General features: G+C 41.6%; 1 protein-coding gene and 1 pseudogene across 2 annotated transcripts; both read right to left on the reverse strand.

Annotated features, from left to right (window-relative positions):
• Nucleotides 1-30,520: 30,520 nt before the first annotated feature.
• Nucleotides 30,521-32,054, reverse strand: LOC147432431 (uncharacterized). Its single transcript, XM_086491583.1, has 3 exons — nt 31,864-32,054; nt 31,700-31,778; nt 30,521-30,786 (listed from the first exon to the last, which is right to left on the reverse strand). Exons 1-3 carry the CDS (start codon nt 31,924-31,926, stop codon nt 30,521-30,523), a joined length of 408 nt encoding a protein of 135 aa, XP_086347709.1. The 5' UTR covers nt 31,927-32,054.
• On the reverse strand, nt 32,050-34,809 carry LOC147432432 (uncharacterized; annotated as a pseudogene). Its single transcript, XR_015185504.1, has 8 exons — nt 34,392-34,809; nt 33,904-33,954; nt 33,097-33,662; nt 32,888-33,003; nt 32,666-32,794; nt 32,447-32,588; nt 32,228-32,365; nt 32,050-32,149 (listed from the first exon to the last, which is right to left on the reverse strand). The product of XR_015185504.1 is annotated as an uncharacterized LOC147432432 (transcript).
• Nucleotides 34,810-72,089: the final 37,280 nt, after the last annotated feature.

The raw sequence follows: 72,089 nt of genomic DNA on the forward strand, positions 1-72,089 counted from the left end.
CAAATACCTCACCTTTTGAAGAAAAGAGACCAACTGCTTTGTTGTGGTGGGAGAGGTTAAAGCCAGCAAGGCTTGAACCTTGCTTGTGTCAGCTTCAATGCCATTGGCCGAGATCACATGGCCAAGAAGAGTAACCTTGCTTTCACCAATGTGGCATTTCTCCACATTGAGTTGCCCCCCCAAAGCTTGTAGCCTAGCTAGACCTTCATAAACTTTCTCCAAATGAAGAGAGCGAGAGCTATAGATACAAAAGTCATCAATAAAAACACGGATTGATTTTCCAAAGAATGGCTGAAAAACAAATGTCACACATCACTGAAAAGTGGCTGGAGCATTAGTGAGACTAAAAAGCATAACTCTGTAAGCAAAACATCCCCATGGTGTGATGAAGGTTGTCTTCTTTTTATCTTCTTCAACGATGCTAATTTGGAAGTAGCCTGAGTAGCCATCACATACCGTGTAGCGCTCATGTCCTGCTACCTCATTGAGAATTTCGTCTTGAAAAGGAAGAGGAAAATGGTCCCTCTTTGTGGCTGCATTAAGAGGCTTGTAATCAACACAAACCCTCCACTTACCATTCTTCTTTGGTGTGACCACCACTGGAGAAACCCACTCCGAGTCTTCAACAGGATAGATAAAACCGGCTTCTAGCAATTTCCTCACCTCTTTGAGTAGGGCGTCTTGTTGAATTACTCCTAGCCGCCTGAGCTTCTGCACTACAGGTTTACTTCCCTCCTTGAGCTTAATGTGATGTTGAACTACTGTGATGCCAGTGATTTTATCATATTCATCAATGACCAATGTGGTAAAATTACTTAGCATCAAAATATAATCTTCACGCTCCTTCCCACACAACTCACTAGAGAGCATTTGATGTAGCTTACTTGCTTCTACCAGAGGTTGTATACCTGGTGTCTCCCCTTGGTTTGATGATGAGAAATCAGGTTGCTCCATCTTCTTAGGGTCCTTGAGAATGATCCCCATCACCTCAATGCTACTGTCACTTTCTTCACTCACTGTTGACTCCTCCTCTAAAGTGGTTGAAGAGTCACCACTAGAAAACTCATCCATAGAGGTTTCTAGATCCATGTCGCATTGTCGACCTATCTTCATGTCGTAAAGTATTGGCCTCCCTTTTTCATCCTTCATCTGGATTATGCCGGTGTCCCACTCCTGCTTAGCTCTCATAGCCATAAGCCAAGGCCTCCCTAGAATGATAGGATAGCCCTCCCCTTTGTGTGGCATGACAAAGATTTCCACATCTACCTCGGTGTTGAATGCCTTTATCCTAACTGCATTTATGACACCAACACATTGAACTTTTAAATTATTTCCCATTTTGGCTCGTCATGGTGCCGGCCGAGTCACCTCTAAACCCAAACGGTGCATCATTTTTTCACTCATGACGCATATTTGTGCGCCACCATCGATGAAGATATTGGAGATGTGTTGCCCTTTGATGTAAGCATCCATCACTGGTAGTATGTCATCTAAATTCCTCCCAGGGATAGCCCCAGCTATCTTTGGCTTTGGTTGTCTCGTGTTAACCATCTTTGTCCATTGTCTCCTCACCCTAGGTGCTAGGTGGAGTAATTGGGGCCATGTGATTTTTGGGCCCTGCACAGAAACATCTTGAACCAAATCATATGGTTTAGAACATTCACCCAAAGAGAAATCTACAATGTCAATTTTACGTCGTGACTTGGACGGCTTTTTACTAGATTTCCCTTTAGTCTTCATCTTTTCTTCCTTTTGGGAAGATTCACCTTGCCTAGCGCGTTTTACCCCTATGGCATCTACTCCTTTAAACTTGGTCTTACCTTTTGCTACTCCCTTGATATCCTCCTCCACTTTCTCCTTTCCTTTACCTTCAAGACTGATGACGCTTACTATTTGATTGCCAACTAGTGGTGGGGGTAAGGGTGGAATGAGAGGTTGTGGTGGTGGTGGTGGTTGTGGTTGAATGGGTGGTTGTAGGATTTGCATGGGTGGTGCTTGTTGTGGTGCCCTCGGTGGTGGTGGTCTTGCTCTCGGTGGTGAAACCTGGTTTTGCCTGGCTCCTCTATTGAAATTTTGCCTCCTTGGGTGTGGACAGTAGTACATGCCATGACCATCCTCCCCACAATTGTAGCAATGGTATTCTTGGTTTTGCCTTCTTTGTCCTCTTCCTTGCTCTTGGTTGCGATTGTGTGCATGCCCTTGTTGTATCAAATGGACTGAGAGATTCTCAAGTTGATTGGTGATTCGTTTGAGCAGGTCTTGCTGATCTTCAATTGGTTCTTGTGGTTGAATCCTTTGGGCGGCTGTTGTAGGTGGGGCTAGAGGTGGTCGGATCCTAACGGCTTCCTCTTCATCGATATTCCTAGCTTGTAGGCGCAACTTCTTGTCTTTAAGGCGGGCCACTTCAACTGCTAGCTCATACGTAGCAGGAAACCTTCCCTTCACCTTCTCTTTAAGAGTTGGCCATAACCCAGCCACAAACCGATCCTTCTTTAGGAAATCAGGTGCCCCCTCATCCTCTCTTAGCGATGCAACCCATCGTCCCCATAAATCTACAAACTTTGACTCATATGATGCGTATTCCAGCATACTGCCCTACTTCAACTCTGTCAACAATTGCCATAGCTTCTCTGATGTTGTGCCCTCTCCAAAACGCTTGACAAAGGCTGCTCTTAATAAGTCCCACCATTCCTTGGTTGCTTGTGCCAAGGCATTGTACCATGATCTTGCCTCCACCTTCATTAGAAGTGTGAAGATGCGCAAGCGCAAAGCATCATTATCTCTCGCAGAGATGACACATGTTATTTCCAAGTTGTCTAGAAAGTCTGCAGCATCCTCACCCACCTTACCAGTAAATGTTGGAAATGCTACACTTGCCATTGTGAGAGTGAGAAAATTAACTCGACTTAGATTTTTTTTTTAATTTTTATTTTTATAGAGATTCAATACATGGGTGCTCGGTGGATGGAAAACATACTATACAAGGATGAAAATAACTACATCAAAAGACACTTCATGATTAATCATAGGGAGGATAAAGGGTAGAGAAGAGGTGTTTATCTCTTGCAGTCATTCTCTACCAAACATGGTTGTAATGATCTACTGATAAAACATCTTGCTGTCCAAGATTACTTTGATTGATTGAATTCGTTGTGGTGCATAAGTTGGGTTCCTTGCAAAAGGTTGATGTGCTGGGTCCATCACATGATAATTCGGAAAGGCTCTCTCCTTTGTGGTGGAAGGTTATAGTCGGAGGTGTAGAGCTCTTGGTAGTTGATTTCAAATTTATAGTACCACAAGACAAAGTTGTCTTCGTCTTCTAGCTCTAGGACTGCCCCTCTAGCAAGCTCTTGGAAAAGATTGAACTCTCTCTCTTTGAGCAACTTCACTTTCCTGCAAGATAGAGTGCCATCTAGTGTATACACAGGTGTGATGAGGTAGGTGGTGAGTCTTACACTTGTATTAATCCAAGTTGGATGGATACATAGCAAGCTGTAAATTTGTCATCATAGCCTTGATTCACAAGCAACACCCCTTGAAGGTGGAGGGTCTTGTCTTTCCGCCAAGCAAAACCAGTGTCAAAGACCTTGTCGATGACAAGCTCCGCCACTTCACTCGGTAGACGACGTAGAATCCATGCTGCTGTTTCTAGTTCCTGGGTCATGAGATGAGAGTGAGGTATAGAAAGACTTTGGAGGATTTACCCTTTTGTTTTGGAGACGGGGTGATTGTCGGCGCTGGAAAACCCTTGAATCTTTTGGTGCAAGGGAGAGGGAGGGACCACGTGTTCGTAGTAGCTTCCTCAAGTCGTGAAGGATTGTTGGGGGCATAGGTGGAATAGGTGGCAAAGATGTGGACGTAGATGTAGAGAAGCCTGACGCTACTTGAAAGCCTACTGATGTGAGAACGCCTGTGCGGATGTCGAGGGAGAAAATGATGGCCTTTTCTTTACTTTGGTTTGCACTCATGTCGAAGGTGCGGTTTTTGGCTACAATGTGAGCATGATGCAGCTTGTGCCTTGCTTTTATGCTTGCGGGGATGATGAGAAATATAAACAATTTGAGTAGGGAAAGAGGGTCATACCACCTCTTCTATGCTAACAATACAACACCCTGGCAAGAGTGTCTTGATGACTTGAGTCAAACATTCTTGAAGCTCCTCCTCTTCAGTGGTCCAATTAGACAATTCAAGAAGCCACTCGTCCATGAAGAGAAGTAAACATGTCAGCCTTGTAAACTGAAGGTTTCAAGAGCCCTCCTCAGTGGGCGCACCAAATGAGAGGCGGAAGTGAAAAAATAGACCCGGTGGCCTCTACACCAAGATTATGCACAATGGCCTCATCATGGGGGATACACAATAGGGGCACCACCTAGCAAGATATGCGGCTAGGACGCATACATATACACAATGAAGCATGCCATGGAAAACAATTTAAAGATCCACGCCCAAATGTGGAATGGGGTGGTCGGAGAATAAGGTGAGAGGAGTGGTGAATGAGTGAGAATGGGCTTGCTACTCGTGCATGTTAGTAAGGAAGATAATGAGGTAGGGGAAACTTGCGAGTATGCTCACTTATCATACAAGAGGTGGCGAATTTGCACACCTCAAGATGGAAGTAGCAAGATGATAGGAATATGAGAGGGAGAGAGAGAGTGTGTGTGTGTATGGTGGCAAATCCGCACACCTTTACATAAGCAGAAAAAAAAGGCAAGGAACAAGCATATACCATACTCACAATGAGATGTATCCAAAGCGACACAAAGTATGGCACCAAGATGGAGTGTGTTGATTGCTTGCAAAAGATGAATACAATAGGTAGCGTATGGCAGGAAAATGAGAAGGGGACAAGATCGTAGGAGGCATAATGGAGAGATGGGAGTTGATGGCGAGGAATATCATGAGTGTGTCCACCCTTCTTCTTCTTGAAATTGTGCCTTCAACCCTTAATTACAAGTGGTGTGGAGGTGTGGTGCTCATCTTTTGTGCATGGTGATGGTGATGATGATGGTGTTGTGATTATGTGATTAGGGTTTATGCTACAAGCATGTAGCACAAGAGTGTGTATGGTAGGTGTGTGTGTATGTGTGTCCCCAAGTGAGCTCTCATGGCCTCCTTATATAGGGAAGGAGGGAAGGTTTTTGCAATATTTCTAATTGAGGTGAGTGTCCCACTCTGGTGACTAGGAAAATGGGGTGCATGTGACTGTGGCTCCCATCTTGTCTCCTCATTATTTAAAATACCAGAGTCAATAGAGAGAGAAGAAGAGAGAATGTGGGTAGGATGTAGAGGATAGGAGATATTTACAATAGTCTAGCTTCCGCTAGACGTAAGCTTATTAGGGAGAGAAGAGAGAGGTAAGAAAATTATAAGAGAGGTTGTCGAAGGTGGATAATTGTTGATGAGGATGGATCCTCCAAAAATGGTGATAGAATCACTCTAGACTTTCCAAGACCTCATTAAAAGAGCCTTGTCTCTTGTAATCATGCTTGAAGACTTGTAGAACCATAGTCATTCTAGAGGGAAGAAAACTAGGGATGGCCTGTGTCACCATTACATGAGAAACCTGGGGTCCACTACAAAAATCATAGCTCCGCGTTCATAACTCCAAAAATTCTGAAAAAAATTGAGCTAAAAGTTGAGATCACGAGCTACATATTTCATGTTGAACGCTCCTTCAGATTCGAGGTTCTTCTTTACTTAAAAAATTCAGCCAAATAATGTATTATTTGTGGCTGCAAAAGTCTTTTGGTGGTCCCCTTTGAGTGGACTTCTCTCTTGCCTTCAAGTGTAAGCTCCTTCATGTGTATGAAAACATGACCTAGAGTTTTGAAAAGATTGGCAATCATCTAGATGGAGGTATTATTGAAATTTGAAAGTGGGATTGAGGTTTGAAAATGAAAACTAGTGAATAAAATATTTGGTAGGATGGAATAATATACATACATGAAAAATATATTAGAAAATACTAAAATATATAATGTAATTTAGAATATATATATTTAATATTTAAGGTCAAAAGAGATATCAACAAAGAAATCTTACTTATTTATGCTACATCGTGATTGATTAGCATAAGTCTAATTTATTTAATAAAGGCTGAACGTTTGTGAAAAAGGAAGAAAAAAATCAAAAGTAACTTATATAATAGGAAATATTTTGGTAAAAGGTCAAAAATATATGGGGGGTTCCCATGGATGGAAAAGCTTGCCTCATAGTCAATTTCTCTTTCAAGGTCTGAAAGGCAGTCACCTCTGTGGATCCCCACGAGAAAGGTACTCCTTTCTCTGTCAAGATATGCAAAGGGGAAGCAACCTCTGCAAACTTTTGTATGAACCACCTGTAGTACGAACACAGTCCCAAGAAGCTTCTAACTTCATGGACATTCCTAAAATCGGGCCAATCACGGATAGTCTCTATCTTGGCCGGGTCCATTTGCACTCCTGCTGTTGACACAATGTGTCCCAAAAAGTGTATCTCTGGTAGGAAAAATTCACTTTTCTTTGCATAAATCACTAACGTGTGATCTCGTAATGCCTGAAAGACTTGAAGCAGATGATCTCTGTGTTCTACCTCATTCTTGGAGAAAACAATGATGCCGTCAAAGAAAGTGCCAAAAAATAGCATGTACTCTTGAAAAATCATGTCTATCATCCGGTTAAATGTCGTAGGAGCATTGGTTAAGCCAAAAGGCATCACCAAAAACTCAAATAACCCAAAAGTCGTCCGAAAAGCTGTCTTGTAGACATCTCCTGGCACTATCCTGCTCTGATGATATCCACTCTTCAAGTCAATCCTGCTAAAGCACCAGGATCCCTGTAACCTGTCGAGTATATCATCGATCCTAGGAATCGGAAATTTGTTCTTGATGGTGATTTCGTTGAGAGTGCTATAATCGATGCACATTCTCCAAGATCCGTCTTTCTTCAAAACCAACAACACTGGAGAGCAATATGGTGAAGTACTAGGCTGGACAAGACCCTTTTGGCAAGAGGTCTTTCACTGGATTCATAATCTTTTCATTCTGTACTCGGCTCACACGGTAAGGTGGACGATTCGGTGGCGTGCTTCCAGGTATCAGATCAATGGTTTGATCTTCAGGCCCTCTGAAAAGCAATCGGCATGAGTGTGAAGAAAAAAAAACATATTCAACCTTTATCCATCGTTCATTTCTCTCCCAAAATAATGAGTAAGAAACAGAAGTTCATCAAGTACAATCTCTAAGCCCTTCATTTATCAAAGTCGCTTTCTCGGCCTGGTAGTCAACCATGGCGTAGTTGTGGTGGTACCAAGGGATTCTGAGTAGAACGTCACTCGCGTGCCCTGAAAACCCAACATTGCAAATGAAGTTTGCCAATGCTTGGTGTAATGGCAACATCCCATTCGGGTGCCAGTCGAACTACCTCCGCCTGTGGCGTCAGTCTATTGGGCGTAATTCCAAATCGAGCCGCCAATTCCAAGTGAAAAGAAGTTGGCCTTGGCTCTTTCAAAAGAGCTTCTTGATCCTTCACTTTGCCCCAATAAGCGGAAAAGTTTGTACTTTCATTCATTTGATTCGGTGCAAGTCCCACGCCATGTGGTACCACTTCTGCTTTTCTATCTGCCTTTTCTGCCACGTTCCTTGGCTGCTCTCGAACTCTCAGGCTTGTCGTCGTTCTTATCATTCTGTTCTTTATGTGCCTTTTTAGGGCACTTCACGGAGATATGTCCATGTTCCCCGCATCCAAAGCACTTCCCCTCTCTAATGAAGCGAGCTCTCTCCTCAGGAGTAAGCTTGGGTCGTGCATCCTTTTTCTCTGGTTTGCTCTTTTTCTTTCTACTTTCATTCCCAGAAGTCTGTTCGGCTCGTTGTGTCATGGCCTCATTTGTGGGGTAGGTCAGACTGCCAGAGTGAATGGCAAAGCCCCGCTTTGCATGACTCATCAACTCCTGAATAGAAGCTGACTTTTGTTCCAAGCAGTGATCTCGGATCTCTGTAGGTAGACCCAAGGTAAACCGCTCAATCTGCTCTCTGAACGAGATCTTCTTGAATGAAGAGGCGGGTAGAAAAGAGCTCCAGAATCTTTCACAATAAGCATTGATTGTATCTTTCTTGGTCATCCAAAGATGGTTCCAAGTAGCTCGTATATCTCGTTCATATTCTTGCGTCAATCAAGAAGAAATATTCAGCCATTTAACTGGCGCAGTCTTGTTTAAAATAAGCGTGGACCACCAAGTACGAGCATTCCTCTTAAAGTAAGAGGCAGCTCTCCGAATTTTGGAGTGCTCTAAATAGAGTCCTCCCGCAAAAGCGATGTCAAACTGCTGTATAAAAGACAAAGCCTTCGAAGAATCTAAGTATCCTGAAAAAGTATCAAACTTGATCGAGTGGCCACCTTCCTTAAACTATCGGACTTTCTTGCTTTTATCTTCGAGAAAGTCATACTGGTTAATTAGCTTGTAAAAAAAAATCTTCTTGTTCGCATAAAAGTTTCCGTCATCGGAATCTGAGCTGCCTGTAGATGAGTCCTCAGTAGAACTGTCAATCTTTGGGCGAGATGTAGCCTTCTTTGACTTTTTCTTGCTCTTTCTGAAGCTTTGTTTCTTGCTTCGCTTTTTTCTTTTTCTTTCTTCTTCGCTCGAGTCTGAAGAGCTAGAAGAACTGTCTGAAGAAGAAGAAGAACTGGGTAAGCCTTCAAACTTGACATGCTTCTTCTGTTTCTTTGCCTTGTCAAATGTAGACGACGACCCAAATATCCCGAGAAGTCAGTGCCTTTCATCTGATTTTTGCCGTGCTTTTTGCAGGTCGAAAAGCTGAGCAATCCGTGCATCAACCACGTTCTCCAGTTCCTTCTCCGTATATTTCTTGGAGGCAGAAGGTTTCTTGAGAGCCGATTTCGGGAGTGGTGTTGTGGTTCTCTGCCACTCCATCTGTACCTCTTCCAAAGAGGTCTGGTTCATATATTTTTCCATCTTCGGGTCCTTGGCAAAATTGAGCATCATCTTTGTTGCATCACCAATCAATTGACGACGCTCCATCTCTTGCTGCTCCGCCTGAGTAGGCCTAGGCGGGCCATACTCCGTGCCAGAATCTTCGTTGTGATCCTTGCCCGAATCTCTAGATGCAGAGGGAGTCAGTTGATCATTGCCTGAAGCAATAGGTGCTGCAGAAAAAAAATTGGGGATCGGATTTCCCGTAGAAGAGAAATCGACCGTGCTCTGATACCACTATAACAGACTTGGACACTCCAAGTCAAGAATCAACCGCGACAGCACCAAATAACCGCCTCAAAACAAGTCACAGATCACAATAGATGTACACTGGCCCGACGGAGTTCCGTGCCTAGAGATATTGGCCCCAAAGACTAGCGCCCCTTTCGGTATTTCTTTTTATATTAATCAGATCAAAGTACAAGAGAGTGGCTAGGGTTTCCCTCTTAGACTCTGCGTCCAGATGCTCTGAGAAGTGAGACCCTCACCACTTATTTAAAGGTTACAAGGGATGCCCAAAAGCAGAGCCCCAAAATCTTGAAAGAAAAAGCAGATTCTCTCTCTCTCTCTCTCTCTCTCTCTCTCTCTCTCTCTCTCTCTCTGTGTGTGTGTGTGTGTGTGTGTGTGTGTGTGTGTGTGTGTGAATGAGAGCCAGTAAACAGAAAGTTCTCTTTTTCTCTCTCTTTCTCCCAAATCATAGCAAAAAAAGCAGAGATTTGCGTCGCTCAAAATTTCCCCAAATTTTCATTATTTTTTTCTTTCAGACCTCCGCGATTTTTGAAAATTAGGGTTTGTGGCAGAAATTAGGGTTTGCAGGTTTTTTAAGGGTTTTTGGCAGAAATTAGGGTTTTTGTTGTCCGCCACATCATCACATTGTGACAGACATGGATCCCATTGTTGTTGTATGATGATGATATTGTGTTGATCTCTAACTCACCAGAGGGTATGCAGCAACAACTGGATGCATTACACAAATTTGCAGAGGATAGTGGATTGTTTGTAAACCTTGGTAAAACGAAGGTTATGGTGTTTAACACCACACCACAATGGATCAAGAGATCAACACCGACTTTCACATATGGTCAAGAGATTGTAGAGTATATAGATGCATACACTTACCTTGGGATTGTCTTCACTGGGCCGAGGTTTTCTTTGGGGAGAGCAGCAAAGACTAGATTGATTAGAGCTTTTGCGGCCTTGGGAGGCTTGGAGAGGATGTGTTCGCACGTTCAGTTCCAGGAACCTCGGACAAAGTAATGGCTCTTTGATACCTTAGTAGCCTCAGCTATGTTGTATGGGGTGCATACATGGGGACCTTCTGTAGGCCAGGATGGTTGGAGATGTATGGAGAGGCCCTTGGTATCTATGATCTCTCGATTGATCAAAGCCAAGGCCTCCGTACCCCACGTTATCATTCGAGCAGAGCTAGCTGCCCCTCCTATGGAGATTGAGGCACTTACGTGATTAGTCTCCTTTATGCACAGATTGTGGGATACTACTAAAGATAGATATGCTAGACTGGCCCTTGAGTCTTCCAGACAGTTAGCTCTTTAGGGGGACACTTCATGCTGGTATGCACAGATGACATCATGTTTTTAGACGCATGGTTTCACCATGGACACCCTTTCAAGTACTCTCTTTAGGCACCCTCGATGTCTCTTACACGGGTGGAGATTACTAGACTAATTCGTCAAGACCTGATCCCCAGCTGGATACCAGGAGGACATGGATAGAGCCGCCACAGGAGTTGGGCACGATCATGGCTTTCTATAGAGAGCATCTTCTCCACCTCATAGGAGATGGGTTTGTGATTTGACCCAGCTACATGGACACACATATGTCTCATGGTTTGCGGTGTGCCATTGGCTAGATACGCACATCCTCACATCAGCTGCAGATTGAGACTGGTAGATATACCAGCAGACAGCAGGATATGCCGCTTATGCCAATTAGAGCCAGAGACAGAGCTACATTACATATGGCATTGCACAGTGTACTATGAGATACGGGGAAATTTCCATTGCTTATTCAGAGAGGGTTTCGGTCCTTCATCTAGGGTCATGAGTTATGAGGATGAGAGATGTCTTGGGCTATATCTACTTGAGTTACATTGATATAGAGACACTTTACTGGGGAGAGATAGAGAGAGACATTCTGACAGACAGATTATAGATTTCTTTTCACTAGATATGGGACATCTAGAGGAGCAGTCATCATTGTAGAGCTCAGCCCACACTCATTCGACCACTACCGACACTCTCATCGATCCAGCACTGGAGCTACGAAGATTCAGACAGCCACGATTGAGGAGAGGGGCTACACAGCATCGACGGAGACTACAGCAGAGGATTCGAGCCATACTCTCTCGATATCCAGAGTGTAAATGAGGATGGATTCTAGTAGTAGTATCTAGTTCTTTTGTACTCAGACATGGTATTAGATTCACCATTTTGTAACAGATTGGTCTCATAAGTCATTTTGGCCTTTTGAAGACGTTAATATAACATTTCATTTCATTTCATCTCTCTCTCTCTCTCTCTCTCTCTCTCTCTCTCTCTCTCTCTCTCTCTTTATCTGTGTGTGTGTGTGTGTGTGGCAAGTCTGATATGGCAATGAAAAGATGCTAGTTCAAGTTGGCGATGACTATGCCCTTTCTTCCTTTTTCTAATAGTCTATGTAGGTGTGTTCATCTTTTTGCTTGAGAAAACTCATATGCCACATGTGCATATGATAGTTTACTGTAGTTCTTGCGTCGATAAGTGCAAGGGATATTGTGGACGGTGTTAAAATGGTTCTGCTTTCTTGTAAAATTAACTATCTGCATCACATTGGCAACCTGTGAATCTTTATGCGTATGATTTGTGCGTGGGAACACCGGCATGACCTACTATAACATTCTTCATGGTGGTAATCATTTTTTCATCCAAACCTAGCTTCGTCAACAATGTGTGCAGGAGCTGATTGAGAACTGATTTCCTTGGTCTTTTGTAGATCCCCTCTTGCAGATGGATAAGGCAAGGTTCTCACACACCTGGATGTCTTGCAAGCTGCATTAGTATCGTGGGGTGGTCTTCGTTTGGTTTGCATTGAAAGGTGGCCTATGGTGTAGGGAATGGTCCTGTGCTGACCTTTCCCGGCCGTCAAAAGTCCAGGGCGAGGGGGGCCAGACAGTGATGTGCGATCATATTCCGGGCATTGAAAGCGACCTACTGGCTGATTATGCGTAGTGAAAGCTACGTCGCAGATTACGTGCAGTGATGTGCATGCCAATGATTGGATTTCAGATCAACCATCCAGCAGCTTAGGCTGAAAATTACACTATGTAATCATGAGTAGATGTACGATGGAGATGGCCTGCACTCGTCTATATGTAACACGGGGTCCAACTGAAGGGATCAAAGGTGGGAGTGAAAAGTTGGATCAAGATTCAATGAGGACCGCGGATTTTTTCGGCGCCGTGCAATTGTAATCTCTGCACAAAAAGTAATCTCGGCACAGCCATCACTTTCGGCGGCGGGGCTCGACGCCTTTTATTTGTGCATTGAAGTGAAGCTTAAAGTACATTCTTTCATTTATGATTCTTGCAAGTATGCTCAGCATTCACTTAACCTACTTTAAAGAGTTTAACTCTCGACTCACATCAAAGTAACGAAGAGACCCACACTGTATGTAATCTCGGAACACTATGTGTAATCTCGACACAGGGCAAAAAAACTGGCCTCTCTCTGTCCCTCTCATTTGTGCACGCTTGTACACACACACACACGCACGCGCACACACACACACACACACACACACACACACACACACACACACACACACACACACACACACACACACACACACACACATTAACATTCATTCACACTAGCTTAACGTAATGAAGTGTGCTTTCTCATCCAATCACCCTCAATCACAACCAACTGATGGATTGGGATCAAGCAAACGTGGAAGGTGATCATATGCTTGAAGAGTTGTTTGATGAGGATTCAAGTGATGCGAGTAGTGAAAGTATTGATGACGACTTCGAGGTACTCCATGAAGAAGGTGATGCTCTTGGAGAAAGCCGGCCTCTTGAAGATCAAATGGTTAAGGTATTTCCGGATCCAAATCTCTATGTGTCCACAACATATTTTTCCTTTCACAGATAGGCATATAATTACATGATAAGAGTGCTTCAAAGTGACCTCTCCACAACATTTGAGACTCTTAAAACCTATGACTCTAGAGACATGTTGGATTTGAAGAAGTGGCGCAAGATGAAGGATGAGCTTCATGTTGGGCTTGATGAGGATAGAAGGCTTTGTTAAGTACGGAGCCTGATTTACCCTTTGTAATTTTCTGTGGTAAAAGCGCACATTTGTAAGGCCACCATTATGAGGAGAAGCCATCGTGCGTGAAGGAAAATCACTCATCGGAAACTAAAATTTTCACGGACAAGAATCAGGGCCAACTTTAAAGGCCTTGGGGGCCTCCGCCCCCGAGTTTTTTTCGCCGGAATATTCTTTTTCACCGGAATATTATGGCCGGACGGCGGCCGGAAAGTGGTCGGAAAACAACCGGTCGGTTGGCCAGTGGCCGGTAGTCAATGGCCGATGGCTGGTGGTCGGAAGTCAATGGCCGGTGGCCGGTGGCCGAATTCAAAAGCGGACTTGTCTTCTCAAGGGCGGCCACAAATGGGCGGATTGGAGGGTCCGATTTGGACTTATTCGCACAAGGGCGGCTACACATGGCTGTCTCTCATAAGAGAGGGCAACCCTTTTGGCCTATAAAAGGAGGCCATTTCTACACACATTTCATAGTGTGAAGTTGATGCAACAAGGTGAGTGTGAGGTGGTGAGAAAGAAGCAAGGCGGGAGCTCCATTAAGGGTATAATCCCTTTGTAAACTACTTCTTGTTTTGAAGTACTAAAGCCATTGAGTGGCTGCTTTCCCGTGGACGTAGCCCACATTGGGTGAACCATGTATATCGTGTGTACTCTCTCTCTCTCTCTCTCTCTCTACTCTATAATCTCGTGTATATAAATCTGTCTCTCTCCATTAAGTAATCTACTCAATTATCAATTTAGCTACGTCTTATTTCCTAACAGGCTTTGTTTATATTTGGGAGATTCGCAGCCGGTGAGAGTTCCATGTGTTGAAGATTAGGAGGATATTGTAAAAGTTGCCCATATTGTTGAAGGATCAAAACGCCAAGGGTTTAATAAAACCCTAATTTCCATCAAGTCCAAATGGTACATTGAAGTTAGGAAGCATGGTATATCTACCATATACATCAAAGAGTACATAAATGCTTGTGGATGTAGCAATGCAACTAACGCTTCAACTTCAAGATCATGGCGTCAAAGAATGGATCTGAATAAAGAGCCTCCAAATGTGATCACTACAAACACGTCCGATGTAGAGGGGCGCCTAAAGACCATCATGATTGAGCACAAGACAAGGCTAGTGATGGTCCGTTCTTCCAAAAAATCGGGCACATCAAAAACTGTTATTGATTATATATGTCATCGAGGTGGCACGCCTCGACGAAGGGGAGATAAAAAGAGAACAAGGACATCAAAGAAATGTGGTTGTCTGTTTAAAATACAAGTGATAACTACCAATGGGAGTAATGACGTTCATATTTATCTAAACAGTAGTCACAGTGGTCATGTTCCAGGTTCAAGAAGTGATATATATCACTTGCCCATCCATCCATCCGTAATTGAGTGTTGCATGGAAGATCTCTTTGATATTGGAAATGCTCGATATGTTGCTTCTATGTCTTTTTCAAAAGAAAGATCTCACATGGAGCGAGCCTCCCTTCTTGACCGTACTATCTACAGGTTCTTTATGATACCGCATGAAATGAATATCTTGTCTTATCAAATGCGTTATCGAGGTAGCACTTTGACTTGCCTCTTTAGTAAATTGCTTTATACAGAATATACCTTCTAAGTGATCAAGTTGATACAAGTCGCGTATCAGATGATGACTGGGTTTCTATGTATACGGAGGCTATGAAATTACGCGAAACGAACAAGATAATGTTTTGTCATAAGTCATATAGAGTAATTCAAATTTATTTTCTTCTTACATTCAAATTATGCAGGTGGTTTATTGCCAACCATACAATCCGTCGGCAGTTAATGACAAAGATAAGCCTTTTATCTTGATCATTCAAGATGATTGGATGCTACAAATGGCCAAGCGATTCTCTACAAATAACTCATGGGCTATTGACAGCACATTTAAAACAAACATATATGGTTTACCATTGTATGCTGCAGTGTTGCCAAACCAACAAGGTGTTGGCCTACCAATTTGGTTCATGCTGTGTACGACCGATCCTGGATGTCATCATGATGTCATTGCTTTAAAGTTGACAGTTGTTGTAGTCTTTGAGAGGATGGGCCACATTCGTCCGTCAGCTATTGTGATTGATAAGTCACAACAAGAACTAGAGGCTATATCGAAGGTCGTGGATGAAGACCCGCATAGTTGGAGTGTTGACGCCAATGGAAAAAAATATCAAGTTGCATGCCGTGTTCTACTATGTTGGTTACATACCAAGAAAGCATGGGTGGAGAATCTCTTACGTGAGGTATTATACTGCTAAGTTACTTAATTGTAATTATTTGATGTATATAAAAAAATTGATGTACAACATATGCAGGTTTGTTTTGAAATGTAGGTTCCAAAGGAGTTAAGGGACGATGTTTATAATGATTTGTCAAACTTAATGCATTGTGCGACAGAATCAGATTTTGAAGGCAGATTTCAAGAGCTTTTGGTGAGGTATTCACCGTACCCAAATATAGTTTGTTATGTTACTAATGGATGGTGTGGGCGGGATTGCATGTGGAAAACCCGATGGCCAAGGTTTGGACGAATGTTTAGACATGGCAATGTTGACACCACAAACTTGGTGGAGCGTTTATGGAAATATATTAAATATACTCTTTTGGATGCTCGGATTAATCGATCTATCTTGGAGCTCTTGCATGCGCTTGTGGGTGACTCGAAATCTGGAAGTCGCATCGGTGGTACCCTCTTGAGGTTCTTTCAAAAAAAACAAAAAATAGGTAATTTGTTCTCTTTTCTGTTTATTGCAAAGCATACGTTGAAGGTTTGGATTCATGTCTAATTCATGCTTTGCATGGTAGCTGACTCTGGGCGATATGGCATTCGGGGGGGGACAAAGATGCAGAGAGCAAAAATGCTTGAAGGGGAGAGAATCTTGCAAAGGTTTCAAACCACACCATCTACCTTTCAGGTTATAAATGAAGGGTCACTTCTCTTCAAGATTCAAAGTACCACAACTGAGAGTATATGGTATTATGTCAGCTTGCAAAGCAATTATTGTGATTTTCCGGATTGGGGCAGCCAATGTAAGCATCTTAATGGTGTTCAAATGATAGTACTAACTCACTTTCCTCGTTTGAAAGAATTTCTACATGGTGCACATGAAGACGCATCCAACATCTACAGAGATGCCATGCATCGTGATTTTGAAGCACACGATAGTGACAATAATGTACAAGAGAGGGAAGATGATGTGGTGGATCTCATCAACCACCTCAAGGATGCACTGTCAACTATACAAAAAGAGGTATATTCTAAGGATCCCAAAGAGATTGAAGTCATCAGGCAACAGTTGCAAAACATGAAAGGGACACTCTCAACATTTGTGATCCCTATTAAGATTGATCTCCCTGCCAGAGGAAGTATTAGACAAATACAGGCCCACGTTACAGCAACTCGGCTCGGTCATGGCGTACCACTAGTTCGCACATGTGAAGAACAACAAAGCATAAACCTTGATGGAATGAGCCAACCTTCCAAACCATTGCGTCAAACAGGCCAACTCAGACGCAAGCACCAAAGGGGTAGATCGCGTGTCCGTTTTGATAAGCGGCCCCGTATTTGGTGTCAACATTGTTGCACCAAAACCTTGCTAGTGGATTCTCAAATCACACCCACGTATCACACGTGTCATGCTCTCCTCCCAGTAAATCCTATACACATCAAGGAAAATGTCATTCAATCTCTAGTGGGTCAAGTGATTCGCGTCTGTAATGAAGCTGGGAGTTTTGGGGGAGTGATCTCTTCTTACCAATCTCGTGGTGCAGAAGATGTGGAGTATTGCTTTACACTTATCCGAGAAAATGGAGAACAACTACTAGGCATCAAAGCTTCCATCGTCAGAATGCTATTGTTGTATTCCTCTAGTCGAAGCCATGTAATGACGTATTTTTTTAATACAAATGGAAAATTTTGACGAGTTTTATTCAATTTTGAATTAAACCAAGCATTATTCGTGTGTTGAGATTACGTTAATGGTACACAAATCTAAAGTTCTAACTCTCTGCCATAAAAGTAAACTCTGCACAATGTGTCGAGATTACTTTTTCTCCAGAGAAATAGAAATTAACAACTCTCTGGAAAAAAAGTAATCTCGACACATTGTGTTGAGATTACTTTTTTACAGGGAGTGGCAAACAGTTCCAAATTTCTAGCTCTTTGGAAAAAAAGTAATCTCGACACATTGTGCTGAGATTACTTTTTTCCCAGTGAGATAAAATCCTAACTCTTTGGAAAAAAAGTAATCTCAGCACAATGTGTCGAGATTACTTTTTTTCCAGAGAGTTTAGAAACTAAGAGCTCCCTACCACAAAAGTAATCTCTACACATTGTGTCGAGATTACTTTGTTTCAAGAGGGTTGTTAATTTCAACTTGTCAAGATTACTTTTTAACTTTTGAACACATCAGCTTTTTGCTTTGCTTTGTTAAGAATCTCTTTGCTTTTTTAAGCGTTTGCGGAGCCAAGACCTCTCTCCAAATAGTGTGCTTATAGTTGCAACTAGAAATCATGTCCCATTATGAAAGTGTGGGTAAACCAATTCTTGAAAAGTATGTTAATTCTAGTGTGCTCTGAAAGCATAAGTCGACATGTATGTTAATTCTAGTGTGCTTTGAAAGCATAATAATCCATCTGAAGGATGGCATCATGCAAAGGCTGAAAGGATAATCGCTCTGTAAGCTGGCATCATGCATTGAGGCGGTCCGGGGCGGGCAACAAGAGAGGCGACCTCTAAACACCCCTCAAGGCTACCGTGCTGCTCAATTGGGGCTAGGGAAACCACAAGCACAACACAACAACAAACCCACAGCCAAACCCAAACAAGATAGGGCCACCACCTAGTTATGGTATGCGAACTAGGATGCAAGAGAGATTTTGGTACAACCAAGAAGATGCACCACACAACACACACAAGCAGCCTCACACCAAGACACACACAAAATGGACCAGAGAGAGCTAGAGCAAAGGGAAGCGAGAGAGAGGAAAGGATCTTGTGTAATACCTTATTTGTGACTTGCAAATGGAGATGGTTCATTATGATGCTATCGTAGAACTTGTACAAAAATCACTCAATGCTTAGTGATTGCTAAACATTGCCAAAACACACACACACCGTCTTAGGGTGTGGGAGACCTCTCACCACAATACCCTCTTACAATGGACACAAAATTGGCAATTAAAGAATACTAAAACACTTTCCAAAGCAAGATCGAACGATAGAACTCAAAATACACAAGTCACCTTGAATTCACCAAACCGTATTACACAAATGGAAGGAGGAAGATTTGAACGTCGAATCACGCCTTTGATGCACCAAACCTCAATTTATTGATGATGAAGGAGCATATACAATAGTGGCTTTGAGATTTGTGGAACTCACGCTCTCTCACTTGCAATGTATAGCTTGAAGGCTTCTCTCACACCAAGAGTGAAGCTCACAAGTGGTTGCTACACCTAAGTCTCTGCTCATGCATAGAGTATTGGGGTGCTATGTGAGATATTGGAGGTTGTTTTACAAGAAGGAGAGGGGCGTATTTATAGGTTGGAGACCCCTCATTAAGATTATTAGAAATCCTAATTTACAAGCTAACAAATCAGGTTTATGAATTTTTTGAATATCAAAACATTGTGGGCCTTCTTTGTTTGCTTGAGTCATGGTTGTGGGCTCAAAAGAGAGCATCATTGTTGGTAGATAAGGTGAAAGTAAGTAAGGAGAGAGAGAGAGAGAGAGAGAGAGAGAGAGAGAGAGAGAGAGAGAGAGAGTTACTATACACATGTCTTGAGGTGAGGTGTCTTTTATGGTTAGGTCAATCGCTCTTTTGTGTTAGTATGTGAGTGGTTAGTGTTAGTAATCACTAGAAAGTTAATGATATATTTCCAATGGGTAGAATGGGGTGGATGGTTGAAGTAAGATGGTTGAATGAAGTGAGAAAATCCTTGTGATGGTGAAGCTTGAAGAAGTTTTGGACTTACTTGTATAGGTTCTCAAAATACCTATCGATCTTCTTCTTCGTCTTCCCTTCTTTACGCCACCGCCGCCAAGGTTGATTATCGTGATGAAAATGGTAATTTCGTTGATGAGATCTCTTGATTTGCAGAGGTTAAGCATGGTACACATGCTGAATTTATGTATATATATAAGGGGTAAGATGGAATTGTACTTTGGAAGTAATAGAGAGAGGCATAGAGATGGTGTATGTACATGGAGAGCTCATATGAGAGCTATGGGAGTAAGAGGGGAGGTTAATGGTGAAGAAGGTGAGAGAAACCATTGAAGGTGCAGGTTTGAGTGAGGGATTGAGAGGAATGTGTGTGTGTAGAAGTGTGGAAAGAGGTGAGAGAAGACTATGGGCTACTTGTTAGAAAAGTGGGCAGACTAGGGTCCACTCAAAAAATCATAGCTCATCGCTGGTAGCTCCAAAAATCATGAAAAAATTTGAGGTGAATACTCAAAGCGTGGGCTACATTTTCTCTTTTGACCACCGCTCCAAATTCGGAGTGGAGATGGATATTAAAAATCCCACCAAAAGACTTATTTTTTCTTCACAAAAAGTCTTCAGTGGCCCCCTCCTTTGTTGAATTTGTACAATGCATCCAAGAGTGAGCCCCTCCTTTGTCATATCATAATACAAAGCATCCATGTTGCCCTTGACCCATGCATGGAGGAGTATTATTGGTGAATAAAGAAATATATACATGGTGGGACTAGTGTATGGACTATTCATGGACTTTAGCTCAATGAGCACACGGTGTTAGAATAATGAGTAAAAATAATAATAAAAATATGGAGGAATTATGGATATGGAAAGATATTGGAATCATATGATATGGTCCCTCTTTGTATTATTTTGGGTGAAAGAGGAAAAGGTATGCAAGTAAATAATATAATAAACGTAACTAATGAGTAGAAATCAATTTTTTTTGTTTTCACGAGGGTGAGGGTGAAAATGTGGAGGTGATTCATATAAAAGAAAAATATGAGGTTAGAGTATGTACACATTGGAAAAATATACTTATGGGGTAAAAGGATGAAAGTAGGCATACACAGGTTTAATAAAACACACACCTAAGTATAAATATTTAAATAAAATACGAGAATAATTATAAAAATCCCTATACTTAGGCCATATATATAATGCAATATTTACACACAAATGGGCCATAATATATGTTATTTTTTTGATTTTATTTCTTTTTTTGACTCAACTAGCCTAGTGACTAGCTAGCTGTGGATTTTAAGAAGATATGGGAAAAGCCCCCTAACTCACACACGCCTATTTACAGTGAAATGGTAGAAATAGCCACAGTGGTTATGTGATTTTGGTAGGCTGGGATAACTCACTATGGCAATTACGGAGAGCCGAAAAACGGCTATCATTAGCCCTCCCCCAAGATGATGGTATATTCATGTACCATCATAGAGCATCTTTTCCAAAGAGATTGCTTCAGAGTCCTTGACGAGATCTTCATTGTTTGGCCGCTCAGAATTTTGGCTGGAGTTACACTCATGCTTCATGTAACAATACTTACATGAGACAGCGGCCTTTTGACAAATATTTGGTAGATCCTTTGGTAGAAGGCGAGTCAAATAGGGCTTCAAGCGATACCCGTTTACCTTCCTGGAGTGCTCTTTAACATTCAAGTCCATAAGCTGATAGTAACTTGAATTGAAAGCCTTCTTGACTATGTATGGCCCTTGCTATCTAGTTTCAAACTTGGCATCAAAACGATTGTCAAGTCGATTGTCATACCTTAGCACAAGCTCTCCTTCCTTGATGCCTTTTTCCTTCAGTTTCTTGTCGAGCTTTTCTTTCGCTTGCGTAGCTTTCCTCTTGTAGCACTCGTAAGCTGCTTCTCTTTTCCACTCAAGCTCCACTAACGTAAGAAGTCGATCCATCCATACCTCTTGATCATCTTGTGCTGCTTTGCCATGAAGTCGCATTGTTGGAATGTTGAGCTCGATAGGCTGCAAAGCCTCTTGACCATAGACCAAGTGAAATGGTGTCAACTCCGTGGCTTCCCTATATGTGGTTCGATATGCCCACAAGGCACCATCCAAGAAGTCATCCCACAACTTTGTCTTGTTTTGCACCATCTTTCTAATGATTCCTACAATGACACCATTAGCCTTCTCCACCAAACCATTTGATTGTGGGTAGTATGGAGTGCTGTGACGATGTAGAATGTGAAGCTCTTCACAAACTTCTGTGAGTAAACCCTGCTTGAACCCCGGACCATTATCCGAAACAATCTCCAAAGGTGTGCCAAATCTACAACAAATATTAGTGTCGACAAACCTGCTCACTGTTTTCCCATTTACCCTTGCCACACTTTGAGCCTCTACCCACCTAGTCATGTAGTCCACAGCCACTAGAATGTAGAGTTTACCATTCTTTGTTCTCGGCAGAGGACCCATAGAATCAATGCCCCATTTTTCAAAGGGTCCATTTGCAAGCACTATTTGCCTCGGGCCATGCACCAACCTTCTATTTCCATTTATCTGACAATTGTGACAGCTTTTACACCAATGTTGAACGTCCACATGCAAGCTTGGCCAAACATACCCCGCAAGCAAAATCTTCTTCACAGTTAATTCTTGGGCAAAATGACCACGACATGTTTCTTCATGCAAACCTTTTAGAATGGTTGGAATTTCCTCGATAGTTGGTACTCTTCTGCACACTTGATCCTTCCCTCTTTGGTAGAGGGATCCTTCTAGGAAGAGATACGCGCTTGCCTTCTTCATGAGTCTCCTCTTCTGAGCTTTAGTGAAGTCTTGTGGAAACTCGCCCTCCAAAATGTAGCCAATAATGGGAGCCAATGACTCCAACCCTTGGTATCTCGGTTGCTTGACAACTGCTGCCACCATGATGACCTGCACTTCTTTCTCAACACATGTAACTGCTTGTTGTGCAAGTAAATCGACATCTTCATTTTGTTTCCTCGGAATATGATATAGGTGCACTTCTTCAAACTAATTAAACATCCTACGAATGGCATGAACTTTTGTCCTTAAGCTTTCATTCTTGCATGCCCAAATGCCTAAAATCTGTTTAACAATGAGAAGTGCATCTCCCTTTACCATGAGACGTTGTATACCTTGGCCAATGCATATCTTTGAACCATGAAGTAGTGTGTCGTATTCTACTTCATTGTTGCTAGTTGAACCTGGTAGATTGACCTTCTCTTTCATGACCACCTCTCCACTTGGGTTGAGCAAAACTAGCCCTCCCCCTGCTTTTCCTGTGACTCGTCGAAAAGATCCATAAAAGAACAAGGTAAATGCATTAGGAATACTTTTAGGTGGTGGCAATGGTAGGGTCTTTACTTCAGGCACCTTAATCTCCTTCTCATGTACCCTATAAGTAAGGATCCCTGCCAATTGTGCACGCACACTATCTTCTACCTTGAAAGAGTATTGGAACTCTTGCAATTCCATAATCCACTTTGAGATCCTAGTACTAAGATTCATTTGAGATGACACCCAAGGAAACAAATTTTCTGCAGTGAGAATTACAAAAGGTTTTGGTAGCAAGTAGGATCTAAAATTTTTCACCGCAAACATGAGAGAAAGCATCATGAGTTCTGCCTCCGTGTAGCCTTTCTCTAAAGCATTCATGACCCTACTAGCAAAGTAGATGGGTCGCATCCTGGTACTCTGGGGATCTTGTTGTAGCAACATAGCACCAATTGTTTCCCTTCCAACACTAGAGCTAACAAAGAATGTGTACTCCCAACAAGGAGGCATGAGTGTTGGTAGCTCTGACAAAATGACTTTAATGTTACAAAAGTACTCTTCAAGCTCATTAGACCATGCAAATTCTACTTGTTGTGTCAACTTTTGCAAAGGATGAAGCAACTCCGAGACTAAGTGAATGAAGCGTGACATATACATCACCTTCTGAATGAAAGAGATGACCTCCTTAAGACTCTTCGGTGATGGGAGCTCAATAAGAGCCTTTGCCTTCAAAGGATCCACCTCAATGCCTTTATAGGAAACCTTGTGACCGAGCAAGATCACTTCATCCTCACCTATGTGGCACTTGCCCGGGTTGAGTTGACCTTCCATGTCGTAGAGCTTCTTTAAACCTTCTTCTACCCTTTGTAGATGCAATGATTTTGAGCTATAAATGCAAAAATCATCAATGAACACCCTAATTGACTTTCCAAAGAATGCTTGAAACACCATGTTCATGAAACGTTGGAATGTTGCAGGAGCATTTGTCAGACCAAATGGCATGACTCTAAAAGCATAACAACCCCAAGGAGTGATAAAGGTTGTTTTCAATTGATCTTCCAATGCGATACCTATTTGAAAGTAGCCTGAGTAGCCATCACACACAGTGTACTTCTCATGACCAGCTACCTCATTTAGTATCTCATCTTGAAATGGGAGGGGAAAGTGATCTCTTTTTGTTGCCTCATTGAGTGGACGGTAATCCACACACACCCTCCACTTGCCGTTTTTCTTAGGAGTGACAACAACGGGAGAGACCCACTCTGAATTCTCCACTGGATAAATGAAACCTGTTGCTAGAAGCTTTCTTACCTCCTTGAGTAAAGCCTGCTCCTTGATGACTCCTAGCCTTCATAGCTTCTGAGCCTTAGGTGTGGCCTCTGGCTTCAACTCAATTTTGTGTTGAACAGCATCTACTCCACGCACATCGGTGTAGTCTTTAGCAAAAAGCCTAGGAAATTTCCTTAACACACGTTTGAGCTCCTCTCTTTCATCCTTTGTAAGTGTTGTAGATAACATACCTTCTAGCATTCTTTCATCTTCCACTTTTTGGTTTTCTTGGGAACCTACCTCTTCCAAACCTGGGCAAGAGGTCTCTTGGTTGTTTGGATTAAACCTTACCCCCATGACTTCGATGGAAGACTCCTCTTCAGTAATGCTGCCGCTACTTTCTTCTTCTGAAGTGCTATCGGTCAGCCTTCCTCTGTCTCACTTTGAGACGATTCTTCATGGAGCTCCTCTTGGCGTTGCTCCTTCATGTCAAAGAAAACCTTCTTATGATTGTCATTCTTGCAAATTAGCTTTCCACTCTCCCAATCCTGCAAAGCTCGCATTTTCATTAGCCATGGTCTCCCTAGGATAAATGGGTAACCATTTCCTTTGGTAGACATGACATAGAAATCCACTGCCTTCTTAATGCCAAAGGCCTCCACAAAAACATTTTTACAAATGCCTACGCACCTAGCCTTGCTATTGTTTGCCATCTTGACTTTAATTTCAGGTGTCTCATGGATGTGCATGCCTAGTTTTTGCATGAGTCCCTCTGTCATGATGCAAATTTGTGCACCCCCATCCACTAGACCTTTCCTAACCAATCTTCCTTTGATGTAACAATCTAGCACAGGTGTAATGTCCTCATTCATTTCAGCTTGTGCAATTTTTACAACAGGAACACTCTCTTTGACCTTTCTCCTAGTGCTAACTGCCCTTGTTAAATCCCTCCGAACTTGTGGACATAATGCAAGAAATTGAGGCCATGAGATATCAGGACCCTTACCTCTCATGTCTTCCAACAAGTTGTACGGAGCCATACCATGTCCAAGAGGGAAGTCTTGGAGGTTGATACGACGTCGAGTCCTTTTTGTTTCCTTGGTCTCCTTTGCCTTATTTTCTCGTCCATGGTCACTTTGTGACATGACTCCTTCTCTCTCTTTACCTTTTCCACGGCCACGCTTAATTCCATTTGCTTCCATGTCAACCTCTCTTGAATTTGTCACCTCTACCACATGCACATTTGGGTCTGGCAAAGGTGGAACTCCTCCTACCCCTTGTGGAGGTGGTCTTGCTCCGTTTGACCTTTGTAGAAGCCGTGGTTGCTGACTAGTTCATTCACCTGCATTCATCACTGGGTAATTCAAGTAAGGTCTCCCTGGCTCCCCACGGGGCCAAGGACAATTATACATCCCATGTCCAGACTCTCCGCAATTCCAACATTGCAAGACTCTCCTAGGTCGTGGTGAATCTCGCTCTTCTGACTTCTTGGCTTGTCCCTTTGGACCTACAGCTTGCAAGGTGAATTGACATGCTGCTTAAAGATTCATTTAACTTCTCAATCACTTCCGCCATTATCTCAGGAAGCTCCCTAGATGTTGATGCTTGTGACTTACCTTTGGGTCTAAGACCTTCTATTGGAACCTCCCCCCTTAAGCACTTGAGTTTCCTATATTTCTCAGTAGCCCTAGTTTCAGCTGCGTCAAAGGTAGCAGGTGCACCCGTCTCAACTTTTACCTTAAGGTCAGGAAAGAGTCCAGCTATGAACCTCTCCTTCTTGAGAAATTCTGCACCATCACCAGGGTTAGCAACATTTCTCACCCATACAGCCCAAAGACGTAGAAACTCTTGTTTGTACAAGTAGTAGTCATCTAAGTCTTTTTGCTTATGAGAAACAATGTCTTGCCATAGTTTTTGAGTGTTTTGGGGATCAAAGAAGTATTCAAAACTTCTATCTAATTCCCCTTAACTTAAGCTTCAGGCAAAGAGTCAAACCAAGTGCTATCATCTTTCCTAAGGACCACCTCAAACATTTCTACACGTTCTTGATCAGTTACTATCCTCTTGATACGGCAAGACATCTTGAAATTTGCCAAAAATAATTCTGCATCCTCTCCATGCTCTCCAAAGAAAAGAGGATATCCAGACATTTGGCGTTGGTTCTCCATTGAATTGATTTCAAAGTGACGCGTTTTTGTTTTTTCTTTCTTTAAAAGATCTACACAATAATATTCTCTAAATTGCAATCTATTCTACAACAAAATAAAAATATTCACATCAAATGACCTATGATAATCAATGAGAGGTAGGATGACAGGGTTTGGTGATGCGAGAATTTCTCCTACTCTTTGGGCACCAAAAATGAACACCATACGTTGTTGAAAATGGATTTTTCTACTAATTGCAATGTTTACTCTAATGTACGGAGTGAAATGGAAGGGGAAAACCTTTATTCCTATGCCATTATCCATGGTCTATGCATGACCTAATTCTTAAAACAAAACAAAAATATAGATGTCCAAACTAAGGTCGTACCTAATGAGAGGCAAAATAAAAGGATTCACTGAAGCGTTTATTTCAGCCAACCTACGAGGGCCCAAAATTCTACGAATTACTCGTTGAAATTGTAACTTAGTACTAACAATTATGAGCACCTTTTGCCTTGCAATGGGAATAAAAGAACCATACAAATTCTCGTGATTCATGCAACCTACTTGACTATGCTAAAGGTTGAACCTACACAAAAACACAAAAGTCCTCCTCCGTGGGGGCACCAAAATTGAGGCGGTCCGGGGCGGGCAACAAGAGAGGCAACCTCTAAACACCCCTCAAGGCTCCCGTGCTGCTCAATTGGGGCTAGGGCAACCACAAGCACAACACAACAACAAACCCACAGCCAAACCCGAACAAGATAGGGCCACCACCTAGTTATGGTATGCGAACTAGGACGCAAGAGAGATTTTGGTACAACCAAGAAAATGCACCACACAACACACACAAGCAGCCTCACACCAAGACACACACAAAATGGACCAGAGAGAGCTAGAGCAAAGGGAAGACAGAGAGGAAAGGATCTTGTGTAATACCTTATTTGTGACTTGCAAATGGAGATGGTTCATTATGATGCTATCGTAGAACTTGTACAAAACTCACTCAATGCTTAGTGATTGCTAAACATTGCCAAAACACACACACACCGTCTTAGGGTGTGGGAGACCTCTCACCACAATACCCTCTTACAATGGACACAAAATTGGCAATTAAAGAACACTAAAACACTTTCCAAAGCAAGATCAAACGATAGAACTCAAAATACACAAGTCACCTTGAATTCACCAAACCGTATTGCGCAAATGGAAGGACGAAGATTTGAACGTCGAATCACGCCTTTGATGCACCAAACCTCAATTTATTGATGATGAAGGAGCATATACAATAGTGGTTTTGAGATTTGTGGAACTCACGCTCTCTCACTTGCAATGTGTAGCTTGAAGGCTTCTCTCACACCAAGAGTGAAGCTCACAAGTGGTTGCTACACCTAAGTCTCTGCTCACGCATAGAGTGTTGGGGTGCTATGTGAGATATTGGAGGTTGTTTTACAAGAAGGAGAGGGGCCTATTTATAGGTTGGAGACCCCTCATTAAGATTATTAGAAATCCTAATTTACAAGCTAACAAATCAGGATTATGAATTTTTTGAATATCAAAACATTGTGGGCCTTCTTTGTTTGCTTGAGTCATGGTTGTGGGCTCAAAAGAGAGCATCATTGTTGGTAGATAAGGTGAAAGTAAGAAAGGAGAGAGAGAGAGAGAGAGAGAGTTACTATACACATGTCTTGAGGTGAGGTGTCTTTTATGGTTAGGTCAATCGCTCTTTTGTGTTAGTATGTGAGTGGTTAGTGTTAGTAATCACTAGAAAGTTAATGATATATTTCCAATGGGTAGAATGGGGTGGATGGTTGAAGTAAGATGGTAATGAAGTGAGAAAATCCTTGTGATGGTGAAGCTTGAAGAAGTTTTGGACTTACTTGTGTAGGTTCTCAAAATGACTATCGATCTTCTTCTTCGTCTTCCCTTCGTTACGCCACCGTCGCCAAGGTTGATTATCGTGATTAAAATGGTAATTTCGTTGATGAGATCTCTTGATTTGCAGAGGTTAAGCATGGTACACATGCTGAATTTATGTATATATATAAGGGGTAAGATGGAATTGTACTTTGGAAGTAATAGAGAGAGGCATAGAGATGGTGTATGTACATGGAGAGCTCATATGAGAGCTATGGGAGTAAGAGGGGAGGTTAATGGTGAAGAAGGTGAGAGAAACCATTGAAGGTGCAGGTTTGAGTGAGGGATTGAGAGGAATGTGTGTGTGTAGAAGTGTGGAAAGAGGTGAGAGAAGACTATGGGCTACTTGTTAGAAAAGTGGGCAGACTGGGGTCCACTCAAAAAATCATAGCTCATCGTTGGTAGCTTCAAAAATCATGAAAAGATTTGAGGTGAATATTCAGAGCGTGGGCTACATTTTCTCTTTTGACCACCGCTCCAAATTCGGAGTGGAGATGGATATTAAAAATCCCACCAAAAGACTTATTTTTTCTTCACAAAAAGTCTTCAGTGGCCCCCTCCTTTGTTGAATTTGTACAATGCATCCAAGAGTGAGCCCCTCCTTTGTCATATCATAACACAAAGCATCCAAGTTTTCCTTGACCCATGCATGGAGGAGTATTATTGGTGAATAAAGAAATAGATACATGGTGGGACTAGTGTATGGACTATTCATGGACTTTAGCTCAATGAGCACATGGTGTTAGAATAATGAGTAAAAATAATAATAAAAATATGGAGAAATTATGGATATGGAAAGATATTGGAATCATATGATATGGTCCCTCTTTGTATTATTTTGGGTGAAAGAGGAAAAGGTATGCAAGTAAATAATATAATAAACGTAACTAATGAGTAGAAATCAATTTTTTTGTTTTCACGAGGGTGAGGGTGGAAATGTGGGGGTGATTCGTATAAAAGAAAAATATGAGGTTAGAGTATGTACACATTGGAAAAATATACTTATGGTGTAAGAGGATGAAAGAAGGCATACACAGGTTTAATAAAACACACACCTAAGTATAAATATTTAAATAAAATACGAGAATAATTATAAAAATCCCTATACTTAGGCCATATATATAATGCAATATTTACACACAAATGGGCCATAATATATGTTATTTTTTTGATTTTATTTCTTTTTTTGACTCAACTAGCCCAATGACTAGCTAGCTGAGGATTTTAAGAAGATATGGGAAAAGCCCCCTGACTCACACACGCCTATTTACAGTAAAATGGTAGAAATAGCCACAGTGTTTATGTGATTTTGGTAGGGTGGAATAACTCACTATGGCAATTACGGAGAGCCGAAAAACGGCTATTAGCATGCTTGAGGATGTGACAACTGTCACATTGAGCCTCATTTGAGGAGGCTTGACTACACGACAGGATACACAGTCGATAATTTTGGTTGATTGGCATGTGCCTTTCAAGTTTCAGCCCCACAGTGGATGCACCATGTAATGCAACTTGACATTCTGATGCAGAAGATGGGTAGGCATAGAGGAGGGGGCGTGTTATTTCCTCGAGATGTGCATGTAGAGGGTCAGCTGTCCTGCGTGTTATTTCCTCGAGATGTGCATGGACATTGGCTGCTTGATCCAAACCGAGTGGAGGATATCAATGAGGAGTGAGGACTGGTGTTTCTATGGGCTTTTGAAGCTCTGCCATTAGCTTAGGGTAGTTGGACCATGGCGAGTGTTTCTGGCAAGACCGTTCCTACCCACCTCACGACCCCCTCTTTCCATTACAGAGCCCTGCTTGGGAGACATATTTTGTGTCCAGGCCACAGACTACTCCAACAGCAATAGATCATTGGCACCAACAGAAATCATAGATGATTTCTTGACGGATATCTGGGCTCGGCTTTGGGTTGGACGCTTGCCTTGGCTGATCACTATTTTTCAGTGGTTGGATGCACCCAAAGGGACTGCAGTGGTTGGTGTGACCATCCTCGAGAGAGTCAGTGGCACTCCCTTTGGGATTGCATTCAAGCCTAACAGTTTTGGCTTAGGGCAGTGACAAAAAATAGGTTGTCACATCATTACAACAAAAAATACCTGCAACTGTTAACAATTGTTGTCGTCTTATTCTCAAGCCAAGTTCATGAGCACCTATCTACACAGCCTTGTAATCTAAACTACTTGCATGTAGGCATAAGCCGAAGCATCGTCATCATCTAGATGCAAGGCATTTTTAAAGGCTTGTTTCTCAGAACTGTCACAACATGTATGAGTCAGAGAAGACAACATGGGCTATAATCACCGAAAAAATCGAAAGCAAAAGAGAGACAGACAACTTAAAAATCATAAACAAGCATGTACATTTGTCTTTGAAACAAAGTGACTTGATAGTTCTCAAGTGGAAACCAAAACAACTGTCAAGTGAAGCAAAATACCACCTCAATTAAACTAATTGTAGAGGGGGGAATGCTAGCTGTACAATGAGCTAAAAAACAGGTAAGGTGACACAGGAAGGTTCAAGTCCAGCAAGGGCTCAGCAAAAATCCACGCATTCGGCCTCAACATTGTAAATTTCCATTCGTCCGAGTAAATAGACGTTGGCTCCTCCCATACTTGGAACCCTCAAACCATTCAGCAGGACATTTTATCCAAACCCATGACCATATTAAATTGCTCGGATGAGCTGCTTGCTACTTCTGCATCTGAATGTTGAGCGCTGTCCGCATAACCTGATTCACCATTGGTTTCAAGTATGCATGCTTCACCCTCAAATTCTGGTCTCTCTGTATCCTTGAGTGGCAGCTGAGCTACAACAACTTCATCACCAGCATGTAAAGATGCTGACACTGATACACTTTCTTCCAAAATACCAAAGCAAGGCACATTGTCATTCCACCCTAAAATAGGTTGCCAAAGCCAGCAACTCAATCACCTTCATTTAAACACTTCAGAAACAAATGAAACAATGGAATTGCATACTCCATTTGTGGAGGACCAAAAGGCAGAAATTTACAAACCAAAACCAGATAAAATTATTTTGAACGTAATTTGTACATCAAGGACGGATCGGTAGGCTTCGACATGCAAAAATCCACTACTCAGAATCCAGCCAAGTACTATAAAAGCTTTCTTGTGTGTGTGTGTGGGCACCTCTTTGTGTGTATCCAGATTACATGTGCTATGCTTGTGCTTGTCCATTCACCCCCCATTCTGGTATACCTGCTGGTGGTACAGCTTTGCATAAAAATACAGCTTTACTGGATTCTATAAAAAAGTGTCCCATAAGCCTGAGTAGATTAATCAAGTCCAGACATGACAATATCCCATGTAAGTAAGATTCTCAACATTGCAGCCTGCTGCAAATTACAACACACAAAAAAAAGACAAATTCGCTACACACACACACACATTTTTATCTCCTTATTCTCTAGCACCATACATGTGCTTCCCTGATGCATAATGCCCGTACAAAGTGGAACAAAATGAAGATATAGACAAGATCTGTTAACATAATCATCGATACAAAGTAGGCCATGATGACTTCCAAAGTTTTCCATCGATACAAAGTGGACCAAAATGTAGATATAGATAATATCTGTTAACATAATCATCGATACAAAGTAGGCCATGACGACTTCAAAAGTTTGCCATCGATACAAAGTGGACCAAAATGTAGATATAGACAATATCTGTTAACATAATCATCGATACAAAGTAGGCCATGACGAATTCCAAAGTGGAAACCATTAATACAAAAAAAGGTGAACACAAAAAAGAACTAGACCATGGCCTATCCAAGTGTGACCTCACCCAAAGCCTTGTTCAACCAAGCATTGAGTTTCTGTCTCGTGAACTCGACCTCTTCATGCGCAAACCAATTCTTTTTTAACTGAAAAGAACACAAAGCATTAGAAAGCAAAAAAGTAGTGAGAGTTCACACTATAATGAGTGCTTCAATTAAGACAAGCAATTACCAAATTTCCTTGAGGCTTTTGATCTTTAAGAGTGGTCTTTATCAATACCCTCATTGCTGTCATCACATAATAACCACAGTCGATAGAATTTGGCTGCTAAGGACACTATAGCCAACAAAAATGTGTATAAGTCAACAACAGAAAATTCATTACACAATGCAATAGCACACAATACTAAATTGTGCCCTAAACCTGTGCAGTGAGGAGTTCGCAAGCTTCCCGCGGATCTTCAAGTTCTTCTTTAACTTGAAGGTTTGAACAATGCTTACTAAAATGTTTTAGTACCCTTCAAACACAATCAATAAATTAATTGAAATTATGCAAACAATGTGACCATTATATTTAAAGCAAAAACAATGCATACCTAGGCACGTGTGGTAAGAGTCTCTCCATGCAGACAATCGAAAGAGAGTCAAAGAGAAGTATAGATGAACGTCGTCGAGAAAGAGTGGGTATGCGTATGAGATGGGCATTGTAAAATTCCACAAGAACCCAATGTGATCTATGTAAAGAACACACATTTAGACTTGAAGCTTTGACAGTTTTGATACTACGAAAATACATAAAAGTAAAACATCCATACCTATCCAAAACGGGGAAGAAGGTAAATATGTGAGCTCCTAAATGAGGTGTCCCAAAGAAATTGCTAAACGTATGATCTCCTATAGCTGTCTACCCACCACACACCTGAGAGAACATCGGGCGGCAATATGCTTTCCATCCACCTATGAAGGATGAGATACACAAGTGAAAAAAGCAAAAAATCTATAATGTTACTTAGGCATAAAGTTTTTTTCCTTACAATGCAAAAAGGTTGATCGTCTTTGTTGAAGCTTCAAGATCTAGAACATCGTCAATGACATGGGCATCTAACCCCGACTCAAGCCCAGATCGAGAAGACCGCAAAACAAAAGTGACTCCCTTACGACACCTATGAAAAAATGCACACACTTACACAGATTGTTTTTCTAATTACGCTTGCAAGATTTACACGCAAAAGAGTAAATCCGCGTTAGTAACACACCTATCCAAGAACTGATCCATATTGGAGTGATCAATCTCACACACAAGGTGATCATGGCTCACCAAGAAAGAAATGGTCTCGACATGCGCAAAGCTAGTGGTCGAGGATGAAACCGGCTACAATAACATTCAAATTATAGCTTGAAATAAATGTAAAAAAGTGTCACTATAAAGAGAACGTGAGTGTGTAGTCAAGGAAAGTAGACTTACGATGGCAGACTCATCATCTGAAACTTTAATACCCTCTTTGTCGTCCCTCTCGTTTTCCTCTCGAGGAATGTCAGCGTCATGTGGAACTCCATAAGCGCGGGGTTTGTACCCACGCTTAATTTTTGCCTCTAACTTTGTTATCCTACTTGGCATGTCTCCTTCCCATGCAGACTTTTGGGCTTCAATCCATGCCTCTTCCCACTCTATTTGCGATTTTTCCTCTTTGTCAAAGACTCTTTCCCACTCTTTGGTTGCCCGCACTTGTAAAGCTTTGTGAAATTTTCTTCGTTCCGCCCTAACTTTATATGCAATGTCTCCAAACCTTGTAACGCATTGGCGTTTAGATCTAGGAGACACTGGTCGTGGTGGCCGTTCACTGGTTTTAGGGCGTCCTGTTTGGTGCTCTGGAACGTGAATATTTGTGATTTTGTGCACATTTTTTAGATTCCTAATAAGAAGGCATCGCCTTTCGTAAGAAACCTTTTGGTCAATACATGTTTGCGATGCATGACACTCACGAATAACCTTCCCATTTGTTCCCATAACCTCAATGAATGGAGACAATTCTTGACAATGAAACGGAAAACAACATTCAATTTTTCTAAACCCTATTACATGCTTCAAAGGCACCAAATCTCCAAAGATACGCAATTTACGTTGACATTGTGTGGAATTCTGAGAAAAGTAAGCTCGTAGACATACCTCATGATTCGCCATCAGCTTATTGTAGAAGTACTACACCCTATACTTCCCTTGAGTTGAAGCCCGCAAATATTTGTAATCCCGGTGAAAGTAATCTCTGCACACCTTTGAAATTACTCTGAATCGACCCTGGCCTTTGATGTAATCTCTGCACACCTATAACAGATTTCAGCTGCTCAGCAAGAAAGAAGCATAAACCCTAAACCGGTGAAGAGGGACGAGCATAGATCCATAAAGATTGTTGTGCTAAGGCCAACATATGCTTTAAGAATACCAGACACAGGGCCTCTATTCCTTCGAAAATTTCCTCACAACATGCACATCACTACACACATATGCGATAAATGCAAAACAAGGATCATAACTCAACATTGACAGCTTAATATCTTTCTTCAATGATCGTGTAAATGATTCCAAAATTGGGTGATATGCAAGCCATGCCAGACAGTCTTTTATAGATAATCCTCAACCACACTTTAACACTGTTGGATGTATGTTTCATTTGCTGCTTAGAGATCTTTGTGGTTTTAATTCATTGTATTAACAATAGCTTAAAGTACTCTTTCACAATGCATGAAATGAGAGCTACTCACAGTGACCAACTTTCGTGCAGGTTCGGTAGCAGCAGTCGTGCAGGTTACGCAGCATACGATAGCTCTTTGACAACATGAGACACGAAATCTCCGCACTTTGACAGCATACGATTTTCCTTACCCAGACGACAGCACTTTGACAGCATGAGCATCCAGTCGTGCAGGTTGTGCAGCAGCAGGTCGCGCAGTAAAATCAGCCACCCTCAGGTCGCCCCGCGCAGGTAATGCAGGTAATCAGCACCTCGCGCAGTAAAATCGGCCACCCTCAGCCTCGTCTTATGCATGCGGGCGCAGGTAAAGGAGAGCTCGCTCAGGTAATGTTGAACGCACAGGTAATGCAGGTTACACGGGGCCGCGCAGGCTATGCAGGTAATACAGGTCGCACAGGTAATGCTTGACGCACAGATTTCGTGGCAGAGCTTTTCGACGCAGGCGGATTTGGGCACGTGCAGCTAGGCTTTCGTCATTACTTTTTGCATGTCGCTTTCCTCTGCGCCCCCAAAATTCAAAAGGTCTCCCCAATCAAAATGAACGGTCGATTTAACTCCCACCTTTGATCCCTTGAGTTCGACCCCGTGTTACATATAGACGAGGATGACCTGCCCCCCTCCCGTGGACTTTGACGGTATGGCTACCTATGAATATGAGGACAAGGTTACTATTTGTAGATTTAGTTCAATGTGTCCTTGATTGTGAGGGAATTTTCACCTGTGCATCAAACCATGAGTCACACTTTCCGGGAAAGGTGAATCTGGATTCATGTGAAAATATATCTAACCTTTCGTCAAGGTCGGGGGGAATGCAAATCTCAGCCCTCCATCTACTGTCAATTCTGAGCAAGAATCCCATCGAATGCTGAGCAGGAATCCCAGCGTGCATTCGATGGATGGCCACCACGTCAACACCCAGAATGTGTACAGACTACAAGCCAATTGTACCACTACAGGTAGCTGTAGATGCGTAAGCATCTAGAGTGTTAAGACTGCAATCCAATGATATTTGTCCACGTTAGCGTACGGAATTCTCCCATGTTAACATCAGCTCTGGTGTCCGACACTGTTCTGCAGCCTTTAGCCCCCTTCCCCCAACTATTGACCAAGTGTTGAAGGCCGGGTAAGGACCTCTGCTCTTTCCCCCGTAATTAATGCTCCCACCGTGGCTCGCGGCCTCCTCGCGGCTCGCCCTTTGGTCACACTAATTACGGTCAAAGGATAGTGGAGGTCCTTTCCCTACCCTTCAAGGTGTGGGGAATGGTATCTGAATTATGGAATCACTGCGACTACATGGCGACCATCGGGGAGCTAGGAGCCATGGTGGCAGCAATGATTATAGGGGAATGGTCACTGACAGACCATTCTCAGTCGTCAAGAGTCGGGGGGTTTGGGGGCAAATCATTGCAAAGGTTGCATAGGTAGCTAGCCAATCATTGGTCATGCACCAATCATTGCAGACATCCAATACCAGTATTGTGCGCAGGTGTGCTTGTCACATGCCAACATTGCAAAGGTTGTAGAGATGTATAGGGTGGGCTCTGGCTGTTGCATGGCGATATTCAAAAGGCTGAGTGGGCAGCACTAGAGGCCTTTCGAGCTACTGAGTTGGTGCACATTGATTGGAGAACAGGGTATCCATTCCAAGTATTGAGGTGTCAGGAGCATAAGTCATTCCACCTGCTGACTTGCCATCACATGATTGGATGAGTGTGCCTTCCATTCTGGGTGCTGACGTGGTTGTCATCCATCGCGTGCAGGTTGGTATTCCTGCTCAGAACTGACAAGAGATGGACTGCCTATATTCATTGGCCCAAACCCCCGACCTTGACGGGCTTTTAGTACCCTTCCTTCATGAGCAACCTTCTGTGAGAAAGAGCTTATAGATGTAGTCATTGATTGCGGTCGGTGATTTTATATCGTTTCTTTTGTTAGTGATTCAGGTGAAGGCTTCAGCTGTGAGAGTTAATTGGCCAAGCCTCTTGTGCCACAACTCCATGTGAGAGTTAATTTTAGCCAATGCAATAAACTTGCCCAACCCGGCCTTTCCATGCATGCAGTAAAGTGTCCCTTTCTTTGTGCCCTTTACAATCACCCTTCTGCTCAATTGTACTAAGTGTCACTCCTTGCCACACACCACCAGAAAAAGTTAGGGAATAATTCTCATGATTGAAAAATATGTTTGTAACATCACTTTTCATACATTGCAACAAGGAAATATTCATGAAAAGAATTAACATGAAAGAATCTTAGTAAGAAAGATCTCACGTGTCTGAAAAAGCAGAGCTTTTTTTTTCATATCACCTTAGTTTATATGACTTGTATCTGTCACATGTGAGAGAAAACTCTCACATCAGAATAATTATATGCATTACCAAGTCAACAAGAATTATTTGCACCAACAAGTCGACAATAATTATTGCATAAGGAAGTTCCAGTTCCCCAAGTATTTGAGTTTTTTTGCACAATTTCATATCATTAAAGAATCTACTTGTGTCACCACACACTAAGCATTATTATTAGTTGATTATCTTTCTCTAGTCCCCATCTAACTGAATCCAAGATTTTATCCTTTCTTTTCAAAAATGTGAAGTTCTGTGTAGGAGGCTTAATTTTCTCTCTTTTATCACCATTTTATTGTATGTATGCTCCTTACAATCAAGCATTGATAGGGAATTTTTATGGAGGCATCCCTATATATTTTTGTAATTTGTTTCCAATTAACTCATCAATGTCATTAGAAACCACCTATTCTTGAATATACAAGATACATTTCTTTTGAAGGCAACAGTACACTTGTTACTTCTTTTAGAGGCAAATTCACTTCATATTTATACTACAATTAATGCTTGTACCTTTTGTATTAAGATGTGGTGGTCTTGTGGAAATTGTGTTTAAAATGGTGGATGTGTGCTATTCTTGGGAAACTTTTTTATCCCAATGTTTTGACGTTGAAGGTGTTAATGCCCTTGGACACCAATTTCGTCAAGCTAAAACGACAACTTACAAATTGTGGGCAATGTAAAACTTTTAGGGAATGAGGGCGCATGTTAATACATTGATCAATCCTATGCATATGTGTGGTTGGCACCCTTCTTGTTTTGAGAAGCCAACAAGCCAACTTAAAAAATTCACACTATTGTGGTAGATTTTAGGCAGTACATAAGTGCAATGCTTATCACTAGAAGGATGCATTAAACATTAGAGTGGCACATGCAAGGATGCATCCCACGCATGCAATGACTTACAAAGATTCAAGTTGGACGATGGTGCCACAAAAAGAAAACCATTAATTTTTTGTGACTTTAGAGATTCTAGTGTTCTCTATGTCAATGGAAAATCTAATTCATGGTTCTTAGCACAAGGCTTGTTGTTTTTTGGGTTTTGGAATCAATTCCTATTCTCTTGATTATTTTCAATGTTGGGACTTTGAAAAGTAGAAGTGGATTGGACCAATCATGAGGCTCATATCCCATCCCATTTTAGTAATTTCACCTTCACCTTTTATGAAATAAAAGAGCCTACAAAACTTCTTCATTAAAAAAACTTAGCTGCAAATAAAACTATGATATCTTTCTTTGATTTCATAAGTCTAAATACAGAGAATTAACTTCTTTAAAATTAGTAAATTTTCATAAGGCAGCAAATTGTTACTTGAATATGGTCGAATTAAATCAAATTCCACTTTAGTGATAGCTTTTGCATACCTATAGGAGGGAATCTTTTTCAAAATATCATAAGACGCGAGAATGTATTAAGAGAGAACATAAAATTTACAACTACTACCCATGACAGTTGGTTTGATTTGTGGGGCTAGGATGTGTAGACGGCTGGATAGTCACTATGTGGGAACGTCTTCTTTGATGATGGGCAGCGAATTACTTAGTAATTACTGGAGTAATTACTACAGTAAACCCGAAGTGTATAAATAGGGCCCATTACATTGTTATCGGGTTGGCAATTGTTATCACTTGGGTTAGCGCTTTGGCTATAATTGTACTTGAGAAACATTGGCAGTATTGACGGCTGTACTTTCTCTCTGTAATCATATTCGCTGTAATCTGGATCTGTAATCCTAATCATGGCATATATTTCAGTTATACTTACTTCTCGTCCAGTCTTCTGAATCTGAACCTTAAACTCAGTACATAAGTCTGATTCTTATTTCAGTATCTACATTTCACTCTAGTCTCTGATTTCTGTCCAGTCTGCTGTCTGAAATCTTCCCACAATATTACCTGAAATCTTTCAACACTGGAATTAGCTGTCTCAAGAGATCAGCTCCAATTCCATTTTGGCGATCACGGTGGCTAGAGCTGAAGCTCGTTGACTAAACGACTCTTCTCCCAGTTGAAGTTTTCAACAATGGCACCAAAGTCCAATCGTGGCCGGAAATCTACCAATTGTGTGGACCCTATTCTTGAGGAGTCAAGAAGAGAGTCTGACCCCAAGTAAGAGAAAATGACTGATACTGAGGCTCAAGAGGAGCATAGTCTGATGAGGAGCAGGACTCACAGCACTCCAGTCATTCTTGACGCCGACGGGCAGAACGGGAAGCACGAAAGGCAAAGAGTTCCAAGAGTTCTTAGTCTCGCCAGAGAGATGAGCATACCAAGGGCAGTAAGGGAAGTCAATGAACTTCTAGCAGACAAAACAGAGAAGATACTGATACTGAGACAGAGACAGAGATTGATTGGGATGCTGACACTGAGAATTGCAAAAAGGCTCCCAAGCGTCATTCTGAAGCCAAGAAGAGAAGTGGTGGGATCAGTAATAATCGAAATGATTACACAGCTTCGCTGAAGATTTCCTTTCCAGTATTCAAAGGGGGGAAAAAGGATGATCCAGATGTTCACATACAAGCTTTCGAGCATTATGTTGAACTAAAAAACATTGATGAAGATGATTGGGGGAAATATTTTCCACAAACCTTGAAGGAGGTAGCAAGGAAATGGTATTACCATTACCCTGCATGCCAGCTGAGATCATATAACAAATTGCTTAAGGCCTTCAGGTTGGAATATTCCGAAAATAGAGGGGACGACGATATTCTCTGTGAATTAGATAAGATCAAACAGAGGAATTTGTAAGTCCGCAGCTATGTGGAAAAGATAAAAGAGCTAACCAGGCAGTTGCAAGAACCGCCGTCTGAGAAGAGATTGAGGGCATGGTTTCTGATCAATGGGTTCAGAAGCAAGAAGCTTAGGGAACAAGAAGTACCAGCCCCTACAAAAAAATTCAATGATCTGGTCCAAAGGGAATTAAAGCTGGAACAACAGGCTAAGAAGGAGAAGAGCCACAAGAAGCGAAGGACCAATAGCAGTAGCTCTGCTACTGAAACTTCTGATTCCAGTGAAATGTCCAGTAGCTCTGAGAGCAGCTCCATTCAAAGGACAAGGGAGAAATCAAAGAAGGGATCATGGACCAAGAAAATTGAAGAGATGGCTAGGCAGATTGCAAAAATTAGCCACACAAGACAGCCAGTCCGAAAGATGGAGACTTGGTGTTCAAGATGCAAATCCAAGGACCACATCTCCACTGAATGTCCACAATAAACCTACTGCAAAGCCTTTGGTCACCTATGGAATAATTGTGGCATCAGAATTCACCATTTTAAGAGAGGAAAGGATCTATCAGTGGTTGCCTACACTGAACCAGTGAAGGTAGAACCAGTCAACGTAGCTCAAGAGGAGAGACCAGGTACCAGTGGTATTGGTCAAGGACGTGGCAGATACCAACCAGGAATGGGCAGAGGAAGAGGAAGAGGCAACTTCCAGAACAGGAGCATGAATTGCTATACTTGTGGGAAGTATGGTCATCTTGCAGTCCAATGTCCAGATGCACCGATAACGACTGCTACTGAGGCTAAGGCACTAGAGCCAGTCCCAGTCACAGTGGTTACAAGAAGCAAGGGAGTAGTCATTGAAGAAATTCCAGACATTTCAGAAGTACGAGTCAATTCTAACAACAGCAAGTGGGCTCAACAAAGGGAAGTTTGGAAAGCCAAAGGTAAAGAAAAGGTGGTGGATGAGTGGCAAGAGCAGCGGGAACTAGCAGCTAAAATCACGGAGGATTTAGCTAAAAAGCTGCCAGAGCAGCCGAAAAGTTCCAAATCTAGAGTCATTTAGAGGATACCAATCCAATCGACTGATAAAGATCAGTCAGTACCGGCCATGACAGAGACCATGCTGGCTGTAGTACATGGACTAACTGATGAAATGGGAGTGGATGGAAAGAGTAGAAACACTGCAAAAGAAGAGTGACAGTGTGAAGATACCAGCTCTTCAAGCTTTGACAATCAGTCTTACCAAGAGGAGAAGAAATTCATGTGAAAATTTGTGATAGAATCCAGAAGCTGACTGTAGAACTGGAGGATATAAGAAATACCTTGCATGAGGTGGCCAACTTTATCAGACAGCGCAGGAAGACTGAAGTAGAGGCTAGAGCAGTGGACCTGACGGCTGTCTGGGATAATGAAGTTCCACTTATTCAGGTAGACTACAAGGTCAGGAAGCAGTGGGAACCTCTCTCAAGCGTCATACTGGATGGAGGGGCAGGAGTCAACATAATGGGAGCCCATCTTCAGCAAAGAATGGGTATCACTAATATGAAACCAGCACCATTCAAAGTAAGAATGGCAGATCATAGAGTAGTACAGGCAACGGGCATGATTGAAAACATGCAGATAAGAGTTAGGAGGGAGAAATTCAAAACCAGTTTCCTAGTCCTAGATGTGCAGGGAACATATGGAATGCTACTAGGGCACCCATGGTTAAGAACAACACATGCTGTTCATGACTATGCAAACCAAACCTTGACCATAGAAGGGGCCAGTGGCAGAATCCAAATCCATACCAACAACACTAGGAGCTGGAAAAAGGAACTGAGGCCGAAGGAGTTGTGTCAGAAGTACAGAGCCAAGAAAATCAAGCGAATGCTAGTGTCTATGAACATATTCCCTTTGGCAGAGATCGACTTGAATGCGTCTTGATGAACAAAGAGTAGGCTGACAAACAGAAGAGACAATTCCCTGATCAGTTTACCGAAGCCAATGTAGGGGAAAGAACAGTTCAGCTAACTGGAAGGATGGAGGAACCTGCTGATACCGGTATAGTAGAGGAACCAGTATGTTCTGAAGAGTACCCACTGGATCAAAATAACGATTCAGAAATGAATGGACCATCCTGGGACTACGCTGAAGAATCGAACAAACTAAAAGGAGGCGGACCAAACTGGTTGCTTCCAAACGATCAAGAAGTAGAAGAGTGGAACCTGGGATCATAGGAAAATCCCAGAATGATCAAGGTCAACAAGCACCTCAAACCGGCAATGAAGGAAAAGGCACGGAAAATGTTCCATAACTATAAAGATGTGTTTGCCTGGGAACATACGGATTTGAAGGGAGTAGATCCTAAAGTCTGTCAGCACCGAATACCACTGAAACCCGATGCTAGGCCAGTAAGATTGCAAAGGTACCAGATGAATCCCAATTATGCAAAGAAGGTCAAGGAGGAGATTGATAATATTCTCAAGGTTGGGTTCATTACGGAAGTAGCAAGCATTGATTGGCTATTTCCCATAGTCGTCGTTCCTAAAAAGAATGGGAAATTAAGAGTTTGTGTTGACTATAGGAAACTAAAGGCCCATACTATTAAGGATCCATTTCCATTACCTTTCACTGATAGGCTGCTTGATGATGATATGAGATGTATAGCTTCATGGATGGTTATAGCGGCTATAACCAGTTACAGATCACTCCTGAAGATAGAGCTAAGACCACTTTCATCACGGAGTGGGGAGCTTTCATGTATCTGGTGATGCCTTTTGGCCTGTGCAATGCACTAGCTACTTTTCAGCGGTGTATGATGGAGATGTTTAATGAATTTCTTCATCGGTTCCTTGCCATTTTCATGGATGACTTTAATGTCTATTCAGATGAGGACCAACACCTTTTATTCCTAGAGATGGTTTTTAAACGCTGTCAAGAGAAGAGGATTTGTTTAAATCCATTCAAATCTATTTTTCTGGTATGGAAGGGACAGCTACTGGGACATGTGGTTTCCCGCAATGGACTAGAGATGGCCAATGACAAAATACAGTGTGTCCAACAAGCTAAAGCACCCAGAACTGCTTCAAATTTGAGTTCTTTCATGGGATATGTGAATTTCTATAGAATATTTGTACACAAGTTTGCTTCTCAAACAGTACCACTATATGAGCTTACAAAGAAGACCAGTAAGTTCAACTGGACTACTGAGCGTGAGGAGAGTTTCCAGAATTTGAAAAAGGCCATTACCAGTAAACCAGTCCTTAGGCATCCGAATTGGGATATTATTTTTCACGTACATGTGGATGCTTCAGGATTGGCAATGGGGGCAATATTAGCTCAGCTAGATGGCCGAACAGACTATCCAGTTTATTTTGCTAGTCGCAGATTCAGTCAGGCTGAACAAGGCTATACGACTACTGAAAGAGAAGCCCTCCGAATGGTTTTTAGCGCCACGAAGTTCAGGCATTACCTGTTGGGGAAGTTATTTCATTTTTATGTGGACCATCAAGCTCTCTGTTTCTGATTAACAAAGTCATTATTCAAGGTAGGCTGATCAGATGGATGATGTTCCTTATGGAATTTGAATTCAGAATTTTCCATAAGCCTGGCCGAAACCACTGTGGAGCTGACTTTCTCTCCAGAAGTACGGAAGGATATTCAGAATCACCCTTGAGAGATGAGCCAGTGGATGCTGATTTATTTCGGTTAAAGGCAGAAGAATCAGTGGATCCTGAATGGTATGATATTTATGAATTCCTTTCCCAAGGTGCCTTTCTAGAGGATTGGAAGCAGAATCAGAAGAAAGCTCTGATCATAAAAAGCCTGAAATTTACCATCATAGGAGGATTACTTTATCGACTGGGTGTGGATGGTATACTTCGACGATGTGTCCCTATGGAAGGAAGAATGCAAGTGATTTCGGAAGCGCATAATGGTGAGTCTGGTGGACACTTTTCCAACGAAGTAACCTACAAGAAGATTCTGCAAGCTAGTCTGTGGTGGAAAACACTGATTGCTGATGTCATAAGTTTTTGTAAAACTTGTGACATATGCCAAAGAATGGGCCGACCAACAGCTGCAGATATGACTCCCTTAATGCCAATACAACCATTGGGAGTATTCATGAAATGGGGATTGGATTTTATGGGACCTTTTAAAAAGGTAACTCCTAGGAAGAACAAGTACACAGTGATGGCTACTTGTTATGTGACCAAGTGGGTTGAAGCTAAGGCTCTTCCTGACAACACAGCCAAGTCAACTGCAAGGTTTCTGTTCGAGAATATTGTCTGCCGATATGGATGTCCAGTAGAGATCGTCACCGATCAAGGAACACATTTTATCAATGACACTATGGAAATCCTATTGGATATGCTTTCAGTCAAGCATCGGAAATCTACTCCTTACTATCCTAGATGCAATGGACAGGCTGAAAGTAGCAATAAGACAATAAAGACTATTCTCACTAAGGTGGTGCAAAAGAAACCAGACCAGTGGGATTTGAAACTTCAGACTGCTCTTTGGGGCGCTTATAGGACAGCTTATAAGGTAACTACTGGAATGACACCATTCAGAATGGTGTATGGTACTGAAGCTGTGGTTCCTATGGAGTTTGTAATCCCCAGTCTGAGAATGGCTGTGAAGTATGGACTAGACTTTAACCATAATCTTAAGAAAAGGCTGGATGAACTGATGCAGTTAGACGAACTCAGGCAAAGGGCTATATTGGAACAAGAAATTGTTCAACAAAGAAGGAAGCACTGGCATGATCACTGAATTAGAGTTCGAGAATTCCAGAAAGGAGACTTAGTGCTTCTATATCAGTCTAGACTCGGTCCAAAGAAGACGAACTTGAAGATTGCCTGGGTAGGACCTTTTGAGGTCGATGGTCTTCTCCAATGGCACAGTCAGATTGAAAAATTTATCTGGACTGATGTTGCCGGGAGTATATAATGGAGCAAAGATCAAGCTCTATTATTCAGAGACCAGAGAAATTGGGTCGAAACAAGGTACTAAGAAACTGGAGGTTGCTAATCAAGAGATACCGGAATTAGATATTTTTGGACTTTTTCATGTGCAACCAGTTCCAGTTTCAAAACCAGTACAAGAAGAACCAGATCAGGCTGACCTTAGAATCAGTACCAGTATGGTCCAACCAGAGTGGAAATCAGTCCAGAACCAGCATGGACACACTTTCCAATTCTTAAGTGGCCAATGGTCAAATGGCATGCCAGTGGTAATTATTACAAGGATGGGTCGCAGTCTTGTCCAATGCATGTTTGCCACGACAGCAACGGCACACACAAGTCTAGGAGCGGAGAGTGGTGGAGCTTTTATGGCGCGAACACGTATAATAGTCAGGAGAGTTAGCATTTTTCCTCATAAATCTCTTGCGCGACGCTTCCCTCCTATCAACCATTCGCCATCGCCGAGCTCCGAGGTTTCTTCAATACAGCCGCAAACTTCAACCTCCGACGAGATAGTTGACTGTTAGATAGTCTTGCCAGCAACACCAGGAAACGGCTTCGACACAACAAGTAAGTCATCTTCTCCTTCGCCTGTTTCATCGTCATCGACCTCATAGTGTATGGGTAGAAAGAAATGCTCAGAGAAGATGCAAGAGTCTCTTGAGGAAACCCAGGCTATAGTTGTTGAGGCAAAGGCAAGCCTTCCCGTTCTCTCATACAGCAAAATCCAGCATTATGTATTTACTGATCAAGAAATGGCTCTGCTACAGCTATGGGATCTTCGAGTTGTGCTGCAAGCTACAAGGATTTCTTTTGATTCAGATATCATCAAGCAAGTTCTTGATTCCTTTGATGCTGAAAGTGGCAGTGCTATGGTAAATAGTAGAAAGGTGTCAGTTACACCAGAAGCCATTGGATTTGCATTCCGGATGCCCAATGAGCCCAAACCTTCTGTGGCAACTGCGTAGCAAATAAGTAGGATGAAATGGCTAGAAGGAAGCGCAAGGCAAGTGCTCAAGGAGTTCCAGTAGCAGGACTCGAAGCCTCCGCTGCTTACAGGTTTGTAGCTGAAGCAGTGAGCCTTAAGAACAACCCAACTTATGTGTCAGAAAAATTGTTTGCTATGCTGTTGGCCAAGATATGCTATGCGTCAAAAAAATTGTTTGCTATGCTGTTGCTCAAGGAGTTCCAGTCCGCTGCTTACAGGTTTGGAGTTGAAGCAGTGAGCCTTAAGAACAACCCAACGTATGTGTCAGAAAAATTGTTTGCTATGCTGTTGGCCAAGATACTGGATCCACAAGTCCATATCAACCTGTGTCAAATACTCTTGCATAATGTACTCCAGCAGACTACCAAGCTAAAATCTCAAACAGTTTTCAAGGCGTGGTATGTTTGGCAATTCCTGTATTGGGCTACTGCTGCAGATGTTAATGAGCAGGTAAAGCAGGCTTGGAGTGAGAAGCCAATTTCTGAACCAAAGTGAATCGAACTGTCCTCTGACGACGAGGGAACAGATAGTCAACCCATGTCCACCGACTTGAAAAGGAAAGCCACTGCAGATGAAGGTGGCAGTTCAAAGAAGCCAAAAATTACACTGTCTAAAAACAGTGAGTTTTTGAAACAAATAGAAAGCCAGGTCAAGGCAGTCAGCACTGAGAAAGCTGAAGTGAGTCAGACTGAGCAGCAATCTACTCAGACGACTGTGGATGACCAGTCAGTTGTGAGAAGTTCACTTGCTACTGGGTCTGGGAAAGATTATGACAAACCAGTCACTGTTGAGAAGATAACAGACCACTCAGGGGACAAAGCCAAGAGTCAACTGGACAAAGGGAAAGGTCCAGCGTTCTCAGATTGGCCTGGTGGAGTTCCTACAGATACTGGTAACCCTCTGCAAGCAACTGGTAAAATAGGATAAGTTGCAGCAAATGCAGACTCAGAAATTGAGAGGGCATCTTATGCTCAACAAAGCTGATTATGCAACTCTACCGATGTGGCTACAGTGGCAATATATGAGCCTATTGATTCTGATCCAACCACAGTCAAGGACAGATGTTCAATCCTTATACATTGTTCTTGGAATACCATTGTCAGTTGTATTGGACAACCGGTGGAGGCTACTAGATCAGAAGAAGAAGTAAAAAATCTCAAAGTTGACTTGGCAGAAGCACAACATCAGATTGAAACGTTCCAAAAAGCCCAGGAAGTGCAGAACATACAACACAGGGTATTGGAAGCTCAATCAGAAAGGACTAATGAGTTGTTAAACAAAAAGATTGCTAAAGCTGAATCTGAAATCATGATCGTCAAGAGTCAAAGAAATGAAGCACTACGAGGTGCCGAACGAGCTGAAACAATGCTCAGAATGAAGCGAGCGGAATTCAGAAAGCTGCTACTGCACCATAAAGCTCTGAAGGCTTCGCTGACTGAAAGATACATCTACAATAGCTTGTCTAAAATTTTAAACCCCTCAAGAAATGTTGTTTTCAACTTAGAAAATTTAAAGTCTTTGATGGAAAGTATGCAGAGCGATTTGCAGGACAAGGTGGGTGAGTTCAATAATGCTCTGATGAACCAAGCTATAATGGATTATATTGAGCAGCAAACTTCTCGGGATGAGGATGAAGAAGATGAAGCTGATCAGGAGGAGGATGATTAAGAAGCTGGGCATACAAAGGATGATGATGATGCCCCACCACCATCTCCACCTCCAGGACCTGGTACTGGTGGGACAGGGCCAAATAAAGGAGGCCAGTCACAGCCAGACGAGGCAGACCAGAATGAGGACCAGCGGGAAGGACATGACAAAGAGCACCAGTCGGGTAATCAACAGACTGAAGAGCAGCAGCCTAGTCACACTTGGAATCAGCAAAATGATCAGTCCCATCTCCACAGAGATGCTAAAGGGAAAATGAAAGTACAGGATGAGAGGCCAGTTTCTGATCAGCAACATTCACTGCAGCTCATTACCCTGAATAGGCAACTGAGACATCAACATGCCTCCAGCACCAGACAGTATCTGGAGGATGATGCTCTCTGGACTGATTTGGAAAGATTTCAAAGACTATATGTGGGAGCCAGGGAAATGGTAGAACATTGGAAATCAGCAGCTTTCCATGATAAAGAAGCTTGTAGACTACCTGCGCATCCCAGTACAGTCCAGTTGTTGGAACGAGTTCCTGAATGGATACTCAATGCTAATGAGAGAGTGGAAAACCCACACTAGCAAAGGCAGTCTACTGCAGATTGCCGCTCCCTAGCTCTGGAACTGGAACTCCTGTTGGGTAACAAACCAACCTACCGCTATATGAAGGATGTTAGGGTTCAACTTAAGGAAGTTTTGATACAAATGTAAAGTGCCAGAGGTGTTTTGGATCAGAGAGTCAAAGCCATTCTTGAGAACCAAAAAGCCACTAGCAGAGGACCTCAAACGCGGATGTCAGTAGGAGCACAGGCAACTGCTCTCAGAACACTGTTCCAGCTAGTGAGAGTCACCAGAAAGATGATGGAGTAGGAGAACCAGGCTGTTCTCAATTTCTTAGAATTTGTGCTTGATTCTCCAGTTCTCTTGTATGCTGTTCCAGCAAGAGAAACCGAGCTCCCAAGATTCTTTCTAGCACTGTATCCTCAACATCAAGAACCGGTTGATCGTCTCATATACTTCAAAATTACTGATGAGCTTCAGGATTGGTATGAGCGGTCAACTGTAGAATGGAAGACTTGGCAGACGTTGCTCAATGATGCCCTCCAAATCAATGACATTCAGGCAATGAAAGAGGAGCTGCATAGGATTCATTTGTGTATGGGCCAGTGGAAGATTCAAGTCAGAGGATTGACCAGGATTACTAATCAGTTGCTACAACTTACGATCGAATCTTCCAAATTGCCTGAAAAAGACATTGCAGCAAAGCCGGGTCTAGCACCACAGTACAGGGAGATGGCTGAGATTCTTTTGGAAGCTCGAGTCAAAACTAATCAGCCTCTTCCAGAAGGATGGATCCATACTACTTCGCATTGTCATAAGCTAGCCAGAACCAGACCGAGTAAGGGCAGGCGTACGCTCTATGATCCTGATACCAAAACCTACCATTCTCTCACGCCTTATGAAAAAGAGATGACCACCGACCGGCGGGATCAGCTTGAGCAGGAGGCCATTTACCGACTGATTCAGAAGGAGAATTCGGGTGCTACGACTTCTTGGGCACCATCCCGGTCAAAGAGTACAGGCAAAAGGAAGACAGTCCAATGGAAGGATACTGGGTAGTTCCATCTCAGAATTCAGTGGGGCGACTTTTCTTCTCCACAGGCAGGGAAAGATGAGAGCTCCACCTTGGCCTTTTCAGCTGCCTCTCGCAATGCCTGGTCCTTCTTGAACTCCTACTTGTAATCTTTGAAGAGCCATTCTCTCAGTGGTCAAGCTAGCATCCCAACATCAGAACCAGACAATGGATTTTTCAGTCTCACAACAGATTCAAACAGGGGAATTTTTCAAAAAATTTGGAATCTTGCCAAAATTCAAGAAATAAGGGAAGGATGTAGACGGCTGGATAGTCACTATGTGGGAAAGTCTTCTTAGAAGATGGGCAGCGAATTACTTAGTAATTACTGGAGTAATTACTACAGTAAACCCGAAGTGTATAAATAGGGCCCATTACATTGTTATCGGGTGGGCAATTGTTATCACTTGGGTTAGCGCTTTGGCTATAATTGTACTTGAGCAACATTGGCAGTATTGACTGCTGTACTTTCTCTCTGTAATCATATTCGCTGTAATCTTGATCTGTAATCCCAATCATGGCATATATTTCAGTTATACTTACTTCTCGTCCAGTCTTCTAAATCTGAACCTTAAACTCAGTACATAAGTCTGATTCTTATTTCAGTATCTACATTTCACTCTAGTCTCTGATTTCTGTCCAATCTGCTGTCTGAAATCTTCCCACAATATTAGCTGAAATCTTTCAACACTGGAATTAGCTGCTCAAGAGATCAACTCCAATTCCAAGATGTCTTTTAAGTTTTACAAAACACGCCCATGATAGGGTATATAAGGATGTTAAAATGTATTTTGAGCTTGATCAATAAATACTTCATCTACCCTTGAAGTGATATAGCGAAATAGTTTTTGTCTTGAGTTAAGTTACTCCTCATGACTATCCATAGTAAGGCACATACCCTAAAAGGATATTACTTTCAAGTAGCTCTTCATTACTATAAAAAACGTCTCTACAAAAGCCCCTAAACGTTGTGAAAGCCGAGTCTCCTCTCTGCAAGTTTAGTGCTACAAAAGAACACATACAAGTACAACAAAAACACAAACAAACTACTTCGTGGGTTGCCAACCCATTTGTGAGTCATGTATCCATTTCTAATCGTACATTGAAAACTATGAACTAATAGATTAAGGTGCACAAGCATTTTCATACATCTTTTTTTGTCATCTTTATTTAATGGATAGTAAATTTTCAACGCTTCAATATTTTGTTTTCAATTGAATGTTTCTATGTTGTAATCAATCTAGGAAAGCGGACATGCTAAGAGATTAACACAAACATAAAGACTTCCCCATTGTTGATTAGAGATAAAGTGGTGTGTGTGAGTGGACATAAGACCACTTTTTTCTCTTGTTAGGAAGTTTTACTGTGGCTTTTATATATGCCCATCTAGAGCAAGCCGATCTTCTCCATCTTCGCATGAATTCTTGCAATCGTTTTTCCAAAAATCTCAACATGAGTGAAAGCACGGTTTATTTCTAGCTAATTTTTTTAAAAAAGCCAATGCAAGACAAAGCAAGAAGCTAAAATTGGAGCTCCAAACAAAAAAAGCTTGAATCTCTTGGAGAAAGCTCTAAATTAGAAGCTCTCAAAAAATACACACTCGAAACAATCAAGTCCATGGTGTCTAATCCCGTGTTTGTTTTTCAAACTATTAAGCTTTGTGATTCATCAAATGACAAAAGTTTTTTTTCGTTGTTCATACTAGGCATAGCCAAAGCTTCAAATTTGATGCATAGGAGGCATGCTAAGAACTTGAACGAGTAAGGCTAGACAAAGATGCACCCAATTTAGTGTTACACAAAGTTTGCCCCAACAATTGTGACATACCTCTAGCTTGCTTATCCAACAATATTTTTTGATTAACAAGATCATTTGAAACCTGTAAAGGTTGTACATGTGCCTCAGTATGGCTAACATTCATAATCACATCATTAAACAAAAGAAACAATTTATTATATATGTTTTGTGAGCTCACATGTCTCTTATGTTCATGCTAGCAAATGTAAAACTGCACTCTTCACAAAAACTATATCATCTCGACAAATCAAGATGCGTTTTGTTTGTGGATGACACAACTCATAAACTTTGATTTTTGAATGTAACCAACAAAAGTACATTTTTTAGCCTTGCATCTATTTCATAGTATTATACATTTCTTGTGAGCCTCTTTAGCCTTAAGTTGGGGGCTTTGCGTGAATGTAGGAATGGGGCTAAGGTTGATGCATAGCTCTACTTGATTGGGAGAGCTAAGATAGATTTGTAGCATACTTCATCTCTTAGAAAACTTCCAACATAGTTGGACAATCCTTGCTTTAGAAAGATGGACGGCCTCTCAAGAGTCATTGAATGCAGAAGGATCTCCAATGAGTTAGAGGTTACAACATGTAGCCTAAGACCATCAACAAGGCAAAGAGGAAAACCCTAAACACAAACCACAATAATGCCCACCTAGCTAGAAAAAATACTATACTACAACAAGGGATGAAAGATATGTAGTTGCTCCAAAGACTACGTAATGAGACTATAATAGTCCATTGGTCAAACGAGACAAAACAAAGGACATCCATCAAAGAAACTACCGATATCAACAGGAGTGCCCCTTCTTAAGGCTAATGCCTCAATACAATCTTGTGGCCATCCCATCTTCAACACTAAAGGAGGTCACCTATGATATTATATGCATCTTTCATGTGGGTCAAATAGAAGGGTAAGGGATTTTAATAATACATCTTGAATGCACCCAATCTAATAGTTTTACATAGATTGAATGCCTTGAGGATTAGCAAAAAACATTCCTTCGCTTGATACTCAATCTTCTCTGGTACAATTACCTCTATAACCCACAACCTATCTCTACAATTGATTAGAGCCTCCTTACTAACAATAATCGTACATAAGTAAAAAAAAATTAGCATCATGTCATCAAGGTACCATTTGCACACAATCCTCGGCCAGAAGTACCTCATTCTCCCTATCATCGACTAATAGCCTACATGGAAAATTTCATGCGAGATGGATAGCACCATGACTGCAAAGGTAGAACAATAAGCCATATAGCTTCCTATGTAGTATTTGATGCAACGTGGTAGATTGAGATGTATAATCTTGCAAGCAAGATCACAAACATAATGTAGTTTAGGCTCAAAAAAAACTATTCAAACACCCTAGAAACTTGATCTAAATTTCTCAAAGTAATAGGTTCTATATGATAAATTGGCTATCCCACCAGAGATTTATCTTTCCTTGATAAACTGTCACTACTTTGTGCATGGTCATAACTATTAGGAGCACCACTTTGTAGATTTTTTTCATCTTAAAAAGTGATCTTCCTGCTCAAATCCTAGAAATCATTAATTATGTTCACAATGAATAAAAAAGGTAATATGATAAAGTCGTTGAAATTGCACTTCTTGAGTATGGTACAGTGAGTCGATGTAAGGGACAAGTACCTAATCACACCAATGTGTTGCTTTCAATAACATGGTTGAGAGGAAGAGAAAAAGGAAAAATTGTTAGGATTAAGTGGTTACTAAGTAGCAATTACAATGATGTACTTATTGGAGAGATATATAAAATACATAAGAGAGAGAGAGAGAGTAGAGAGAGTAGAGAAGGGGAAGAGCATACACAAGATTTATATCGTTAACCCAAGTGGGCTACATCCACAAGAAAACAATCACTCTTTGACATTATACTTCAAACTTGAAATAATTTACAAGGAGCTTAGAAGCTCTTAATGTTCATCTCGCTTGAATCTCTCTCTAGCTTGCACTTCTTGCTTGTCCATCTTGTGTAGAAGAGGCCTCCTTTTATAGAAGAAAAAGGAGCCTCTATGGGCTGTCCTCTCACATGAGAGGCAACCATCCATGTCTAGACACGTCCATCGACCAAACCGGCCATCGCCTATTGATCACCACCCACAGGCTATATATTGACCACCATCTAGCCACGATATTCCGACAAAAAAGAAATATTTCGGGGAGATGTTTTTTTTTAAAAAAGTGATTTTTCTCATGCATGATATCATGTTTGAATTGAACACTTCAAGCACCTTAGTCATTTAAGCATGAAAATCGTTTATGCCTCTTGAGAGACCATGTTTGAATTGAACACTCCAAGAACCTTAGTCATTTAAGCATGAGAAGCACTTCAAGCTTGGGCAAGGCTTCCACAAACACCTTAAGAACCTTAGGTAACAAGCATGACAAGCACCTCATGCTTGCGTAGGATCCCCACCTCAAGGTCATTGCCTAAAGTCAAAGGACTTTTTAACACTAAATTTTGGAGATCTATAATGAAGCTAACCCTAAGGTATTTAAGCTCCATTAGGTAGCATTTCTCTTTAACAGACCATCTCTCATTTAGACCCGTTTAACCTTGGCCCCGTGTTGAGACAGATCCATAAGCACATGTCTATATTATAACCCTTGTTCCTATTTATTCTCCCACATTAAACGATCAGTTTAATATGAGAAAATCATTTGGATTGGTTAGATATTAGATTTTATGACAAGACAAAAGAAACTCAAGGCACGCAACAGAGAGTATGATAAGTTAGCCCTAGAGTGATGAGAGTATATACAATACACGAGGGAAAAAAACTCCTATTAGTGAGGGGAAAAAATGCATCGGTGGTCCTAAGTGTGTTCACACATATCACCACCACATATGTATGGTAAAACCCCCCCCCTAAGAGTGATACTGTGAATGAGAGTTGACACATTAAGTATAGGGAAGCTCATTAGCAATGTGGTTCCTAATTCTTCACTCATGCAAGCTATGGCTCAAACAAAGAATGTCAAGAATCTGGATGTAGAGGATCAAATAAAATATTATCCTTTATAATAGTTGGATCTATTTGAGGGATACAAATTTTTTTGTATGTGAAGATCTCACTACTAAGCAACAAAATATGTGTCGCAAGGCATATGAGGAGAAGAATAAGATAAACAAGGAGATCCCTCGTGAAGAAAATGTGTCCAAGAAGGAGGCAAGTCCCTCGACCAAATAGGGATGCATGACCTATGAGGACAAGTTACAATTGAGAGTATGATTTTGGAATTGCAATGGATACCCATGATGTTGTAATAGGAAAAGATGAGGTTGTGCCTCTTATTGAGACTAGGGAGCATGATACACAAAGGATTAATGGATTGGAGGATTACAATGTACATTCATTGATGTGGTCAAAGAATCTCCAGCAACAAAGAGGATAAGGAGGGGTAGCATGTATGGTTAAGAAGGATTGGAAGATTTTGTATCATTTGTGAAAGATAACAAGCACAAACGTTATGTATGGCTGAAAATTATGACACCAAAAAGAGCACCCATTTTTGTAGGTAGGTGCTATATTCCTCATCATGATTCTCCCTTTTATGCTTGCATGAATAGAGATTATCCATTTTTTTAAATTTAGAGGAGTACATTGCTTATTTTAAAGAGAAAGGTGATGTTATTTTATTTTGCGATATGAATGCTTGCACAAAAACATTGCAACATGATAATCAACAATTTGATATGCCATACATTTCAAGGGAGTTCGAGAAAGTTCACTCCTATGGTCGTGTTTCAATCGATAAGAAAGAGATGAATCTCTATGGGAAGTTACTTTTATACATGATTAATAGCACATGTATGCTCATTTTGCCAATGATGTATCTTTGTGGAGTGGAACCAATGGATTTGCATGACATAATGGGTACTGTGTGATTGACTATATGCTACTCTCCAAACCCATCATGCATCACATAAAGATTTTTACTCTTGGATAATGGAACATGGAATCAGACCATCGAACCTTATGCATTGACCTTGCATGTGGAGAAGAAACTAAGCATGATAATCTCAACCAAAGGGAATAGAAGTTATCATTATGGATTTTAAATAGACACCTGTGTATATTGAAATGGTTGAACAAAAGTTATGGATGACAAAGCTTCAATATGAAGTACCATTAGAAACTAAATGGGAAGATTTCAAAAAGTTATTTGTTCTTGTGCTGAAGAATTCTTTTCCATAAGGCATGTCCATGGTAACAACACAGGTCACGCAAAAGGTGGTTTGATAAAGAAAAGATGCTCGAAGTCCTTGATAAAGCTTGATACAACTATGGACAAAGACAACTATCAAAGTCATTTGCATACATACAAGGCGTGATTCAAAAGAAGAGAAGAAGATGGGAAGTGAAGCATCAATTTTTTCAAGTCCAAGAAAATACATGTGCATCTAGAAGATTATGGAGAAACATGAGGGGCAAGCGGGTTGAGATTTTTGGTAACTCAAGTCTTGTGGATATGTACACACTTATAGGCAACCATATGAGCTACCAAATGTTGGGAAAATGCCATTTTATGGTCCACTCCCATGTATGTCCTCCTTTTTTACTATTGAGGACATATGTGGTGGGCTCAAAAGTTTGCCACGCGCAAAGCGGGAGATCTTCAAAGTATCAAGCCGGAAATAATTAAATGGACGAGAGATTTTACACATGAGTGGACGTGTGATTTGTTCAACCTTGCACTTCAAAATGGTATGCCTTATGATTGGAGTACTAATTGGGTCAAGCCTTTGCATAACGAAGGAGATGTAAAGAATGTAAATGACTATCGGACTATTTTGATTGGGTCTCTTATGAAAAAGTTTTTTGGGTGCATAATGGAGATAAAATTGAGTGATTGGGCTGAAGAGAATGGGAATAAATTATATTGTTTCTTTGTAGACTTTAAGAAAGCCTTTGATATGATTCCATGTAACAATTTGTGGAGAAGGATGGAAGAACTCCAAGTTTCAAGTGAGTTTATGCTTGCAATTTCTCAAAACTATGAGAATGTGATGTGTCAATTGCACATGGGAAGAGGAATTTAAAAAAAATTTGCAAGCACTATTGGGGTTAAACAAGGATGTCCTTTGTCACCAACTGTCTTTGGTCTATGAATTGATCAATTGGAAAAAATGATTACTTGACTTTATGCAAGAAGAAGGTATTTAAGAGGTCACTATTTGCAATGGAGAAATCATGCTTTTGTTGTATGTGGATGATGGAGTGCTCCTAGCACACACTTTAGAGAATGCACAAAAGCGTATGGTTGTCCTTGAGAACTTTTGCTTGCCTAGTGGGCTAATTGCGAATGAATCCAAAACAAAGGATATGCTTGTGAAAACCAACCATAAGAAGAAGCCCTACATTGTGTACAACAATGAGACATTTGAAGTTTTTGAGAGCTTTAAGTACCTTTTCCTTGAGGTTCCGGCGAATCACAAGTGGCATGAGTGTGCTATGCATCATTCGGAAGCGAGAAAGAGAGCATACTATGCATTTGAGAACATGCATAATACAAGAAACCTCAAGTGTTGGGTTCTCAAGAAGTACCTTTTTGACACATTGGTGACACCGATTCTTCTTTATGGAGTTCAAGTGTGGGGTGGGAGCATCTCAATGTTTATGTGGAAAGAGTTTGAGAATGTCCAAAAGCATTTTCTTACAAACTTTCTACAAGTTAAGACACAAACATCATATATACTCTTACTTCTTGAGTTGGGATCGCTTCCAATTGAGGTTATAGGCATGGAATGGGTTGTGGAGTACATGATAACCATGCATCAAAACCCCTCACATTGACTTCCTAAAATTGCATGGGAAGTAAGCAAAAAAGTTGAAAATATGCATAAAAGCACGATCTTGAGCACGGGATGGATGCGACACATAAAGAAGTGGTTTGGGAGGTGGGATGCATTACACTTGCTACATGATTCCTCAATAGACTCCCAAGTGAATGAAGCTTTTCTACAATGCCAATGTATTATGGCTTGGGAGGAATCCGGTGGGTCACGCTTCATACATTACACCATCTATATTTCCTTTGAATACAAAACCATGTTCTTTGCTGAAAGAGGAAACTGTACTCACCTTTACATGTTTGATCCTATCTTTTTGTCAGCAATATGTACTATCACAACCATTTGGCTTAGCTCCCACTTCCTTCGATGTGAGACAAGGCGTTGGGGAAATAGAGAAGAGTCAAATCAATCGTACACATTATACTCACTACAAGTTCAAGAGTCTGAGTACCATACACTGCTAGAGTTTTGAGCTTTTGGTCACATCCAAACTTGCTTCCCTCACATTTTTAGCCATGGCTGAGACCTACACACTTTCCTCTCCTAGCCACAGTGTCCGCACTCCATTACGACTATCATCACCACAAATTTGAAGCATCGAGAATCACTCATCAACCACACACATACTACATCACATGTAACTTTGGTCCCATAGGTCATATTTGACCTTTGAGTATGATATTATAAAATATCTCTCTCTCTCTCTCTCTCTCTCTCTCTCTCTCTCTCTCTCTCTCTCTCTCTCTCTCTCTCTCTCTCTCTCTCTCTCTCTCAATCAAGCACATGTGAAGGTGGACGCTTAATTTCGACCTCATTGATAGTAGTTTTAGGCAAAAACCATTTAAAATAATAATGTTTCCATCTTCCATCTACCACATAAGGAGAACATCTAGTGAAGGCACCACCACATGGCCCATAATGTTTAACATATGACATCATAGAGTGTAGGAAACTTTTTGTTATCAAGTAGCTTTGCACACACAATCTTATCAACTTGGGCCACACAACAAGCTTGAAGTCTCTTTGTAGTATTAAGGGTATATGGGCATGTGTCAGCAATCTTTTTTTAAATTCAATCATGGGGATGTATCCTGTTACCTTCCAAACAAGGACCTCTTTATCAACAACTCCATCAAAGTCTTCATGCTTTGCATAAGCACGTGAAATTTATAAAGAGATCAAGTTTTCTTTGTCTTCTAGATCCACATGTGCTTGAGGGAGTCTCTCTCTCTCTCTCTCTCTCTCTCTCTCTCTCTCTCTCTCTCTCTCTCTCTCTCTCTCTCTCTCTCTCTCTCTCTCTCTCTCTAATAATTGATAATTTTTTACCAATTTCAAGATGAGCACACACAATTATTAATCTCATCAAATTTTTACATTAAGCATGCCAATGATCAATTAGCAAAGTCCATACCACAAATCGTCAATCACATTTGCCAAATGCACAATTACACATTTATTATGAGGGCCCGCACAAAAACAATTTAGTGTACACACACCTAAAATTAGGCATTCATACACACTCAATTACAATGTATACACACTTAATCTTAGTGCACACAATTGCGATTGAACCATTTGAGTACACAATCACCAAATCAACATTGCCAATTACCAAGTGAAATCATCAATTTATGCACATCCAATTCTAGGAAAAATGTGGCATTACGACGACATGCAAATGGAAAAATCAAAAGAGTCATAGCATTAGATTGCAAACAACGCTGCATACCACACATACATAAACTCCAAGAGCATCTCTTAATTGTTGATTGCTCGATGCATAGGTTGATTTTGTTGATGCTCTAAAGCCCTATATTTGCATTCCAAAATCAAGAAATGGTTAAGTGATTAGCACAAATCAACATTGTTAGAATGCAATGAAAGCCTCTAATTAAGCAAATATCAAAACATAAGCACCAAATTTTAGTCCAATTAGTATGCAAGTTAACAAAAATTAGTAAAATTAGAACGATATTAGTGAGAAATTAGAGCATGTAGGGCACATGATTAGAGAGTCTGGTGTCAAATTAGGAGAAATTAAACACATTTTTATATGTACACACATCCAAAATTCATGATACAACTAACACATGGGTCAAATTAGCAAAGAACTTAACAAGGGAACCTATTAAGTTATGCCAAGATTACACTAGCATAGGCCATTGATCCCTGGCAACATTGCAAAATGTTGGGGGTCCATCGTAGCATAGCTCCAATGTGACCAACATATAAATGTTAATCCGAAGAGATGAGATACCTAGCTAGGGCATGAAAACACTCACACATGATTAGTGGGCTAATCAAGGAAAAACAACAGTTAGCTTTATGAGGTGACCTTCTCCTATGGAAGAGCTAAGCCATAAGATTGTCAATCTCCAGTTCCCCTTCTCCTCACTTAAATCAACTCAATCAACCATGGTAAACGATTCGAATAATGCACAACATTACTAATCCCATCGTGCTACAAACTAACCACAAGTGCATACACATAGATCTTCTAAGCAACCAAGATTCAAGAAAACCTACATGCACACACAAGATTAGAGAGAAATAAACCACTTATTATCCAGGATCTAGTTAATCAAGGCATCAAAAACCATCAATACAGAGTAGGAGAGGCATAGTGAAAGAGAATTAAGAGCATTGATTAGTATTAATCAAGTCACATGATCATAAAGAAGCTCAAGGACTCCATAGCCATCCACCACATGAGCTCTCACGAGAGGTGCTCTCAATAAATGAGGTTGAGAATCCTAATTCCATTTACACATAGCCTTATATACCTAGGGTTAAAATGTGGAATTCCCGGGTGTCCATGGCCTTTAGGGCTCCACATTTATTCTATCTGCTACCTAGACACACTTATTAAGATCTTCTTTACAACTTGGAACATATCATAATTATCATAATAAAAAAATAACAATTCTTGGACATTTTGGGAACATGTATAACTCCACTCTTTCTAGTCTCTTTGGAACAGCCGACACAAATCTCTCGTAGAGGAAGAAAGAGGAAAAGGGGTTACAAAGCCATGCTAAGCCTAGGAAAAGGTATTTTTTTTCATACTTGTTGTTTTTTTCCTTCTTATCAAATGAATAGATAGTTTTTTTGAAGATGGCATGCTCAGATGAAATGTAGTTTAATAGAAACATCTACATGTGCTGTAGGTGGAAACATAAGAAGGAAATAAAGTAGCAATTTACTTTGCTCCTATGGCATGCATGGATGTAGCAGCAGTAAAGAAAAGAATCCTCATGTGTTATAGGAGGACACACACACACACACACACACACACACACACACACACACACACACACACACACACACACACACACACACACACACACACACACACACACACACACACACACACACACACGACGGGCACCACGTGCCAATAGCAAAGAACAGACTGAACATAATTTTAGCACTTCAATAACAATTGAAATAAGAGAGAGAGAGAGAGAGAGAGAGAGAGAGAGAGAGAGAGAGAGACGACAAGCGACACGGAGTGGCGGAATTCCACTCCAGAGAGTATTTGCAACACCAAACAGGTAGAGAGCACCAGCTGTAGGTATAACCTAGTAGTGTAAATATGCCAATAAAATATGTTTAGGCACAATGATAACACAAAGACTAAGTAAGAACTGTAAACCAAGGCCATATAAGTACCGCCCTGAGATGGTTGTTCCACCAGTTCATGATGCTCAACAAGCAGTAACACTCACTCCTCTCTTTCACAAACACACACCAATGTAAACAAGGCTAAGTGAGGGGCTAGAGAAACCCTCACCTTTATATATAGCAAAATCACATGGTGATGCTCCAAGTTTGTACAGGGCAGCGAGTTCCCTCAATATCAAATCATTCAGTAGGTGAACATTTCTAGGCAATAGCATTCACATTATGACCGCCATGGGTAATCCTGAAAGAAGCTCATATGATGATAAAGACTAGGGGTTAAGAGTACGCTTAGCCAAGCACAGACCTAATTTTGCATGACAGGGGAAGAGGGAAGGGAGGCAATAATGGACGTGAATGCACCTTGTTAGGGTCAAAAACTCATTTAAGTGCCACGTTAAGGGAGTTAGGATTATCATGCTCTCACTAAGGATGCCTTCCCACGAGGGACAAGGCCAATAACAGAGATCCCCAATTCACGAGTTTGTTTTGGAGGAGGTCTATTTGGGAGAACATTGGCACACGGTTGCAGTTCTCGTCATCATTCCACTCGCAGACAGATGGGCAGATTGCAAATTTAACTGTTTTGGATTTATTGAAGTCTTACATCTGTGATCAAAAGACTCAAATGGGAATTTTTTTCCTTCGATGGAATTTACCTATAACAACAGGGTTCACTCTTTGACAGGGAAGGCGCCATTTGAGATAACTGAAGGCGCTTTGAAGGTTCCACCCTTTCTCAACACTAAAGACAAGAATTTTGAAGCTGAATAGTACAGAAGGGACTTGGACACTACGTTTGCCAAGGTCCGAGAGGCTTTAGAGAAATCTCAAAAACGATATAAGAAGGCAGCAGATCGACATCGACAAGATTTGAAATTAAAGAAAGACGATTGGGTGCTCTTACGTTTTGAGAAGGCATGCCTAAGGAAACAAAAGGGAAAGGAGCAACTTTCACCAAAGCTTAGCATGAGGTATTATGACCCTTTCCAGATTAAAGAATGAACAAATGATGTCTCCTTTTCACTCAAGCGGCCCGATACTAGGAAGATTCACATTGCATTCCATGTGAGTCTCTTGAAATTTTTAAAGGTGATGTGCTAGTTGATGGCGATCCTGATGAGCAACCCGAAGTGGAAGAAAGCTAGGAGATTTGTTCTTGAATAGATTTTTGCACACAAGGAAAGAAAGATGAAAGGTAAAGTGATTTGGTGCTTCTTGGTTAAATTCAAGAACTATCCGGCATTGGATGCGAAGTGGATGGAGGAGGAGGAACTAGCAAATACTCCTCGTACTTTGTAACTTTACGTTGAAGCATTTGTTTTAGCATAGTCTACTCCGATAGAACCCCGAACTCAGCAAGGTTGAATTTGGTGCATTGGGTTTGCACAAGAGGGGAGTCACTCCACTCCTTTGTCAACAAATTACCTAGATTTTGAATAAGCTCACTAATGTCCCCTTTGGGTTTCAGGGATACTAATGTGCTGACAAGTATTCTGTTGTATGATTTTATGAAAGGGAATTCTCAAAATTGAAGATGATTGATTTGTACTCTCTCACTTGACTTGTTTGAGTGCAGGAACTGAAGGACGAAATGACTGAAGCATTTTGGTCTCATGAATCTCTAAAGATATGATCGCAATAAAGATTAGTTAATCGGGCATCAATGAGGTCCGATCTGGATCTAGATGCGATTACTAAATACATTACTGACAGTGATGGTATGAGATTTGAAATGATTTTTTTTTGTGATTTTTCATGTGATGTCGAGTGATGTCATGTGATGTGACTGTCGTCTACAAGTGCTAGATGTGTCGGGTCTAGTGCATCGGTACTAACAGTCAGTGTCTACTAAGATAGTTTATGGACTCTGTCTGTTTTGCAGGCATAATCACAGTTCTTTCAAGAGGAGGTTATTGTTGGAATTAGGGTTGCAGAGAAATGCACAAAGCTTGGAGAAGACGAAGGAAGATCAAGGCACACAAATGAGAGTGTGTTACTTAGTGTGCAATGGAAATATAGATAGCCCTAGAGTGATGGGCGTATATATAATGCACGGGGGAAAAAACCTCTTAAAGAGGGGAAAAAATGCCTCGGCGGTCCTAGTGTGTTCACACACATCACAACCACATGTATATGGTAACAAATCCCCCATGGAGTGATGCGGTGAATGAGAGCTGGCACATGAGTAAAGGGAAGTGCCATGCCCTGAGGACATGATTAGTCCACAAGGGGAGTAAGCCTAAAGCTTTGCGGAAATCTTCAAGCTTCTCACGAGACAATGCCTTTGTGAAAAGATGTGCAAGGTTGTCCTGTGTTGGCACATAAGAAAAGTTGATCTCTTCTGTTGAGAGCCTCTCCCTGACTTAGTGGTAAGACACCTCAATGTGCTTTGTGCAAGCATGAAAAATTGAATTCCTCAACTGCCAATGCGCTCTGACTGTCATTGTAGATAGTGTTGGCAGTGTCCTATCCAACACCCAAATCAGCCATAAGGAGTCTAAGCCATACACACTCAACCGTAGCTGTGAAGACTGCCTTGTACTCAGCCTCACAACTAGAAGTGGCCATAGTAGGTTGCTTCTTGCTCAACCATGATATACATGAACTGCCAAGCATGAAACAAAAACCACTTGTGGACACTCGCGTGTCAAAACAACCAGCCCAATATGAGTCCAAAAAAGCACGTAAGTCTGGCGGCAATGATCCCCCCTTGGCATAGAACAAGCCAAGATGTAAAGTGCCACTAAGGTAGCGAAAAAACCTCTTGACAGCCTGCCAATGCTTAGACCCAGGGCTATGCATAAATTTGTTGACCTGTGAGACTGCAAACTGAATATCCGGCCTCATGTTACATACATAAATGAGGCAGCCAACAATAGTTTGGTAAATAGTGACATCAAAAGGATCACCATCATCATGTAGACTTAACTTCAAACATGGGAGTGGCAATAGGTTTGTAATCCTCAAGTCCAAACTTACATAGCAATGTTTCTATGTAAATTTTCTGACACAAATCAATACCGCCATCACACTGCTTAAATTGTATGCCCAAGTAATGATGCAACATCCCCAAATCTTTCATCTTGAAAGTAGCATTCAAATCAGCCTTAAATTCAGCAATATGTCTCTCATTTGGTCCACTGATCAACAAATCATCTACATAAAGAACCACAATGAGAAGTACATCACCCTCACGCTTTACATACAATGTGCTTTCTGTTGGACTGTTATGAAAGACTCGTTTGACCAAATGAGTGTCAGCTTTCTCATACCAAGCACGAGGAAATTGGTTCAACCCATACAAAGCCTTCTTACATTTGCACACTTTGTCCTCTTGTCCTTTCACAAAAAAACCGCGAGGCTGCCTTACATAAAAAGTTCCTCAAATATGTCACCACTCATGAAAGCAGTGACAATGTTTGATTGATGTACATCTGAACCAAAATGAGCTGCCAATGCACATAGAAAATGCGCAGTAGTCATATGACAAGTGGGAGCAAAAGTCTCTTCATAATCTATGCCTTTTTGTTGTGCATAACCCTTTGGAACAAGTCTAGCCTTATGGCGATCGAGATCTACCATTCGGCTTGCGTTTCAACTTGTAAACCCACTTCGTACCAATGGCCTTTTTTCCAAGAGGCAAATAACATAAAGTCTATGTGTCATTTTCTATAAGTGCATCATATTTTGATTGCATGGAAGCCATCCAATATTTTGAATTTTGTGCTTCATCAAAAGACAGAAGTTCCTCAACATCATGTAAGCTAGACACAGCCAAAGCATAACAATTTGATGCATAATATGCATGGCGATAGCCTAAACGAGTACGACTAGACAATGGTGCATCCAATTTACTATCACGTAAAGTGTGCACCAGCCATTTTGGCATACCTCTAACCTGGTTATTTTCAGCCCTTTCCTCATCATGTACATCTACATCAGTAATAGGCTGATCTGTAACATTTTCAAAAACCCCCATAGGCTGTACATTTGCCTCATTGGAATTTACATTCAAACTTCCACCCACTAAAAAGAGGCAACAAAGTGTCATAAATGTCCTGTGAGCTTACATTACTGTCTTTAGTACATGACAGTAAGGGCTGAACAGAATCTTCCACAAACACTACATCCCGTGAAATGAGAATACGCTCTGTTTGTGGATGATACAACCTGTAACCTTTGCTTTCAGCACTATAACCAACAAAAATACATTTGATAGCCTTATCATCCAATTTTCTTCGTTGTGTTTGTGGCACCAAGCATATGCCAAACAGACAAAAACATGCATGTGCTCAATATAGAAGGCTTTCTATCATGCCATGCTTCATATGGAGTAATAGACTGCAAAGCTTTCGTAGGACACCTGCTAAGTACATAAGTGGCACACATGATGGCCTCAAGCCAAAAAGAATGCGATAAAGCTTGACTTTTGACCATAAACGTGCCATTTTCGTAAGTGACCTGTTTTTCCTCTCAGCAACACCATTTTGCTGAGGTGATAAGGCACTATACGTTGGTGTTTTATCCCACGACTAGCCAAAAATGCATTATATTCATGAATCATATACTCCCCCTCCTCGGTCGAAACGGAGGGTGCCCATAGTACATTTCGATACATTTTCAGCAATATCCAGAAATTGTTTGAAGCACATAAAAACTTTGGACTTCGCTTTAAGTGGAAATACCCATGCATGCCTGGAGGAATCATCAATGAAAGTCATGAAGTATAGGTAATTTCCCAAGGATGGAGTTTGCATGGGCCCACAAATATCACTATGCACAAGCTTTGGAAACTTAGAACGCTGCATTTTACCCAAAATACAGCCTTCACAAACATGTTTGACAGGTGCTTCAAGAGGCGATAAAGAAGCAACCATATCAGATTTTTGCAAACGTAGCAAACTAGCAAAATTTAGATGCCCAAGACGTGCATGCCAAAATTTTGCATTTGAAATAGCCCTTGAATCTGTAATAGCATTTGTAAAATTTTGTCCACACTTGTCATGGAAAGTGAGCTTATACAACCCACGACACAAAAGGCCAGATGCAACAATTTCATCACCAAAATTGAGATCATGAACTGCACATCTGTCATCCACAAATTTGACTACAAGTCCAAGTCTAGCAAGTGCAGATACAGACAAAAGATTCTTCTTGATCCCAAGTACATAAAGTGCATCAACAAGTGTGAAATAATTGCCATTTGCAGCAGCAGTAAGTACAATCTTTCCAACTCCCTGAATCGGATAAGAGGCATTGTTGGCACAAGTGATTGAATTCCCATGAGGGAGAGACTTGAGAAGAGGTGAACAATTCACGATGTGAGGTATGTGCTTTGTAGCACCAATGTCGAAATACCACACATGTGAATCTGCAGCAACTGACATACATGCATCATGGACAACGGGATTGTAAGTGCACTCTGCACTAAAAGCCCATTTTGCATCAACATCAGTATCACAGTCTCCTTTCACAGAAGACTCAACAATGGCTACATTTGTAGTGGAACCACCCTCTGTCTTCTTAGCCTCTTTGGCCTTAATGTAGGACACTGCTTGATCAAGTGATCATTAGCTTTACAATAATGGCAATGCATCTTCTTTTCGCCCTTATCACCAAAATTTTCACACGAATTGCTGCCAACAGAAGCATTAGGAACATATGTTTTGCCACTTGCAGTAGAACCATAAGAAGTGGCTCCATTGTTGTTAGCACCCTTTCTTTGAGAAGCAATAAAAGCATGTTCAACTGCACGCTGCCTAGTCCTATTTTTTTTGGAAAGTAACTCTTGCATTAGCAATGTGCATAATGCATCAAACTTGACAACTTCAGGATTTCCTTGGGTCATAAGTCTCCAAGTACTAGCAAAAGTCTGGTAAGAATATGGTAAGGCATCAAGAACAGTCTGCACAAGGGAACTGTCTGAAATTTCTTCACCTACAGAAATAAGTTGCTCATTGATATCCTTGATACCGGAAGGAAAGTGTCCATATCATCTTCCTCATGCATAATCTTCGATTCCAGCTCTTTATGCAGTAAAGCAATTTTAGCCTCATTGCGGCTTGCATAAAGACCTGCTAGAATATCCCAAGCCTGTTTTACAGATTTTGTTGAACGAATGTGAGGAACGATGGTGCACTTCACAGACAACACAATCAATGCATGAGCATGTGTATCCTTTACATCCCAACGAGCTTGTTCTGTCGTAGGCAAAACAACTCTAATAGCACCAATCCTTGCAGCAAGACCTGCAACATCCTCAATATCACCTACATCCTCAGAGCCAAGATGTACATCAATGCCCTGCACAATATTCTAGATGCCCTTTGACACAAGAACATGTTGCATCACGTAAGCCCACATAAGGTAATTGTCCCCATCCAATCTGTCCTCAACAACAAACATCTTGAACACATCTGTGTTGTTGTCAACCATGGTCTGTGCCTGCACCTAATGTGAAAATTACCCAAAATGAGGAGAAATTGAGTGAGACCAGCACGTGCTATATAGAACAACCCGCAATAGACTATATAGGACCTGTTATGCAAAAAACGGCACTGATAAAAATTTTGCACAAAATGACTAAATTGCTTGTGCAGACCTGTCTGTAGTGGAAACGGAGGCCGAAATGTGCCCGAATAAAAAATCTAATCATACTAAGTTTTACGAGCTTACCCAAAAAAAATTTCGACCTACGAATGCTCGCCAAAGCTCACTGAAATTGGAAAAAATGAGCAGGTGTGTGCTGGAGCTGCTGGCGACTAAGCCCAGGAGGACGTAACCTGCTCTGATACCAATTGTTGGAATTAGGGTTGCAGAGAAACACACATAACTTGGAGAAGATGAAGGAAGCTCAACGCACACAACTAAGAGTGTGTTACTTAGTGTGCAATGGAAAGATAGATAGCCCTAGAGTGATGGGCGTAGATATAATGCACGGGGAAAAAACCTCCTAAAGAGGAAAAAATGCCCCGACGGTCCTAGTGTGTTCACACACATCACTACCACATGTATGTGGTAACAGCTATGTCACAAACTGATGACATGGCATGACTTTAAAGTTGTTCCAACTTAAGGACAACTATCGAGGGCCAAAAAGGGACATTAGGCTTTAAAATAAACCTAATAATCTGCTAACGTAGCTGCTATACGAACAGTCGCAAATTACGCTCTAGCTTGTTGAAGTGCTCGCCACCTCCCACAACGACGTGTTGTATTGCTCACCACCTGCGTGCGTCACTACTTTCCACCTCTTACTACATCTGCTCACCATCTCCCCTATCACTCTGCTCGCCATCTCCCCCATCGCTCATCACGTTTTTAGTGCTCGCCATCTCCCCCATCCCTTACTATCTCCACTACTCGCCATCTACCCCATTACAATATTCTTCGGTGTCTAAGAACCTCCGCGTGGCGGCCTACTCCAAGGGTATTCTACTGGCGGATAGGACCCCAACACCGGCAGCTAACTACTACCTATCACCCACAACAGTGGTGACATCCTTCGACTTCACAACAACGTTTCTTTACACGAAGGCGGCTGCATTACTCTTCACTAAGGCGTGTAGTCGCTCCCTCTCTTTCTACAATGTGCAACTGCAGCTTGCAGCCTGCCTACTAGCGCGGTCACGATCTGCAATCCCCTAGGACTATCACATCCTCTTCGGCACCTCTGTAGAGAAAGCTTCCGCGCTCACGGTCGGCAACCTCCTCGGCACCTTTGCAGAGAAAGCTCGCCCGCTCACAATCGACAACCCTTTAAGCTTTCTTTTGCTTCTTCGCACCGCTATAGCTTTCAAATTCCTCCACCACGAAGGCGTTTTTGACACTGGTGGATGTCATCTCCATCCCATCACGACTTCAATAATCCATCACGACTTCAATAATTGTCCTCGATGCTACTTCAATAACCATCACCTCTGCACTGATGGCTAGCATTCTCGGGGCTACTTCAATTACCAATATCTCGATGCTACTTGCTGCTTCAAAATCCACCACCACAGAAGAAACTTATGCGCTTGGAGGCATTCTAAGTGGTTCTATTTACCTCCCTGCTCCCACCTGAAACTCGGATTTACGGTATGAAAACCCCTCCCCCACCTTCTCCCACTATCTTAGCCCCTATTCCCACTACCATGGTAATAGAAGGGGCTTCCGGTACTTCACCCGCGAGTCTCCCCTCCACCATTTTTGTGGCTAACTCTACAAACCCTCCAAACCATTTATCTTCTTCCGCCCCCCCTACCCCTATGAATACCCTAACCCTAAATACCCCTCCCGATGGTGCCTATACCTTTCCTGGCTTTGTTTTTGGTAGCTAGACTCATCAACCCACCTTTGTCAACCTTAAACACCCCGGTGCAAGCCTCTACCCCCTCCTCTATGCCCTCTAAGAAGACCTTTTTTATCCCAGAAGAAATCTTGGGTCTTACCTCAAACCTACCAATCGAAGATCTTGACCAACTCTCCATTCCCTCTACCATTAACCATGGCAAGGGCATCCCCTCTATTTCTCCTCAACCCGGCATGGCTAATTCCTGCTTATCTAAACTTGGAGGCATCTTCTCCAATAACCTTCAAAGTGGCATCCTCACCAATCTCTCCCTTACCTTCCCTTTTTCCTTTGGCTCTCTCTTCACGAGCTCCTCAAACTTGACCCCTTCTTCATTTCCAATTTCTCTTCTCATTTTGATCGCCGTAGAAAAACCTTTGGAGTTCCACAAAATTGTATCCCTCTCTTTGGAAGAGTTTAAGGCCCTCAATCTTAAGCTCAATAAAGCCAAGTCTCATCCTACCCACCTACCAAACCTTCATGCCAACCAAAGAGCTCCGCATAGCCTTTGCATGAAGCCTCCGCGTCTTACCTTAGAAGACTCGCATGCACAAGCACTCTTAAGCACTAAGCTAGAAACCCTCAATATCCAATTTTAACTGGATTGCACCGATACATTCAAGCCCAAATCTTACTTGTAAAGAACCTCCAAAAGAGCTTTGATGATTACCACGACATCGTGGAAGAAAGGCTTGTGGAGCTCATGAAAAATCTTGTACCCATCTCCTTCCCTAGAGTGCAACCATCAGCTTGGGCAAGCCATCTACTCTTGTGGAAGCAAGCTTCTCTTAATGAGTTTGATGCTCTCCTACAAAATGAGATTCTTCAAACCCATTTGGCCTCTTCCTTGAACTTGGTGGCTCACAATTCTAGAAAGAGATCCCAAGTTTCTCTCCTAGAGGAGGTGGAATCTCTACCTAAGGAAGAAACAGTGGGTGAATTGGTTTACCACAAAGTCACTACCCAAATGAAAAGACTTATCTCACCATCACCCCCAAAGAAGCATTTGTACAAGCCTCCCCACCATTATACCCACAAAAAACTCCCTCCCCCATCTATGTTTGGCACTAAGCCAAATTCAAAAATTTCCCTCCCTTGTCCTAAACCTCCCATGAAGAATTCACTCAGCAACCTTTTAGAAAACCCAAAACCTCTCCCCCTTTAGTCCACCCCCGCTCAACCTCCCCTCTTGTATTTCCCCCATTTTAACCACTCCCAAAACCCCTCCCCCTCTCCCTCCTCTACTAACCCTTCTTGTCTACCCTCTCTTCTTGGAACCTCCAGCTATCCTCTAATTTCTCCTTCTCCTAGCACCTCCCACGTACCTCAATTTAAACCACTTCACCCCAAATATAGTTTGCCCAAAAACTCATAAAACTTACAATGGAATAGGTTGAACTAGGGAAAGAGCACCCTACAGGTTGGGTCCACTTGATCTTTTCTCAAACCTCCTCAATATTATTATCAAGGCGGCCGATAAGAATCTTGGACCGGTAATCCTCTCAAGGGCATGGTATAACAATGAAGCACTTTGCCACCTATCGGACCCCCTTACCTACTCCATAGTATCTTCTCCCCCCTACCTTTTGTTTCTTCCCTCCTCGCCTCCATTGTCTCAAATTTCCCCCTTCTCCCCTACAATGAACTAGTCTTTATCCTCTCCTCCTCTCTTGGTAAACCCAAACCCAAACCATGCCCTTTCTTTCTCCTACCTAAGATCCACAAACCTTGCCTTGTGGGTCGCCCCATTTTCTCCTACAAAGGATACATTTTGGAAAATGTTTCTAAATGGCTCCATGCACAACTGTACCATGTTCTCTTATCTAAAACTCAACACCTCAAAGGACTCCCACTCTCTTATCTTGGACCTAACCACCACCCCCTTTCCTCCCCACATTTTTTTTTAAAACTTTCGACGTGGAATACCTCTATCCAAGCATTCCCATACAAGAAGGTCTTTTGGCCCTCAAAAACACTATCCATAACATCTTCCCCTCTCCCAAGGTCCACTTTATCCTATCCCTAGCCTCTCTTATCATAAACCATCACTGCCTTTCTTTTAATGGAGATTGTTGGCACCAAATCAAAGAAACAGCAATGGGATCCAACTTTGCCGTTGTCTATGCATGCCTCTTTCTTTGCTCCCTAGAAGAAGGTATGAATCTCCCCTCCTCTCCCTCTCTTCTCTATTTTAAAAGATTTGTAGATGATGCTTTTTTGGCATTTGGAATGGCCCTTCTTCAAGTTTGAGCAAGCTTCTTCAAAGCTATGGGCACCCTCTCCAAGAGCATATCTAGATCTCTTCCTTCATCTCCTTTCAAGAGGCGGATATTTTAGACATCCATTTTTTTAAGGAATCCATTAAGTGAAATTTGGACTCACAAAGGTTCCCTTTAAGGAGTTTGACTTTATTTCTCATTACCAAAACGCGTGCATGGATAAATTTTTGCAGACAAACTCCAAAGTTGGCGGTGGCTTGACAGTTAGAATGTCCTCTTCAAGCTCTATCTACTAATATATAGCACGCCATGAGATTCCTTATATTTTAGAAGATTCTTTTTTGATTCACTTACATTCCGACAGAGTTGTCACATGATAGGTGAATTAAAAAAAGAATCTTCTAAAATATAAGTAATCTCATGGCGTGATATATATCAGTAGATAGAGCTTGAAGAGGATATTCTAACTGTCAAATCTCCACCAACTTTGGAGTTTGTTTGCAAAAATTTATCCATGCATCCGTTTTGGTAGAGAGAGGTAAATTCAAACTCCTTAAAGGGCCCATTTGTGAGTCCAAATTTCACCTAATGTCTTTTGCCACCCATGGTATTCTTGATTCTAAGTGTCATGAAAAAGTCTCAACTCTTACAATTATATCCCTTGGCAGACATGACATCCTATACACCAAAAGATTTCCTTCATCCTTTCATAACTTAAAAGATACATCTATCTCTATCCGAAACCTCTTCTTTGCTAGACTTAGGGCAAAAGGTTACCCACCCTCTCTTTTAGAAACTTGCTTCCATTTTGTTTCTTACAATTCTAGATCTTCTCTCCTTCAAAAAAGCCAAAAAAACAAACCACCACCTACCATTGTAAAAATTCCCTTTTCACCCCTCACCCACACTCTCAACCTCTCTCTCTCCATTAACAAACCTCTCTCTAGGCTTTTTAAAGATAATCCCGAGCTTGCACACCTTCCAAAACCAATTGTGTGTTGACTTAATGCACCAAAACTTGGCTCCCGTCTCTCAAAAAAACCCAATCATACCTAATATCCCCCCCCCCCCCCGTTCTTCTTTCCCTCCTTTTTTTGCTAAGCCCTACCTCGCATATATTTCTCCTCTTAGAGTTTCTCCCAACCATGGTACCTTACATAACCTCATTAAACTAGCCTCCTTTTTTGTACAACCTCATTAACTTTAAACTTTCCTCCCATTTTTGTACACCCTTTAATTAGCCTCCAATTTTGTACACCCTTTAAAAAAACCCCCCTTTTCCCCTCCCCCCTTTTTTTAGCACCTCCTAGGAATTTGCGGAGTAACTCAACTTTATAACTAGCCCTATCCTCCCTTGATTACAATACTCTATACAGGTTTTTGAACCATGCCCTTCTATTTGTATCCCCTCCCTCCACCAATTTTTTGCACCACTGAATGAGCTAATCTAAGCAAAATGCGTTTGGTGTAAAATTGGTTTTTTCTACTACCCCACCCCCCATCTCCTTTTTCTCTATCCCTTTTGCAAGTCTTGCGCACTATGAATTTCATTGAAATGACTTTATGAA

The sequence above is a fragment of the Adiantum capillus-veneris genome, chromosome 20, assembly GCF_014529385.1.
Source record: "Adiantum capillus-veneris isolate H3 chromosome 20, ASM1452938v2, whole genome shotgun sequence".
Lineage (NCBI taxonomy): Eukaryota > Viridiplantae > Streptophyta > Polypodiopsida > Polypodiales > Pteridaceae > Adiantum > Adiantum capillus-veneris.

Coding starts and splice junctions, on each gene's coding strand:
- LOC147432431 (XM_086491583.1), bottom strand. CDS start 31,926: ATGACAGCAATGAGGGTATTGATAAAGACCACTCTTAAAGATCAAAAG. Junction 31,779..31,863: donor AAAAGCCTCAAGGAAATTTG/GTAATTGCTTGT, acceptor TGTTCTTTTCAG/TTAAAAAAGAATTGGTTTGC. Junction 30,787..31,699: donor TTGGTTGAACAAGGCTTTGG/GTGAGGTCACAC, acceptor AACCTATTTTAG/GGTGGAATGACAATGTGCCT.